The sequence below is a fragment of the Sus scrofa genome, unplaced genomic scaffold (genome assembly GCF_000003025.6).
Source record: "Sus scrofa isolate TJ Tabasco breed Duroc unplaced genomic scaffold, Sscrofa11.1 Contig297, whole genome shotgun sequence".
NCBI lineage: Eukaryota > Metazoa > Chordata > Mammalia > Artiodactyla > Suidae > Sus > Sus scrofa.
In genome coordinates, this window is record NW_018085169.1 from 5,620 (window position 1) to 77,708 (window position 72,089).

Here is a 72,089-nt window from a genome sequence, read left to right on the forward strand (position 1 = left end):
ACAATCCAAACATTTATATGGAACCACAAAAGACCCAGAATCGCCAAAGCAATCCTGAGAAACAAAAACCAAGCAGGAGGCATAACTCTCCCAGACTTCAAGAAATACTACAAAGCCACAGTCATCAAAACAGTGTGGTACTGGTATCAAAACAGACAGACAGACCAATGGAACAGAATAGAGAACCCAGAAATAACCCCTGACACCTAGGGTCAATTAATCTTTGACAAGGGAGGCAAGAACATAAAATGGGAAAAGGAAAGTCTATTCAGCAAGCATTGCTGGGAAACCTGGACAGCTGCATGCAAACAATGAGACTAGAACACACCCTCACACCATGCACAAAAATAAACTCAAAATGGCTGAAAGACTTAAATATACGACAGGACACCAGCAAACTCCTAGAAGAAAATATAGGCAAAACACTCTCTGACATCAACATCATGAATATTTTCTCAGGGCAGTCTCCCAAAGCAATAGAAATTAGAGCAAAAATAAACCCATGGGACCTCATCAAACTGAAAAGCTTTTGCACAGCAAAGGAAACCCAAAAGAAAACAAAAAGACAACTTTCAGAATGGGAGAAAATAGTTTCAAATGATGCAACTGACAAGGGCTTAATCTCTAGAAGATATAAGCAACTTATACAACCCAACAGCAAAAAAACCAATCAACCAATGGAAAAATGGGCAAAAGACCTGAATAGACAGTTCTCCAAAGAAGATATACAGATGGCCAACAAACACATGAAAAAATGCTCAACATCACTGATTATAAGAGAAATGCAAATCAAAACTACCATGAGATACCACCTCACACCAGTCAGAATGGCCATCATTAATAAATCCACAAATAACAAGTGCTGGAGGGGCTGTGGAGAAAAGGGAACCCTCCTGCACTGCTGGTGGGAATGTAAACTGGTACAGCTACTATGGAGAACAGTTTGGAGATACCTTAGAAATCTATATATAGAACTTCCATATGACCCTGCAATCCCACTCTTGGGCATCTATCCGGACAAAGCTCTACTTAAAAGAGACACATACACCCGCATGTTCATTGCAGCACTATTCACAATAGCCAGGACGTGGAAACAACCCAAATGTCCGTCGACAGATGACTGGATTCGGAAGAAGTGGTATATATACACAATGGAATACTACTCAGCCATAAAAAAGGATGACATAATGCCATTTGTAGCAACATGGATGGAACTAGAGAATCTCATCCTGAGTGAAATGAGCCAGAAAGACAAAGACAAATACCATATGATATCACTTATAACTGGAATCTAATATCCAGCACAAATGAACATCTCCTCAGAAAAGAAAATCATGGACTTGGAGAAGAGACTTGTGGTTGCCTGATGGGAGGGGGAGGGAGTGGGAGGGATCGGGAGCTTGGGCTTATCAGACACAACCTAGAATAGATTTACAAGGAGATCCTGCTGAATAGCATTGAGAACTATGTCTAGATACTCATGTCGCAACAGAAGAAAGGGTGGGGGAAAAAACTGTAACTGCAATGTATACATCTAAGGATAACCTGACCCCCTTGCTGTACATTGGGAAAAAAAAAAAAGACAAAAATAAATAAATAAATAAAAATAAAAGTTTTCTTTAACTCACAAAAAAAAAATTTTTATTTAAGACAATAGCAAGAGGAGAATTCTTGGATTCTATGGAAACATGAAAGCAAAGAACTCCTGGTCACAGAAATGCAGCCAATCCTACGAACCAGACAGGTAAACACGTATTGTTTTGGGGCTTAGTGGTAATATTTAAAGTAAAACTCAGTAAAAATCATTCATCTTCATTGCAACATAAACCCGTAGTGTTGGATATAACTGGAATTGAACTGACCTAAGAATATGTATTAAAAAAAAGATAACAAAAAAACATGCTGTAGAATTTGTCTGAATGTAAATATTTGCTGAGAGGAGAAGTGAAGAGGGAGACAGAAGAGGCGTTGTAATCCTCACTGTGGTAGGCAGATAAAGAAAAGCTTTGGACCAGAAGGACCAAAACTTGCAAGAGGATAGACATGTGCGGTAAGAATTGGACGTGACCGCCCCCTAGTGGGCTGTTGACATAGGCTCAGGGACAGTGTCATGACTTGAAAGGTGCAGGACACTTATATATTCAGATATATATTTAAAGCCTTTAAAAAATGAGACATTTCAGCTATTCATTTAATTATATCTATACCTAGAAACTGTGAGTGAGATTTGTATTCACGAAATGAGTCACTTTATTTATGTTTGACATTTTCTCCTTTTTATGACAATATGCCATCAAGCTTGTAATCTCCACAAAATTATTTAAGTTGCAAAAAGACAAGAAAATCCAGAGCAAGGGAGAATGTCAGAAGGTTTGGAAAATCAACATTGAAAAATCCACAAGAAATAGAAGGGTGAAAGAGATGTGATATTTTCATTGCATGAGAGAGCCATGAGATTACATTGGAAAATAGAATCACACAGGCTGAAATTGCAGCTAAAAAAATCCTTTTCTAGTAGTGCCATTGTTTCTAACCTGATGTTATGCTCTCCTCTATGGTTATCAATACACACCAGGATAAAAGTTCTGATTGGCCCAGGCAGAAAACAAAGGCTGAACAAATGGACTTCAGCTAAGCTTTGGGTGACCTGCAGGCCAGCTCCTATCACTGGCCAGTTTCTAAGGGGGCATCTCACCAAAGCCAGGCAGCTGACAGGTCTGAACATGTGGTGTCCGAGGAGGAGCTGAGGCTCTGCTGGTCCACAGGCCTCAGCTGCACCCTCTGCCCCTGGTTCTCCCACCTCTTCCTCTTACACAGACTCAGAGCATCTGCCCCTCTGCTCCCCCAGACAACACACACCCATGTGTGCAGCTGGGGCCCCAGGAGAGGGGTTTGTGTCAAGGGCTGTATCACTGTGGGAGGAGATTCTTTATTTTGCTGGCAGTAATAAACGCCTGCATCCTCAGCCTCCACCCTGCTGATTTTCAGGGTGAAATCTGTGCCTGACCCACTGCCACTGAACCTGTCTGGGACCCCAGAGGCCCTGTTGGTAGCCTCATAGATCAGGAGCTGTGGAGACTGGCCTGGTTTCTGCTGGTACCAACTCAACAAATTGCTTCCATATTTCTCAAGGCTCTGACTGGACCTGCAGGAGATGGAGGCCGGCTCTCCAGGGCTGACTGACAGGGAGAGTGGAGTCTGGGTCAGCACGATGGCCCCACTGGATCCTGAAATAATGAGAGAAAAGAAGAGCATTTTGAGACCAGTATCATGAGTAATTTTCACAATTCTCTACTTGTTATTTACTTCATGCTAGATTCGTTTTTGATTGAGAGTTGTCCCCAAAATATTCACCTTGAGAAAACCCCAGGACTTACACCATCAAAGATCTCTAGAGGTCATGTGTCCACTTGCCCACACTTTCACCAGAGGATGGGTACTTATTTTGTCTGGTTTTATCCTCATTCTCTCTTTGCTAAACATCTGCCCTTGGCAGAGGGTGAGAGATGTGCACATACATGTTTGCACATGCCCACAAAAAGCAGCCCTGCCCCCACAGCACCCCCTTCCCCTTCTCATCTCCCCTCCATCCTCACCTGGGACCCAGAGCAGGAGGAGCCCCAGGAGCTGAGCAGGGAACCTCATGGTCAGCTGTGAACAGAGGAGCCCTGATCAGTCCAAGCCAGACTAGAGCTGCCCTTTTATGTCAGGCTGGCCAGGGCATGTCCTCCCCAGGGGATGGCATGCAAATCCCCTGGTGGGGGCAGCAGAGGGGGAAGAGCAGGTGGGTGGAGGCACTCACATTTGAACCAAGAGAATTCACGGTCTCATCATTCTCATCATTTTCACCCGTTATCTTGACATTCATGGGAGCAGCTGTCACTTCTCTTTACTCCCTTACAGTCTCAGGAAGATCTCTCATTGCTCCCCTGCTTGTGCTCACAGGTCATCCTTTTGAATGTACTGAGTCTTTCTAGTCCTAGTTGAGTAAGTCATTTTAAAGTTAAAAATAGCAATGAATGCTACTTAAAATTTATCAAACATTTAAATCATCAATCGATGTGATCAAAATGTTCTCTTCTGGAAAACATTCTTCTTCAGCTACGTTAATAAACCCTCTGGACTCACTGGACCTCATGAGGATCCCCGTCACCGTGATGACACATATGAGCCCCCAGAGCTGCTCTTCTTAGTAGAAATCTGGGGATCTGCCCAGGTGGGAAAAAGCTTGACTGTAAGACCTTCGACCCTGAGGTCTAGACCTAGTTTTGTTTGATTGTTTGTTTGCTTTCGTCTTTTTGCCTTTTCTAGGGCTGCTGCCATGGCATGTGGAGGTTCCCGGGCCAGGGGTCTAATCGGAGTTGTAGCCACCAGCCTACACTACAGCCACAGCAATGTGGGATCCTTCACCCACTGAGCAAGGCCAGGGATCGAAACCACACCCTCATGGTTCCTAGTCGGATTCATTAACCACTGAGCCACGACGGGAACTCCCAGACGGAGCGATTTTCTATTAGAGCCCTATAGTCATCAAACCTACATATCTTGGAGTGTGTTCTCTCTTTTCTTCTTAGATGAAAGAGCCTGAAGCCTCATCTCACATGCCTCCTCTCTCTAGTGGCAGGTCCAAGGGCTGCACCATTGTTCCTCTTTCAGCCAGTAGGAGGTGGCTGTCTTTCTCCCTGAGGTCCAGACACAGCTCTGAAGTGACTTCAGTCACACTAGAGAACTGGCATGTTGACAGGGACCTATAGCTGTGAAACACTCATTTGTATTTTATTTTTATGATTTTTCCTTTTTAGGGCCACACCTGAGGCATAGGGAAGTTCCCGGGCTAGCGGTCAAATGGGACCTACAGCTGCTGGCCAACCCCACAGCCACAGCAATGCCAGATGCTTAACCCACTGAGTGAGGCCGGGGATCGAACCCCCCACCTCATGGTTCCTAGCCAGATTCGTTTCCACTGTGCCATGAGAGGCACTCCAAAACACTCATTTTTAAATACGAACTAATTTTTCATTTGTTAAGAAACAGGTTGGATTTCTGGCTGTTGGCTAGTGGGTTAAGTATCTGATGGCCATGCCTTGGTTCGCTTTGGGGGTACATGTTCCATCCTGGCCCAGGAATTTCCAAGTGCTGTTGCTGTGGCCATAAAAAAACATTTCAAAAGGAATATGTAACAAATCACAGAGTCTTAGTTCATTTATTAAACTCTTTGTTTTTGCTCCATGTAACTTGCATTTCATAGCAAAAACTTCATTATGTAGTGAGGTGTAAATTAAGATATACAAAATGTGTACCTCTCATTTACAATGTCAGTGTGAAAATACAGATATTTAAACTTTCTAGACAGTTAAAGCGTATCCTAGAGATTTTCGTTTAATGTTCCTCCGGGTCCAATAAAATAAAGAACCTCTAATTCAGTCATTGAAAAGCAGATCTAGTTTAAAACAGAATTTATACCAATTGAAAAAGTACATGAACACACATGTCCATGAATTTTGTTGATTTTACGTTTCAGACTCAGACTTCATAGCTCTAATTCCAAATAGCATTTATACATCAAAATGTGACCACCTTCTTTGTGTAAATTCTTAAAGAACATTTTCATTTTTTTCTCTACTTCCCAACACACAGCGTGCTAGTTTCTAAGGGAAAATCGTAATGAGTAGAAAGAAAAAAATAACATAAAAGCATGCACATGTGCTTTGTATGCTGCTGTCAAATCCAACTGACTTTTCTTGAACATTTAGTGTAGTATATTTTGGGAATATTTTATCTTTATAATCTAATGCTTTAAATGTCAAGGAGAGTGTATAGAAGTACAGCCGAAGGAGAGGTCCTGTCTGTTCCATGAGACTTTCTAGGAATGCTGCGCTGCCCACTCCTGCCGTCTGCATTATTCTTCATGGCACCTGATCTCACCTTACCTCCTGGATGTGAAGGACCCTGGCTCTCTTCCTCCCAACCATTCTTGCATCCTCTTCCCTCAGTCATTTCTATTCTCCTTGGGCACCTCCTCATTTTGTCGACACTTTCAGGGTGGCATTTTCACTTTAGTTTTTTTTTGTGTGTGTTTGTGTTGCTGCCATTCTCCACATGCTACTCTTCTTTGACCATGTCCATTCTGAAGATGCAGATTTTGTATTTTTGGTGTTATTTCATGTCTTCACTTACTTGGGTCATTATTCTGTATTCATTCTAAAGGAATGGTGGGACCGTTTCTTCTTTTTGGTAGCTGTTTAAAATTTCCCTTCTTCAGGCTCCTCAGTGGCATATGGAAGTTCCCAGTTTTATCCCACTGGTAAAGTCGGAGTGAGAGCAACTCTGGATCCTTAACCCACTGCATCAGGCAGGGGATTGAACCATCAGCTTCACAGAGACAAGGCTGATTATTAAGCCACTGAGCCACAATGGGAAGTCCTCCTTAGCTTTTTAAAAGTATGGCTTCCGAGGATTAAGATGGCAGAATAGGAGGACTGGAGCTCAACTTCTCTCCTAAAAACAACAAAATTCACAACCAGAAGCTGAGCAATCTCCACCCGAATGGGCCGGAAACCTTAAAAAAGATACCCTACTCCAGAAGAAAAAGAGGAGGACACATCAAGAGGTAGGAGGGGCGACTTTGTGATATAAACAACCCCATACATCCCAGGTGGGAAGCTCCACAGACTGAACACTAACTGGTTCACAGAGACTCACCTACAGGAGCGAGAGTTCTGAGCCCCACATCAAACTCTCAGGTGCTGGGATCTGGTACTGGGAGAAAGAGCCCCTGGAGCATGTGGCATTGAAGGCCAGTGGGGCGTGTGCGCAGGAACTCCATGGGACTGGGGAAAACCGAGACCCCATTCTTAAAAGGCCCACAGGGACTTTCACGTGCACTGGATCCCAGGGCAGAGCAAGGTCTCCATAGGAATCTGGGTCAAACCTGACTGCAGTTCTTGGAGGACATCCTGGGAAAACAGGCATGAATGTGGCTTGTTGTGAGGGAGGGACATTGAAGGCAAAGCTCTGGGAAGATTCAGCAGTTGCCTTTCTCTGGAGGTGGCCTTTTTGGGGAAATCTGGCCCCACCCATCAGGCAGCTGCTGAGAAGCCCCAGGGCAAACAACAATCCAGGTGGGATCACAGCCCCACCCCTCAGTAAACAGGCTACCTAAAAACCCCTCAGGCACACAGCTACCACTAATCCCATCCAGAGACTACGCCCCACCCACCAGAGGGATTAGAATCAGCTCCACCTACCTGTGGGCAGGCATCAGCCCCTCCCATCAGGAAGCCTACAGCAAACCCCCATACTGACTTCAGCCATAAGGGGGGCAGACACCAGAGGTAAGAGAGGCTACAACCCTTGTATCTGTAAAAAGGTCACCACACCAAACACCTATAAAAATGAAAAGACAGAGAACTATAACTCAGATGAGGGAGAAAGGAAAAACCCCAGAAAATCAGCTAAGTGATCAGGAGATTGTCAGCCTCCAGGAAGAAGACTTTTAGACTGTTGATGCTAAAGATGATGCAAGACATTGGAAATAAACTGGAGGCAAAGATGGATAACTTACAGGAAACACTGAGCAACGAGATACAAGATGTAAAAGTTAAACAAGAAGAGATGCAAAATACAATAACGGAAATAAAAAAGGCACTAGAAGCAGCTAACAGCAGAATGCAGGAGGCAGAAGAACGAATAAGCAAGGTGGAGGACAGATTAGTGGAAATTATGGATGCGGGACAGAAAAGATAAAAAAGATTGAAAACAAATGAAGAGAGTCTCAGAGAACTCTGGGACAATGTTCAACGCACCAACATCCGTATCATAGGGGTGCCAGAAGGAGAAGAGAGAAAGAAGGGGACAGGAAAAATAGTTCAAGAGATAATAGCTGAAAACTTCCCTAACATGGGAAAGGAACCACTCACTCAAATCCAGCAAGCACAAATAGTACCATATAAAATAAACCCAAGGAGGAATATCAATCCAACTGACCAAAATTAAAGACAAAGAGAAAATCCTGAAAGCAGCTAGGGAAAAGAAACAAGTAACATACAAGGGAACCCCAATAAGGTTATCGGCAGGTTTTTCACCTGAAACTCGGCAGGCCAGAAGGGAGTGGCATGATATACTTCACGTGATGAAAGGAAAAAGCCTCCAACCAAGATGACTTTACCCAGCAAGGCTCTCATTCAGATTTGAAGGAGAAATCAAAGCCTTCACAGACAAGCAAAAGTTGAGAGAATTCAGCAACACTAAACCAGCCTTACAACAAATCCTAAAGGAACTTCTCTAGGCAGAAAAGAAAAGGCAGCAACAGGAAACAAAAATGCCACAAGTGACAAGGCTCACCAGTAGAGGTATATATACAGTAAAGACATGAAATCATCCATGCACAATTATACCACCAAAATCAGAAATCAGGAGAAGAGGTGGGTACAAATGCAGGATTCTGGAGATGAACTTGCAATTAAGAGAACAACAAAACAATCTCATATCCATGTAGACTCTTATATCAAACCAAAACTCTGCAACTGATACACAAACAAGGAATCTCTGGAGAAGAAAGATATCTCATAGTAAATCAGTGCATAATCCACCATGAAGGGGGTTATTTGACATCATTCTTGGAATGCTGACGTCTTCTTAGATCTGATTCTGGTTTCCGCTCCATCAAAGAATTTATGATGATTATAATTAAATAATGCAACTGTACAATTAAATAACACAGTTCTGCAAACGTGTTATTAATAACTGTTTCTCTCCATGGTATTATGTAAAGTCTATAATGTCTTGTTTATCACATCACCTAGAATGGTGTAATGCCTTTATTGAAGAATCAATAAGGTGTAACAAATTGCGAGGACATATTTATATAGTTATCCTGTATTTTAACCCATTTATGCATTTTATATTTTACTTATTTTCAGAGGGTGTATTATTTTTGTTATTCTTACCAGTTAAGGTATTCTTTTTACTATGCTATATAAAATATTTAATGGTATATAAGGCTTTCTTCTTTATAAATTTTAGTTGCATAATAGTCACAATTTTAATATAATGCCAGTTTTTAAAGAAAAATTGAAATGTAATACATAATACCAAATACTAAAGAGGAAAGCCATACAAACTGGGATAAAGCCGAGAATGAATTTCCTATTTGTCTCAGCATATTTTCCATTCCACTTCTGCAGAGGGAGACACTTAATCTGTTTCTTAAGATCCATGATATAAGAATCTGTCTGAATGGAATTGTGTTTAAATATATGTATTTTATTCTGTTAAAAAAATGATGTTCTGTGATAATCCATGTGGGAAAAGAATGCAAAAGGGAATAGATATACGTACATGTATAACTGAATCTCTTTGATGTACAGCAGAAATTATCACAACTTTGTAAATCAAGTATACTTCAATAAATTTAAAAAAATAAAAAAATAAAAAAGAGATAACACAAGAACAAACAAACAAAGAAAAAAAGGATTGCTGCCTCCCAAAGAATTTCGGTTTTCAACATTCCTTTCTGCTTATTGGAGCCTACCCTTGAGAACCGTGTTCCCTCGATGATGTGTTGGAGTAGCTATTTCCTGATCCGCAAGACATGATTCTTTAGGAGCAGGAGGAACTTTCCTTAGGTTGCTGAGGTGGTTTCTTTACACCAACACCTAGTCTGTATCCACTACAAGGAAGTGAATCCTTTAAATCCTTGGTGCTGTGTCTTCTGACTCTTTGGTGCTCTGTGGTTGCCAGAGGATGCATATCTGGAGCTGATTTCCACAACTTCACTCTCCGGAGGCCCCTGTTTCCCCAGGCCCCGGCTGTCCTTTCTCTGGGGGACTGCAGGCAGGGTTTCGTGTGTGTCCTTGGTGCTTCCCTCTGGGAAGTGACCATTGCTTCCTAGGGTGCAGCCTATTGCTCCCCCTCCTGGCTCCATAGCCTTCTCTGTCACTGCTGGGATGAACTCTCTTCCCATACTCCCCCAGGATGCTCACTTCCTCTGAGTCGGGCTGTCCACATTGTCAATCTGGGTTGTTCTTTTCTCCATTGACATAGAGCATGAGGTCAGAGTATGCTCTGCTTCTAGTGCTTCTGTAAGCCTGGGCTTTGAGGATTTTCCTTTGCCTTATTGTCCGTTTGTACTGTCTCCTGAGGCTCTTTTATGAACTCCCCTTTATCAAGCTGTTGTTCTCCTATGGGAACTTAGGCCTGCGTGAACACGGTAAGTGTGAAAACGTATTTCCACCCATTCCCTTGAGGAGCATGAGGATTAGTGTGGGTTTTTCTACATCGTATATGAAGTTGTGCACAGAGGTACTGAACACAGTGGCCGAGGGGATGCTCCCATGCCCCAGACACACAGAGACACTCAGCTGTCCCACAGTGAGTAGGGTCAAGGGGAAGGTGTCAGCAGTGGGAGTCATTGTGAGGGTCTCCCTCCTCACCTGGGAGCCAGAGCAGCAAGAGGCTGAGGAGCTGCATGGGGGCCCTCATGTTCATGCTGGGTCCCGACTGCCACTGCCTCCTTCCCAGGGTGGGCTGAGACTCTTAGTAAGTGTCCAGGGTGGTGGGCTGTGCTCTGAGAACATGCAAATCAGCAGGGGGAGGGGAGGGCTGGGCACAGCTGCAGGGCTGGCTTGTTCCAGTGACAACCCAGGGGCTGTGCCCTGGGGACTCAGGTCAGAGCAGGGAGCACACATGTACTGCAGAGAACAGGTTTCTCCCTGGAGACCATAGGATGGACTCAGTGCACTGTCCTTTTGGGAGAGTATTTGTTTTCTTCCCCTCAATGTTCCCCATTTCTTGCTCCATCTCCATCTAAGAGCTGGAATATCAGGGATAAAATATTTCAAAATACTGCAGGGAATTTAATAATACCACTTCATTGTGTGCCTGGAGCTATTCTTGAAGCTGGAAAATTTTCCTCTATGGTCTGATTCTCTGATGACTAGGATGAGGTACATTCTTTGATGCTCCTCAGATCAACCACTGACTGTGTTTTCCTGAACTAAATGTGTTGGTTCACCAGCATCTTCCTGCATCACCAGATCTCCTAAGAGATACCAGCTCTCAGGGGTTGGTGGAAGGGAGCTGGGGCTCAAGCAGGAGGAGGCATGGACCATTGAGAAAGGTGATGTTAGAAACCTGACACCTGGGCAGGAGCCCACAAGGTGTGGACAGGGCGCTGGCAGAGACAGGAGGGGAGCCTCGCCTGTGGTATGGCAGCCACAGGGCAGACAGGAGGGTGTCCCCTCAAGGGGGTGCTGCCAGTCCTGGCCCAGTGCCAGGTGTGGAGCTGGAGGGACATGAGGAAAGCATTCATGTGGCTGGCATGGCCAGTGCTGGTCATCTCCCCAACCACCTCTGCTTCTTGGTCCCGTTACAGAGGAGGGCCCTGGACTTGGAGCTCAGATATGGAGAAACTAAAGACATCCCCAATCCAGTCTGATCTTTTCTCTCTGAAGCAGGGTGAGGACCAAGACCACAGCCTGTGGAGTTGCTGTGAGCTGCAGAGAGGCCAGGGAGGAGGCATCATGGGGCTGGAGAGAAAGCTGCCCTGCTGTCAGTGTCACAAGACCAGGGATCCCCAGCCCTTCAGGGTGTGGCTGCAAAGGAGAGAAGCTGTGTCCCCACACACAGTGGGAAAGCCTGTCTGCACTCAGGAGTCCCCATGCCATCCTTGTCCATGAGGAGTCCTGGAGCAGCGGTTATCTAGGCAAGTGCTAGCTGAGTCTTACTGAATTTTTTTTTTCATGTGTGTGTGTGTGTGTGTCTGTGTGTGTGTGTGTGTGGTACACTATTTTTCAAAATTTTTGTTTTGTTTCATTTTTTAAGGTCACCCCCAAAGCATATGGAGGTTCTCAGGCTATGGGTCAAATGGGACCTACAGCTGCCTGCCTACACCCCTGCTCAAAGTAATGCCAGATCCTTAACCCACTGAGCAAGGCCAGGGATCAAACCAGCATCCTCCTGGTTCCTAGTCAGAATGTTTCCACTGCACCATGATAGGGACTCCAAATTTATTATTATTTTTTTCCTTTCCTTTTCCTTTTTCTTTTTAGGTCCACACCTGCAGCATATGGAAATTCCCAGGATATCAGTCGAATCAGAGTTGTAGCCAGTAGCCTACACAACAGCCACAGCAACACCAGACCCAAGCCACATCTGCAACCTACACCATAGCTCATGGCAACACCAGATCCTTATCCCATTGATCGAGGCTAGGGATCAAACCTGTGACCTCATGGTTACTATTCAGATTTGTTTCCACTGAGTTTTGACTGAAACTCCTATTTTTAAAAAAATTTTTAAATGATTTTATTTTTTCCATTATGGTTGGTTTACAGTGTTCTGTCATGTTCTACTGTACAGCAAAGTGACCCAGTCACACATGAATCTCCATTCTTTTTCTCACATTATCCTCCATCATGCTCCATCCCAAGTGATTGGATATAGTCCCCTGTGCTATTCAGGAGGATCTCACTCCATATGTTGTATTTATTTATTTATTTTTATTTTTATATTTGAGGCATGTGCACATATTCCATAATTATTTTAATTACAACAATAATAAAAACTCCATTAATGAAGCAAATCTTGTTAGAAACTAATTAAGAAAAATTGGTAGAATTCAAATTGGAAACAGTTTGAATTGACAATTCTGAGTGCATAGTGGTAAGAAACTATCTATCATACAGTAATTAAAGAACAGTTTAAATATTACCCTTCAGCTGTATCTTCATAGCTCTTTTATAATTGTAGGTAACTAGCTAGTTAACTAATTGCAAAGCAAATATATTCATCACTGTATACAATTTTCTTTTCATGTTCAATAATATCTAGTGAGTGGTTTGCATGGTTTAGGAAGAATGCCTGTTCTTTATTTTTTTTTTTACAAAATAAAATACATATATTTAAACACAATTACATTCAAACGGATTATTATATCATGGATCTTAAGAAACATGTTAAGCAACTCCCTTTGGAGAAGTGGAATGGAAAATATGCTGAGACAAATAGGAAATTTATTCTATACTTTATCCCATTTTGTATGGCTTTCATCTTTACTATTTAGTATTATCTATTACATTTCAATTTTTCTTTAACAATTAGCATTATATTAAAATTGAGTGTATTATACAACTAAAATTTATAAAGAAGAAAGCCATATATACCATTAAATACTTCATATAGCACAATAAAAACAATAACTTAACTGGTAAGAATAACAAAAATAATACACCCTCTGAAAATAAGTACAATATAAAGTGCATAAGCTGGTTTAAAAACACGGTAAGTATATAAATATGTCCTCACAATTTGTTACATCTCATTGATTCTTCAATAAAGGCATTACACCATTCTAGGTAATGTGATAAACAAGACATTATAGACTTTACATTGTACCATGGAGAGAAATGGTTATTAATAATACAATTGTAGACCTATATTATTTAATTGTACACTTGTATTATTTAATTATAATTATCATAAATTCTTTGATGGAGAGGAAATCAGAATCAGATCTAAGAAGACTTCAGCATTCAAAGAATCACGTCAAATGACTCCCTTCATGGTGGATTATGCACTTATTTACTATGAGATACATTTCTTCTTCAGAGATTCCTTGTTTGTGTATCAATTGTAGATTTTTGGTTTGCAGTTAATCTGAAGTGTTGATATAAGAGTCTATATGTATACGAGATTCTTTTAAGTTGTTGTTCTCTTAATTGCAAGTTCACCTCCAGTGTCCTGCATCTGTACCCACCTCTTCTCATGATTTCTGATTTTGGTGGTATAATTGTGCATGGATGATTTCCTATCTTTACTGCATATATACATTTACTGGTGAGCCTTGTCATTTGTGGCATTTTTGTTTCCTGTTGCTGCCTTTTCTTTTCTTTTTTTTTTTTTCTATTTATATCAACTGCCTTTTCTTTTCTGCCTAGAGAAGTTCCTTTAATATTTGTTGTAAGGCTGGTTTGGTGTTGCTGAATTCTCTCAACTTTTGCTTGTCTGTGAAGGTTTGGATTTCTCCTTCAAATCTGAATGAGAGCCTTGCTGGGTACAGTCATATTGGCTGGAGGTTTTTTCCTTTCATCATGTTAAGTATATCATGCCACTCCCTTCTGGCCTGCCAAGTTTCAGGTGAAAAATCTGCCAATAACCTTATTGGGGTTCCCTTGTATGTTACTTGTTTCTTTTCCCTAGCTGCTTTCAAGATGTTCTCCTTGTCTTTAATTTTGGTCAGTTTGATGAATATGTGTCTTGGTGTATTCCTCCTTGGTGTTTATTTTATATGGTACTCGTTGTGCTTCCTGGATTTGAGTGAGTGGTTCTGTTCCCATGTTAGGGAAGTTTTTGTCTAGTATCTCTTGGCATATTTTTCCTGTCTCCTTCTCTCTCTCTTCTCCTTCTGGCACTCCTATGATACGGATGTTGGTGCGTTTAACATTGTCCCAGAGATCTCTGAGACTCTTTGTTTTCAATCTTTTGTCTCTTTTCTGTTCTGCATCCGTAATTTCCACTAATCTGTCCTCCACCTCACTTATTTTTTCTTCTGCCTCCTGTGTTCTGCTGTTGGTGGCTTCTAGTGAATTTTTTATTTCCGTTATTGTATTTTGCATCTCTTCTTGTTTAAGTTTTATATCTTGTATCTCTTTGGTCAGGGTTTCCTGTAAGTTATCCATCTTTGCCTCCAGTTTATTCCCAATGTCTTGCATCTTCTTCAGCATCAACAGCCTAAAATCTTTTTCCTGGAGGCTAAGAATCTCCTCATTGCTTAGCTGTTTTTCTGGTTTTTTTCCTTTCTCCCTCATCTGAGTTATAGTTCTCTGTCTTTTCATTTTGATAGGTGTTTGGCGTGTTGACCTTTTTACAGATACAAGAATTGTAGCCTCTCTTACCTCTGGTGTCTGCCCCCCTTATGGCTGAAGTCAGTATGGGGGTTTGCTGTAGGCTTCCTGATGGGAGGGGCTGATGCCTGCCCACAGGTAGGTGGAGCTGATTCTAATCCCTCTGGTGGGTGGGGCGTAGTCTCTGGATGGGATTAGTGGTAGCTGTGTGCCTGAGGGGTTTTTAGGTAGCCTGTTTACTGAGGGGCGGGGCTGTGATCCCTCCTGGGTTGTTGTTTGCCCTGGGGCTTCTCAGCAGCTGCCTGATGGGTGGGGCCAGATTTCCCCAAAAAGGCCACCTCCAGAGAAAGGCACTGCTGCTGAATATTCCTGAGAGCTTTGCCTTCAATGTCCTTCCCTCACAACAAGCCAGGTTCACCCCTGTTTTCCCAGGATGTCCTTCAAGAAATGCAGTCAGGTTTGACCCAGATTCCCATAGAGACTTTGCTTTGCCCTGGGATCCAGTGCACGTGAAAATCTGTGTGCGCCTTTTAAGAATGGGGTCTCCATTTCCCTCAGTCCCATGGAGCTCCTGCACACAAGCCCCACTGGCCTTCAATGCCAGATGCTCCAGTGGCTCTTTCTCCCAGTGCCAGATCTCCGCATGTGAGGGTTTGATGTGGGGCTCAGAACTCTCACTCCTGTAGGTGAGTCTCTCTCTGAGAACCAGTTAGTTTCCAGTCTGTGGAGCTTCCCACCTGGGATGTATGGGGTTGTTTATATCATGAAATCGCCCCTCCTATCTCTTGATATGGCCTCCTCTTGTTCTTCTGGAGTAGGGTATCTTTTTTTAAGGTTTCTGGTCCAATTGGGTGCGGATTTCTCAGCTTTTAGTTGTGAATTTTGTTGTTTTTAGGAGAGAAGTTGAGGTCTAGTCCTTCTATTCCACCATCTTAATCCTCTCTCCTGGGCCTCCCTAATTTCTTAACAAGTTGCAGTTTGGGGAACTGCCCATGCTCATTAACTAGTCCTCCATGGGCTCCTAGATCTCTGTTGAAGTCCTGCATCTGGGCTTTGGGAGAAGGTATTGATAATATAGGTTGTTTCTTGTTTTCCACAAGGTAACTCCCTCTTGGTAGGGGCTGACTTTTCTACTAAAATGCATAAGATTCCTTGGTTTAGGAAGAGAATTGAGTATTAGATAAATGGGAAAGCTGCATAAGTTTTAATATATACTTTTCCTCGAAGTGTGCCTGTGTGTGTTTACCTATGTGTGTTTTCTGATCACTTTCTTCTTCTGTCCTATTCCTGATCAAGATCATGTTCTATCTCAAGCTCATTACAAAGGTTTTTAAGAAATTAAATTTATATTTCAGCATATGGCTTTTCAAAGTTTTAATTTAAAGATTTTTTAAACATTTTATGAAATAATTCATGTTCAGGACAGAACTGTGTTGACATATATAATTTGAGGCCTACAACTTTTAAGTTTACCCAAAAAATAAAATGAGAGTTCCCATTGTGGAGCAGCAGAAACAAATCAGACTAGAAAATATGAGGTTGTGGGTTCGCTCCCTGGCCTTGCTCAGTGGGTTAAGGATCTGGCATTGCCATGAGCTGTGGTATAGGTTGCAGATGTGTCTTGGATCAGGTGTTGCTGTGGCTGTGGTGTAGGCCAGTGACTACAGCTCCAATTAGACCCCTAGCCTGGGAACCTCCACACATTGTGGGTGAGGCCCTAAAAAGACAAAAAAAAAAAAAAGTGAAATGGCTTAGGAAGAGATTTATTCTAAACTGTGGTTCTTTTATATTTCCTGTAATTTGAAAGTTGAGGATGAAAAATAAACTGTTTCCAAATCCACCACCAATACAAGGTCATTCAAGGTTATAGAAGCATTTGGTAAAGTTTAAGATAAGATGATCAGAAACCTCAACTGACACTGCATTGAAGAGTGACTAGTAAGAGTCCCACTAAATAGCATTATAACCCTGAGTAGAGGAAGAGTCAAGAGTGTGGGCTCAAGGAAACCTTTCACACCGCCACCCACACACCAAGCACATGCAGGGTACAATGCACAACAGGGCAGAGCTGGGGTCTCGAACCCTGAGCAGAAGGGGAAGGCCTGCTATGCCCATGGCTCAGAGATTCTTCCACACATTGAATTTCACTGTGCATGGACATTAAGGTGGGGGGAAAGAGAGTGCCCAAAGGGACCTTTACAAGGTGGTGGTGACCTAAGAGGGCCTGAGGATGCCAATGACATCAGGTCTCTAATCTTTGAGCTGACAGTGTCAGCTTCAGCAGGTGGGGAAAGGTGGCCGCCTGAGATGGATCCTGCTCAGCAAGGGTAGAGATGGGCTGTGTGGACATAGCCATGTCAGAGAGGAGGAGGGCAGGCCAGGCTTCCAACCCCAGAGCCCAGGACCCAGAGAGGGTATCTCCACCACCCACCCTTACTGTAGCTCCTTCACAAGTGTCCTCACCACACCCAAACCCTTAAATTTGAAGGGGCTCCCTCTTGAAAATGGGACAGTCTCCCTCCTACTTCCTCAGAATTTCCAAGATCAGGCCTAGGACTTTTGTGGATGGTGGTGTTTGTCTGCCATCAAATGACAGTTTGGTGACAAAGTAACTTATAGGATGTTGGTTGCTGTGCCCCAAGAGTCTAGACCTTGAGGTTTTCATTGTCAGGCATGAATTAAACAGATAGGATTACATCCATCCCAGGTCACATTGTGTGGGGAACACAGCTTCACTGATACCTAAGGCAGGGCACATATATAATACATACAGTGAGATGAGGCTGGCCATAAGTATTCATCTGGGAGTCAATCAACAATCAAAAGGATTTGACATTTCCTTTTCTTTCAGAGTATTCTGCCTCACATTAAGGTCCTCAATCCATATTGAGTTTATTTTTTATATTGTGTGTGAAAATCTTCTATTTTCATTCTTTTCGTGTATCTTTCCAGTTTGCCCCATTTGTCGAGACAAGTATTTCACCACTGTGTATATGACACCCTCTCATCAGTGTAATATATGATAGGAGTCAGTCAGCTGCTTTGGATGTTGACTACATCTGTGAAGACTCAGGGAAGGAGAGGCCTCTGCCTCAAGTTCAAGGAGCAAGAGGAGTGGCTCCTCTACTTGGGCCATGTGATCAGTATAGCATATGGTGCTGGTTATAGCTGGATAAGATAGGATTCTGTGTGCACACTCTGTAAAGCCACTTCCTAGATTTCTAGGCTTGTAGTGGAAAGCCATGCCATGCTTAAAAACAAACAAAAACTATACTTTGTTAAAAGAAGTAATCTCCCAGAAGGTCAAGGACCGCTGCTAGATTTGTCTGTAGGACAAGAAGCAGCTATGTGGTTGAACTGCCCATTGTGACCTGTTACTTTTAAACCCAGCAAGTTATCAGTATGTCTGGGTCTCAGCAACAGTGAATCTTAGCAGAGCACTGGGTCTTTGAGGACTGGGTCTAAGCAAATTCAGCAGGCAGACTCCATCTCCATGCGAAGGACCTCAGTCCCCACACCTGTCACTCCCCTGGGCCTAACATCTCTTCATCAACTCAGAGCTTGGCATCAGAGGAGTGCTAAGGCAGGTGACTTGGGAGAGAAGAGTTCAGGTTTGTCCTGGACACACTGGCATCATATGTTGGTGCGAGTAAGAATGCAGAGCTCCCGCCCTACAGCCCCACTGCTGTAATGAACTGCTGAGCAGCACACATGGTCACCAACTTTGTCTAAACAGAGTCCTGACTAGAAACAAGAAAGTTTGAGATTTCTGGAGATCTTGTTCCTCAAGGGCTTGGAAAGACATGATTGGAAGAGCAAGCATTAGGAGTTCTGGGGAAACGGGGTATGGGAATTCCTAAGAATTGTGTCCAAGGTGGGGAGAAAATAGTACAACATGAAAATTACAACTCAATTTTATAATTTTGAACTTGAGCCCCAGCCCAGAAATTGTCTGAATTGAAAGGAAACCAGCTGAAACTGACCCAGGACCTCCTTCTATGCTGCCTGGTAACTTCCTGGTGGTTGTCGGCTGGCTGAGGTCCCTTAGATGGAGTGCCATCCACATTCTATTCCCAGGCACCCAACAGCTGGCAGCAACTTCTGAAGAAAATGTTCCCCCAAAGGCAAGTGAGCTCTCAAGTGTGCCCCCCCCAACACAGGTTGAGATTTCCATTCCCATCCAGAGTGTTGAATGTGTGTCTTTTCCTTAAAGAAAGAGATCAGCTGACAGCTTCTCTGATTCTGGAGACCACACACTCCACCAAGAGGAGGGCTGGTCTGGCTCAGGAACCAGGGGCCATGGAATCTGCCAGATGGGAGAGGGGCCAGAAAATCAAACTGCTCTCTGCAGCCTGCAGTGCCAGTAGCCCTGCCCCCTGGGTCTGTGAGAGCACAGGGGACTTGCTCAAAGACATTGGCCCTCTGGACCCAACTGACATATAGTGACCACTGGGCTGAAGGATAATGAGCCTAGTGGCTGCTCCTGGGAGGCCCTGGCAGCCATTCCCTGGATGAGGTATGGGAGGAACCCCCTGTGTGGGGAGGAGGGAAGAGGCTCTGGGAGGTTGTCCTAGTGGGTCCATACCCCCTGTCTACACAGAAGGGGACCCAGGCTGGGACTGAAGCCTCCAGGCCTCTCCCTCCAGGCTCTCCAGACATTTCCTCAGAGCCCTGGTTGGAAGCTCTGCATCCTCTGGGCCCCATAGCTGCTCCTGTGCCCTGAGGATGGAGCCCCCTTGGGAGGCCTGTGTTAGGAGCTGTGACTCTGTGCAGGGTCCAGGGAGCGTCCTGCTCACAGGAGGATGTGCAGTGTCCCCAGGCTCCACACTGGGCATCAGAGCAGCAAGCCATTTGCATTTTGGATCAAATTGTGCCCACTGTGATTATGTGTAGAAACACGCTCTGAAGACCTGTCATTCTTTGTGTGTGTTCTAAACTTCCTCCCATAAGCCGCTTTCTTTTTCTTCTTTGAACTTTCTAGTAAATCCAAGTTTATCTGCACTTGCTATGGAATCTCTTCTGCTGGATATGAAATAATCTCTCATTGGATTTATTGATCAAAAACTGGATTCTATCATCCTGGACATCTTAAATTATTTTCCTCTGATCATACCGTGTCATTGCATGCAACCAGCATGCCCATTTTTGTTCAGACGTATTTTTAGGGCATTTTAACAAATGGGATCTATTTGATGTGTCCATTTTCTAAAATTATAACTAGAAACTTAGTGTCTAATATAAACATGAAATAAACATGTCACATGAAAAGCCACATGTATTCTTTTCTGATTGTTTTCTTTTTATGACAATATACTATCATGATTGTATCAAAAATAATTTTTTTTAAGTTGCCAAAAGGCAATAACATTCATCTCGAGGTACAACATTAAAGGGTTTGGAAAGCTAACATTGCAACAAGTCCAAAAAATAAAAGGGTAAATTGGAGAAATTGTATTTTTATTAGATGAGAGTGTGATGGAAAATGGAATAATACAAACTAAAATGCCAACTACATGTATCCCTATCCAGTGGCACCAATTATTAGTATTTTTAACCAGATATTATGCTTTTCTATATCACTCCCAAGACTGCATCTGGAAAAAAGCTCAGAAGAGTTTCAAGCAGAAAACCTGAACTGAAAAAAGGGAATTCAGCTGAGCTGTGGTTGTCCCACAGGCCAACTTCTCTCACTGGCCTGTTTCTAAGGGGGCATCACACCAAGGCCGGGCAGCTCTCAGGCCTTAACATCTGGTGTCTGATGAGGAGCTAAGGCTCTGCTGGTCCACAGGCCTCACTTGCGCCCTCTGCCCCTGGTTCTCCCACTTCTTCCTCTTACACAGACTCAGAGCTTCTGCCCCTCTGCTCCCCCAGACAACATGCACACCGATGTGTGCAGCTGGGCCCCCAGGAGAGGGGTTTGTGTTAAGGGCTGTATCACTGTGGGAGGAGATTCTTTAAATTGCTGGCAGTAATAAACGCCTGCATCCTCAGCCTCCACCCTGCTGATTTTCAGGGTGAAATCTGTGCCTGATCCACTTCCAGTGAACCTGTCTGGGACCCCAGAGGCCCTGTTGGTAGCATAATAGATCAGGAGCTGTGGAGACTGGCCTGGTTTCTGCAGGTACCAATTCAAATAATTCTTTCCATCAGTGTGTAGGAGGCTCTGACTGGACCTGCAGGAGATGGAGGCCGGCTCTCCAGGGCTGACTGACAGGGAGAGTGGAGTCTGGGTCAGCACAATGGCCCCATCGGATCCTAAAGGAAAGAGGAAAGTCAAAGATTCTCAACAATTGATAAGCCAATTCTCAAAGTTCCCTTTTCCTTATCTCAGTCTACATCATTTTTTGTTTCAACTGAGATCCTAAAGAATCAACTTCTAAAAGAACCCAGGATTTCTGAAGCACAAAGTGTGTCTGAAATCTGCCTACACTTCACCCCCATTCTGCATCACCACCTTCAGCAGAGGACAGGGACTTGGATTTCATGTGGATCGATCCTCCTCATGCTCACAGATCCAAACATCTCCTGCCCTTGGCAGAGGGTGAGAGATGTGAACGTCCATATGGGCCAATACACATGAAAAGCAGTGCTTCTCCCCACAGCCCCCCTTGCCCTTCCCATCTCCCCTCCATCCTCACCTGGGACCCAGAGCAGGAGGAGCCCCAGGAGCTGAGCAGGGAACCTCATGGTCAGCTGTGAACGGAGGAGCCCTGATCAGTCCAAGCCAGGCTAGAGCTGCCCTTTTATGTCAGACTGGCCAGGGAAGGTCCTCCTTAGGGGACAGCATGCAAATCCCCTGGTGGGGGCAGCAGAGGGGAAAGAGCCAGTGGGGAGGTTGGGTGGGACTCAGCTTTGAGCCAAGAAATCTCATGGGGCTCATTTTTCTCACCATTTTCACTCATTATCTTGACATTCATGAGAGCAGCTGTCACTTCTCTTTACTCCCTTACAGTCTCAGGAAGATCTTTCATTGCTCCCCGACTTGTGTTCACAGGTAATCCTTTTATAATGAGAAGCTCTATTACAACTTATTCACTGAATCTTTCTAGTCTTAATTAAGTAAGATTTTTAACATTAGAAATAGTAATGAATGCTGCTTAAATAATATATCAAACATTTAAATCATCCATCAATGTGATCAAAAAGGTTTTCTTCTGGAAATCATTTCTAATCAGCTACATTAATAAACCCTCTGGACTCACTGGACCTCATGAGGATCATTGTCAGCGTGATGACTCATATGAGCCCCCAGAGCTGCTCTTAGTAGAAATCTGGAGAGCTGCCCATGTGGGAAGCAGCTTGACTGTAAATTACCATCAACCCTGAGGACCAGACCTAGTGATTTTTTTTTAATTTAAGGCATAGAGTTATAATATCTTCCTATTTTGGAATGTGTCCTCTCTTTCTCTTCTTAGATAATAGAGCATAAGCCCTCATCTCACATGCCTCCTCTTCCTATTGGCAGGTCCAGGGGCTGCTCCGTTGTTCCTCTTTTAGCCACTAGGAGGTGTCTGTCTTTGTCCTTAAGGTCCAGACACAGCTCTTAAGGGAATCCAGTCATACCAGAGAACTGGCATTTTGATACAGACCTATAGCCATGAAACACTCATTTTAAAGTCATAACTCATTATTCATTAGATTAGGAATATGCAGGATTTCTGGCTGTGGGTTAGTGGGTTAAGAATCTGGCTGCACTGGGTCCCTGTGGAGCCATGGGTTCCATCCCTGGCCCAAGCATTTCCATGTGCTCCAGGTGGGGCCATAAACTATGAATAAAAAGAAATATGTAACATACATTAGAGTCTTATTTTCTTTATTAAACTCTTTTTTTGCTTCTTTCACTTTTCATTTCAATAATGACAGCATAATAGCATGGGGCTAAATTGAGGTATACAACATATATACATAGGATTGAAAATATAGAGTTTTGAGTGTTCTAAAAAGTTAGAAGATATACCAGATGTTTTTAGTGAATTTTCATCTGGGTCCAATAAAAGACAGGACCTCTAATTTAGTGCTGGAAAAGCAGATTCAGTTTAAAACAAAATTAATACCAATTGAAAAAGTACATGAACAGACATGCCAATGAATATTCTTGGTTTTATGTGTCAAACTCAAATTAATAGCTATAACTGCTGAATAGGAGTTATACAACACAATGTTACCATTTTCTTTCCCTAACTTCTTAAGAATATTTTCCCTTTGTTTTTCTCCTACTTCCTAACACTCAGAGTGCTAATGTCTAAAGGAAATTTTTAATGACTACAGGAAATATTAACATAAAAGCATGCACATGTACTTTGTATGTTGTTGTCAAATCCAGTAGACTTATCTTGAACATTTTGGGTAGTACATTTTGCTAGTATTTTATCTTTATCATCTAATACTTTCATTTGTGGTCTATTATGTTTCCATCATACGTCTCGAAGTTGACATTCTCTTTCTGTTTTCAAAGGAGTGTGATGGGCCTTTCAGTACATCCATTTAGGGAATTTTTAATGTCAAGGAGAGTGTATAGAAGTACGGCCTAAGGAGCGGTCCTGTCTGTTCCATGAGACTTTCTAGGAATACTTCGCTGCCCACTCCTACCTTCTGCGTTAGTATTCATGGCACCTGATCTCACCTTACCTCCTGGATGTGAAGGACCCTGGCTCTCTTCCTCCCAACCATTCTTGCACCCTCTTCCCTCAGTCATTTCTATACTCCTTGGGCAACTCCTCATTTTGTTTATATTTTCAGGGTGGTGGTTTCACATGAACTTTTTTTCCTTGAGTTTGTGTTGCTGCCCTTTTTTACACTCTACACCTATTTGAACATATCCTTTCTGAACATGTAGATTTTGGATTTCTGGGTATTATTTTGTATCTGCATTTACTTGGTTAATTATACATTACTCATTCTAAAAGAACAGTGTGACAGTTTTTCTTTTCTGTAGATTTTTTTTAAATTTCCTTTGTTGGGGCTCCTCAGTGGCATATGGAATTTTCCAGGCCAGGGATGGAGTAGGAGCTGGAGCAATGCTGGATCTTTAACCCACTGCACCAGGCAGGGGATTAAACCAGCACCTCCACAGAGACAAGCCTGGTTATTAAGTCACTGAGCCACAATCAGAAGCCCTCCATAGCGTTTTACAAGTATTCTGTGACCCAAAGAATTTCAGTACTCAACTTTCATTTTCTCCTTTATAGGAGCCTACCCTTGAGAATGAATGCATTTGTTCATTCAATGATGTGTTGGAGTAGATATTTCCTGATCAGCAGGAGGTGTTTCTTTAGGAGCAAGGAGGAATTTAGGTTGCTGAGGTGGTTTCTTTACACCAACACCTAGTCTGTATCCACTACAAGAAAGCGCATCAAGCATAAAGCTGGGTGCTGTGTCTTCGCACTCATTGGTGCTATATTGTTTCCAGAGGATGCATATCTGGAGCTGATTTCCACAACTTCACTCCCTGGAGCCACTAGATTCCCCAGACCCCAGCTGTCCTTTCTCTGAGGGACTGCATGCTTTTCTACTGGTTTCACATTTGTCCTTGGTGCTTCCCTCTGGGAAGTGACTCTTGCCTCCTAGGGTGCAGCCTATTGCTTCCCCTCCTGGCTCCATAGCCTTCTCTGTCACTGCTGGGATGATCTCTCTTCCCATAATCCCCCAGGATCCTCACTTCCTCTGAGTCAGGCTGTTGATGTCATCAATCTGGGTTGTTCTTTTCTCCATTGACATAGAGCATGAGGTCAGAGTATCCTCTGCTTTTGGTGATTCTGTAACGTTGTGCTGTGAGTAATTTTCTTACTTTATTGTCTGTTTTTTATGGTGTACTGAGGATTTTTTTATGAATTCTGATTTACACAGCTAAGTTCTTCTATGGGAACTTATGCCTATATGACCAAGGCAAGCTTAAAAATTTTTTTTTCCATCCCTTGAGTGGCATGATGGTTAGTGTATTGTTTTCCAGACACTTTATTAAGGTATGCATTGCTTCTTATTCTTCCCTTTCTCAGTATTTTTATCACTAACAGATACTGAATTTTACTCTATAATTTTTTTTTTCTTTTTAGGTCTGCACCCACAGCATATGGGAGTTCCAAGGCTAGGGGTCAAATTGGAGATAGAGCAGATGACTTATACCACAACCATGGCAACTCAGGTTCTGAGCTGCATCTGTGACATCATGACAATACTTGATCCTTAACCACTGAGCTAGGCCAGGCATTGAACATGCATCCTCATGGAGAGCAGTCAGTTTTGTTTTCACTGAGCCATGATGGGAAGTCACTACTCTATACTTTGTAATGTGTCTATTGAGGGAATCATTTTTTTTTTTTTGCATTTCATCTTTCAATTTGGGAAATTACATAACCATTTTATAAAACTCAACTTGAGTTTTTAAATTAAAGTTGATTTTCATAATGTATTATCCCGCTTATATATTTCCAGTTTTGGTTTGCCTGTATTTTCTTTCAGATGTCTCCACCTAAGTTCAAAGGCAGATGGGAGCATACTTTTCCCACTTTGCTAGGTCTTTGTCTGATTTTGCAGTTGAGGTTCACAGAACAAATTAAGAAGCATGTGCTGCTCTTGTATTTTCTCACAGTGTGTATAATTCAGAAAAGGCATGAATTTTATATAAGCTAGTGTTCATCTATTAGACTGTCTGAGCCCGTTACTTCTTTTGTGGAAATATTTTTAAGGACTATGTCGAAGAATTTTCTGCTCATATCCTGATGTGCTAGTTTCCTAATGTTTTTCAGTTTCAGGAAGTGATAGATATTTCTTAGAATTTGTCTCTTAATGGGTTGCAAATTTTTAGCAATATTGTTTATTGTTTTTTACAAAGTTCTCCTATGGCCTCTACTTGTACTCCATGTGGGGGCCAAATGCTTTATTATGTGGAATCTCCTGCATCTGGATAAAGCCCTAAGAAATACTCCAGAGATATTTCTGGCCAGCAAGTAAGGCAACTGCAAATACAGGGAACAGTCACTGCCTTCCTCAGGTTGGATTAGAATCACTGTCATCCACAGTCCCCCAGTGAGTCTGATCCACTGCTGTCTGCTACAGTAAAAGGAGGCAAAGGCAGCCATTATTCTGGGGAGGGGGTAGAGTGCACAGAATTGTAGGCAGCTGGCACCTGCAGTCAGATATGCTCTGGCTTCTTGGGGGAGTGCAGAGAAGGCCTCATTTCTAGGCTTGGCTTCCCATGTGAACTTACCCACAGGTAGTTTAAAATTTTCTTCACTGTTTTAAAACAAGACCTGACAAGAAACACCAACAGAGACAAATCACAAAATACCCAAGGGATAAAAGACTGATAATCCAAAACACACAAACACACTCACAAAACAAACCTTGTAAAAACTGAAGAATAGGGGAATAAACAACCTGCCCACAACTGAGCCAAAGAGCATACTGGACAGTTCACCCAAGAGACAGACAAGGGATAAGTAAGCACAGAAGAGATGTTCCACATCCTAGGTCATCAGGAAATGAATATTTTTTAAAAATAGATACCACTGCACACCTTTCAGCATGGCCTAAATCCAAAACAGTGACCACACTCAATGCTGGCAAGGATGTGGAACAACAGTTACTCTCATTCATTGCTCGTGGGGGTGCAACATGGTACAGCCCCTGTGGAGACAAGCTGGTGGTTTCTTACAGAAAACGGTCTTACAATGGAGGGACTTGCCATGGTTTTCCCCCAAACTTGAAAACAGTATCCAGATGAAATCTGCACACACTGTATATTTGCTGAATTTTGTATGGAAACCAGGATTTCTCTCAAAATTGATAATCTCTTAAGAAAATCCTTCTTGGACTCTCAAGAATATCTTCACCTGCTATGTGAACCAAGTCACCTTGAATCACAAGCAAGGTGACTCAAGGGTCATCATCTCTGAATGTATTTCCCAGGAGAGGCATTGTCACATCTGTGCTGTGAGGGCTGAGGTGGGGAGAGAAAGTTAGGGCATCAAGGAAGGGCCCTGGCCCTTCTACCAAAAGCTTGCAGTGAACTTCATAAGGTGGTCTGAGAAATGCTCTCAGGAGATGGAGGAAGCAGAAGCAGATGGGGTGGCCCAGCCTCACACTTCTGCTTCCCTGGGAGGTTTTTGGGCTTGCCTATAACACTGTGGGAGGTGCACTATGATGCTGCAGGCAGTAATAAGCTGCAACATCTTCAGCCTGCAGGCCACTGATGGTGAGGGTGAAATCAGTGCCAGATCCACTGCCCTTGAACCCGCATGGGACCCCACTTTGCAAAGTGGAAGCTGAATAGATCAAGAGTTTAGGAGCTTTCCCTGGTTGTTGTTGATACCAGGCTAGCCACTTGTTAATGCTCTGACTGGCCCGGCAAGTGATGGAGACTGTGTCTCCGAGAGATGCAGCCAGGGAGGCTGGAGACTGGGTCAGCTGGATGGCACTCCTGGCACCTGAGAGGGGAAACAAAAACCACATATTCCTGTTATCAGAGGACTTCCTTGAAGAGCCCAGAGGTACTGAGCACAGTGGCCGAGGGGATGCTCCCATGTCCCAGACACACAGAGACACTCAGGTGTCCCACAGTGAGCAGGGATGAGTGGAAGGGTGTCAGCATTGGGAGTCATTTTGAGGTTCCCCCTCCTCACCTGAGAGCCAGAGCAGCAGGAGGCTGAGGAGCTGCATGGGGGCCCTCATGTCCATGCTGGTTCCTGAGCACTACTGCCTCCTGCCCAGGGTGGGCCGAGACTCTTAGTAAGTGTCCAGGGTGGTGGGCAGTGCTCTGAGAACATGCAAATCAGCAGGGGGAGGGGAGGGCTGTGCACAGCTGCAGGGCTGGCTGGTCCCAGTGACAACCCAGGGGCTGTGCCCTGGGGAATCAGGTCAGAGCAGGCAGCACACATGTGCTGCAGAAAACAGGATTCTCCCTGGAGACCATAGAATGGACTCAGTGCACTGTCCTTTTGCGAGAGTATTTGTTTTCCTCCATTCAATGTTCCCCATTTCTTGCTCCATCTCCATCAAAAAGCAGGAATGTTGGGGCTGACGCATTTCAAAATACTGCAGGGAATGTAATCAACTCCCTGAATTGTGTACCTGGAGATCTAATTGAGGCTCAAGACCATTCCTCTGCGATCTGATAACCTGATGTCCTTGGTGTGACACATTCTTTGCCCAAACACAGAACCAGGATATCTGCAGAATTTCCCTCCGGATTCCTGCTGGACTGAGCAGTGCACATGTGGGAAGAGCCTAGCAGGGTTGGGGAAATGTCTGTCTGACAGTCTGACAGGAAAATTCACAGCATTCCGTGCTCACACAGACTAGGGTTATCTGGGGCTCCACCAGCCAAAGCAGACCCCGCATCATTTATGGGCACAGGCTGGGTGTTCTCAATGGCTTTGCCTCAGGAATGGAGCAAAGTAGCCCCACACTCAATGCTGTTTGCTCTTTTCACACAAAGTGTATACAAGCAGGACTCCATAGAGTTAAGAGCTTCAGATGAAGATCATAGATGGTGCTGGAGTTCTCTTGGGCAACAGAGGGGTAATGATCCAGTGTTGTCACTACAGTTTCTCAGGTCACTGCTGCACATTCAGTCCATGGTCTGGGAACTTCATTTGCCTCGGGTGCTGCCAAAAATTTAATTAATGCAGAAGTATAGTTTAATGTCACAGGTTAGAGAAAATTGGCAAAATCAAAAATGGTGATAAAAAAGATTAAAAAAAAATGAACATTCAGAGTTCTGGCCATTGGTAATAGGTTAACAAATCTGACTAGCATCCATGAGGATACAGGTTGGATCCCTGGCTTTGCTCAGTGGATTAAGGATTGGCATTGCTGTGAGCTGTTATGTAGGTTGCAGACACGGCTCAGATCTGATGTTGCTGTGGCTGTTGTGTAGGCTGGCAGCTACGGCTTTGATTAGACCCCTAGTCTGGGGTCCTCCATATGCCCTGAGTGCAGCCTTTCAAAGAAAAGCAAAAAAATTAACATCCACTTATGAGCCGTGGAACTGCTTCCAACATTATGTATAATTAGAGCCCTGAAGAGAAAAGGTGAGGAGAAAGTTACAGAACATTTTAAAATATATATTGCTTAACATTGTTCTTGATTTAAGAAATCAATACTAGGACTTGCATAATTCAAATTCCAATTCCCCTTGAAACCTTGTGTTCAGTGGCTGAATATAGAGGCCCAAAATATCTATTTTTAGCAATGGTTTCTAGCATCATGCTGGAAAATTATTCTGGAATTCATCTGATCTGAGGAATGATAAAATAATCTCCAAATTGAAGACATAATTTAACATAATTACAGCACATATTTCTATGCAGATTCAGAAGTCAATACATACACATTTTAGAGTGGGTTATTCTGAATCATGTATTAACTGACCTGGAAGGAGTCCTTTTCAGCAAGAGTTCCAGAAGAGAAAAAGACTCTGCAGTGAGTCCACCTGCATTTGAACATATGTCCTAGGTGTAAAATGACCTTTCACGTTCCTGTCCCAGGTGGGGAAAGTGCATGGAGGCTACAGAAAGCCCCATGGAGACAGACCACCAGGGGTATTGGAGCAAGAACAGAGTAACTGCTCAGCAGAAGACGCATAGGGCTCCCGGGCTGTCATTAACCCCTAGCAGAGACTACATGCTGTCTAGGCATCATGAGCTGGGCACGTGACCTGAGCTGCTGTTATGAGCTGAATGGCATGTGAGACACCAGGACATAACCATATGTATGCACAGCAGCCTTCATCATCAGGTAGAAGGGGACACACAGGCTGGACCTTGATGAAGTTCCCAAGGCCCAGATGTCCTGAGGCACATACAGAGGCTACTCAGAATCACATGGAATCTAACCTTGCTGCAAGGCTGCCTTTTCCTGCTCCTCCATCTCTAGAGTCCTGTGGATGCTCCATAGCCTCATGACCTGGAGAGAAAGTAATGAAACTTTAATTCATGTAGGATATGTTACCATCCCTTCAAAGTAGATGTTCAAGGCCTTAAATCCCTTTTAAGAGTAGTGGATCTAGTACACCTGAGAGGAAAGTATTTTCAATGGCAGGACATGAAGTCCTGTGTCCAACCCACTTTAACACACAGTGAGACAACCTGAGTCAGAGATCTTCACTGACTCAAGGGCAGTGGGTAATGGTTAGGTGAAAGGCTCAGGAGACTGGAAAACCTGGGCGATTGGTGCTGAAGAATCCCAAGCTGATTGTATGGGGTGGATCTCTGGGACTGGGCTTAGTGTAAGGACCTCTGTGCTCTATGAACATGGTCAGTCACTGATGTCTCCTTGGCTGGAAGCGCTCAGTGATCAGAGAGCCAAGGTGACCAGCTCTGTGGATGTCAGTTTCCTGAACACCCCAGTGCTTGTTCAATGAGGTCATGCGTCACCTGGCCCAAGTGGCCAGGAAGGAGCTCCACAGCCTGGATGTGCCCTCACCTCAACCTATATGGCTTTTCCCTCAGGGAATTGCTCCACAGGACAAAGGCAGGGACTCATCTGGTCCCTAAACTGTCACCCTGGCTTCAGAGCCTGGGGCACCATCTGGCCACCTGGTGGCAGCTTTAGGACATGCACTCCCTCCGTCAGGAAGGGAAGGTCATTTGTGGTCCCTGCCCTGGGCTCCTTGTCTGGGTCCACTTGCCTCTCTTGTCTGCCATGTTCTGCCAGCACCCACACCTGTGCTCACAAAACCCCTATTTGGCATCATGGTATCTCAACAACAGGGATGGGAGAGAATTCATTGGTCCTTTTCTACAATCGGTGAACTGGAGATGGGCACTTGCCATCTGCCTCTCCATGGGCTGAATCATGAGCCACTGCAGCTGCCGACCCTGAATCCCCCTGAACCGTGCTCTGAGTGAAGATCAGGCGTGAGCCACTCTGCGCTCTGGGAAAACTACCAGAACAGGTCTTCGGATAGTTGGATATTTAGAGGAGAAATTTTTATGAGCCCAGTTTTTGCATCTCCTCATATCTAGAAAGGCACTTAAATCCTTCATGGTAACGTCTGCTCCTTGTGATTAGCAGACGCCGTCATGAGACCAGCAGCAACCTTCTCTAAACACGAGTGCACGGTTGCATGTGCCTCCCCCCATCACCAATATCACATGTCTACTGACATTTCCTCTCCATCCAGGAGTGCTTTTCCAGTGCTCCCTGAAATGCTGCCCCCAGGCTATAGGCATCCTCTTGCTCCAGAGAAGCCTTGGTTCTCTGCTTACATTGTGCATAGATTTTACCTCCACCAGATACAACCAGCCTGAACACTGGAATATCCTCTTAGAAAACTGGTTACAGTCAGAGTTGGTATTAACTGTTTTTTGGTACGGTTTTTATTATTACTGGAATACAAAGCTTCAAGATGCAAAATGCAGAAATAGGAGTACCTCATATGAATGTCACCCTTGCAAAACTTTCTTACTGTCCTTGAACTTGATCTCTCAGTTGCAGACATCTTTGTTCTCCAAGAAGGCATGCTCAGGTTATGGGCACAGTCATGGTTCTATGGACCTGGGAGAGAAATCTTTTCCTTGGCTACTCAGGGCTGCTCATGTCACTAAACCAACAGCCCAAGAAGGGCATGAGCCATTTGGGTGTTTGTCCTGAAACTGGTAATGAGGACAAAGAGACTTGGCACTGAGGGGTCTCTGGAGGTCCCTTAACATTCTAATGTCCAGTGTAAAAAGTAACAGATTACAGGAGCAGAGTACTGAAAAATTAACCAAAAGTTTCCTCCCACCCACAGGGGTGGCTCTGGGTTTGGGAAACCAGGGGTGGCCTTCTCTTCTGTCTCTCTTGCATTTGTGGTAACTGGTTTCCATGCCACCTGCACATCTGACCTCAGTGGAGTCACAGCAGAAGGGCAGACCAAGATTGCAAGGGTCTTACAGGGCAGGCATGGGTGGAGTGTGTGGTCAGGCTCCTCAAGGTGGCTGTTCTCTGCTCTCTGTCCATCCCCTGCCCCACCAACACCCTGTGCACATGACTGGCCTCCTAGGTACCTGCTCAGGTCCCCGCTAGTGATGGATGATCCAAGGGGCAGTGACAGACCCGCTACTCACTGATTTCCCTGGTACCTAAGGAGCCAAAATACCTTACTCCCCCTGTAGCTTATAATCTCCTCTCTCCCCCTGGGAGGAAGAAGGCAGTCAAGTGGTGCCTGCACCCGCCGCATAAAAGGGGGTGTTGTGTGGTTTTCTTTCACTTCTGGTCTTCACTCCAGCTGATTCTGGACATACCAGGTTCCTGCTGTCAGATCCGGGATCTCTTCCTTAGCCCTTCATCCCCTTGCCTACTTACTGTAGGGTGGTAGCAGAACACAATTTAATGCCCCAACTGTATCTTAATTTGACCTGTGTGTAGTTATTTTCTTTCCTAATTAGAATGAACAACACTCATACAACCATGTGCATTTAGCAGCAATTTTCACTATGTTCTCTTCAATTGCACAGAGATACATCAGTGCAGACAGCTGACAAAGAAAGGTCCTTCACCCTGTGGAGTTTCAGTTCAATGAGAGGGAGTCAGACTAGAAGTGTGAACATCATGAAGCAGTATGTTTTCTCGTACATTGGAAGATGAGGACTCCCTGGAACAAGAGTGTGGAGCAGAGTGTGCTATGAATGCAGGATGGCATGACCACAGAGCAGGTGCCAGAGCCCGTGTGCTTGGGTACCCCCAAAACTCATATACTGAATTTCTTTTTTTTAATTTTGGTGTTGAAAGTCTTTACTGACAGATTAAGAATTATGTTTATTAAAGGATGTTTGGATTCCAATGTTGTGCCAATTCTGCCATACACTGAAATTCAACGACTCAAGGTAGAGATGTTATAGAGGGAGGTGCTTAGGTCCCTCCCTTGGGGCCCTCCTTTGCATTGGGATTCATGCTCTTAAAAAGACACCTCTAGGGGTCCCTGGTCCCTTCCTCCATATGAGGATAGGAACGGTGCCCCTCACCAACCACACTCACTGTCAGAATGATCCACAAACTACAGCCTCCAACAATCCTGAGAAGTAAATGACTGGAGTTCATCGACTGCCCAGTCTCTGGGTTTAGTTGAATAGACTGAAGGGACTGAACAGAGGACCTTGGAGCTGACTTGATGGGCTGAGAGTCACCCCACTGGGCATCTGCAGACAAGCTCTGCCTGCTGAGAGACAGACCATCAGGAGCAAAGCTGGGATGTCCAGATGGTGTGGCTCCTTCCAGGCAGAGCCAGGACACCAGGGAGGCTTGATGCCAGGGAGTCAGAGGCTGGTGCCGAGCAGAGGGGTCAGGGCATGCCAGGGAGTGTCCAGATCAGGTTCAGTCCCATGGGCACTGCGATGACTTGGGCTTTTGGTCTGTGTGAAGTGGAATCTAGTGCAAGTTTTGAGCAAAGGGGAAACATGACCCATTTTGAAACATCTCTCTGTTATGGATTGAAAACCAACTGCATGTTGGCAAGGGGGGAGCTGAAGGAATTGACATATCACACTTGTCAAGTTTAAGGTGCCAAACATTTCATTTGATAGAGTTATATGTCCCAATATGGTTGTCACTGTAGCATAACCAGACTCCTCTATCCCATGATGTAGTTATCATTTCCATTTTGTGGAGGAAACAATGAAGATCTGGTCTCTTGGCAGCTGTGAACCTCCTAAGCCAGTACTGTTGACTATGACCCCTCTGCTGGGCATTCCCTCCCCAGAATTTTGAGTCTACAAGGTCCAGGCTTTTGCCCTTAATCAACAGGACCCCATAGGCCCCAGCCCAGCTTCCGGTCCCCCCCATTCTCATCTGTTCTCAGGAGCTGGGCTGTTTTGGGTTCCACATAGAAGTGATATCTGGCAGTGTTTTCCTTGGCTGTCTGACATCACTCACTTCACATAGTGCCCTCAAGGGCCATCCTGCTGTCCCGAAGGGGAGGATTTCCTTCTCCCTCATGGAAGAACACCTGCGTGTTTGTATTTTTATTTACATACACATGTATTATATATCGTATGCATGTTCATTGTTCTGTAGCTCCAATTGTCTTCACCAGGAGCTGATCTGCTAATGCTCCTGTACCTTTGGTTTATGTCTCCTCTCACCCAAAGAGGAAGCTCCAGGTCACTAGATAGTCACTCACTTGGGGCTCAGATGACCATGGCATCACTCAGTCCCCAGGCTTCCCACTTTCACTTGCCTTCTCCCAGGACCTTCCAGAAACTCTGCATTTCAACAAGGCATTAGTGTTAGCAAATAATTGAATAAGTGCCTTAGGTTTCACAACATGAGGGCTCTAGTCTGCTTATTCCTATGGATATTTCTCTATTCAATTTTAGACCTAATGGAATAGACACATTGAAGTGTTCATTTCATTTGCCATAAAATTTCTTTTCCTCATTTCTAAAGTATTTTATATTCTTAAGCAGAAAAAAATAGTTCAGGTGTTTCATCAATTCAGTGCTTCTTTTCCTGTCTGTAATGCTCTATCATGGCATGTAAATGACAGGGCACATTATTTGGTCAAATGTCACTTTGGAACAGTCGTATAACTGGGATATTTACAGAATTTATTCAATGCAGGAATTTATACGCTCTTTACATTTTCCACTAAAATATATTATTTCATTTATTTTCATTTAATGATCATTTTGTATTAAAATGCATTTATTTATTGTTTGAAACTTTTCCTTTTGACAACAGACCACCACATGTGTCAGACCTACAACCCTATTAGTTTAGATGGGTCCTCATTTGCTTCCCATCAGGGAGTTTTTACAAGTCTCCTATCATTCTAGATTATCCTGGGGTAAATGGAGTAATCTTTATTTTCCCCTTTATTCACGATTGTAGTTTATTTTTAAGGCCCATTTTAAAACCTGAAAGAAGCTCCCTTTTGCTACAAAACATGTAATTAAGGCAAATCATAGGCTCTGGCTTTGAACCTTGTATTTGTTGTACATTGTAAACAACCTATATTAATAAACAAAAGTTAAAGTCTCTAACAAATAATTCTCATGCCGAGTCACCCTGAGCACGTGTGGAATACTTTCTCAAGTATGTTAAAAAAAGTGGACCTGTACAGATTAAGGAAGGAAGAAACTGATAGATGGGAAAAGTATCAATTCACCAATATTACCAAATGTTACATTGAGAATTATGTGCCACTCATGGTTCATTTGTAATATGGTTAAACTTTTCTTGCCTCACATTAGTGTCATTTATTGGTTATTACATTGGGTGCATTTAATTGTCCAATGTAGGAACAGGGAGGATTGGGCTTCCCCTTCCCTCAGCCTCCCTGTCACATCCCTGGTTGCTACAGGACACAAGAACCACTAAGTATCCCTGCTGCTTCTGCCAGGACCAGGCTGTGCAGTTGATGGGGCCATAACAGAGGAGCCTGAGGTGCATCCCAGATGCTCATGGCCCAGAGCCCTCAGCTGCCATGTACCCCCTGAGCCCTCCCACAGCTGCCTTGCACATGGACTCAGAGCATCAGCTCCCAGTTCCCCAGAGAAGGTGCACCGTAGGCAGCTGGGCCCCCAGGCAGGGAGGTTTGTGTTCAGGGCAGTATCACTGTTGGAGGAGATTGTATATCTTGCAAACAGTAATAAACTCCAGCATCCTCAGCCTCCAGCCTGATGATTTTCAGGGTGAAATCGGTCCCTGACCTACTGCCACTGAACCTGTCTGGGACCCCAGAGGCCCTGTTGGTAGCCCAATAGATCAAGAGCTTTGGAGACTGGCCTGGTTTTGCAGATACCAATTCAAATAATTCTTTCCATAACTACCTCGGAGGCTCTGAGTGGACCTGCAGGAGATGGAGGCCGGCTCTCCAGGGCTGACTGACAGCGAGAGTGGAGTCTGGGTCAGCACAATGGCCCCACTGGATCCTGAAAATATAGAAGAGTATATTGGCATAAACCCCATGAGTAATTATGAGAATTTTCTACTTGCTTTTTCTTCACACTGAACTCTTTTCTGCATGTTGATTATTTTTTTTTTATTATACCCACTTATTACTGAGATTTAAGAGTTCTTTGTATATATATATATTTTTTTGTCTTTTGTCTTTTTTGTTGTTGTTGTTGTTGTTGTTGCTATTTCTTGGGCCGCTCCCGCGGCATATGGAGGTTCCCAGGCTAGGGGTTGAATCGGAGCTGTAGCCACCGGCCTACGCCAGAGCCACAGCAACGCGGGATCCGAGCCGCGTCTGCAACCTACACCACAGCTCACGGCAATGCCGGATCATTAACCCACTGAGCAAGGGCAGGGACCGAACCCACAACCTCATGGTTCCTAGTCGGATTCGTTAACCACTGCGCCACGACGGGAACTCCTGCATGTTGATTATTATACAAAATTTCCAATTCCAACCATCCAACTTTACAACATAACAAGAGGTCCCCAGATGTCCTGTCCACTTTTCCACACTTCCTATGCCTCCATCACCAGCCGAGGATGGGGACCTGCTTCTTCTGGATTTTTCCTAATTATCACTTTGCTAAACCACTCCTGCCCCTTGGCAGATGGTGAGAGATATGCACATACATGTGGGCAAATACACAGGACAAGCAGTGCTGCCCCCACAGCCCCCTTCCCCTTCTCATCTCCCTCCATCCTCCCCTGGGACCCAGAGCAGGGGGAGTCCCAGGAGCTGAGCAGGGAACCTCATGGTCAGCTGTGAAGAGATGAGCCCTGAATAGTCCAAGCCAGGCCTGAGCTGTCCTTTTACGTCAGACTGGCCAGGGCAGGTCCACCCTAGGGAACAACATGCAAATCCCCTGGTGGGGGCAGCAGAGGGGAAAGAGCCAGAGGTGGGGGAGTGGGCACAATTTTGACCTAAGGGAAATCAACTTCTCCTGTGTTTAGAACGAAATGGATACATAGCATCTGTAGTTCTTGGAGTAGCAGGTGGCAGAATCTCACCATGAAAGTCTGAGTTAATTGCAAGAACCAGGTGTCCATGGGGCAGCTGCTCTAAGAATGCATCAGAGACCCTGGGTGCAGACGTGTGTGTCCAGGGTCAGTACCAGGAGGGCATGGCTTTCTGCCTCAGAGCCTCCCCAGATGGTTCAGATGGGAGGACAGCTCCCTCCCCATTTGTCCTGAACACCCATGTTTTCTGCCAGTAACAGCACGGAGTTGAACTGGTGCAAGAGCTGCCATGTGCCAGCTCTTCCCGGGTTGACTGCTTAAGGACCTTAGAGTCAGGTTTTAGAATCAGTTAGATTGGATCGTTTCCAGGTACCTTGTGAATTACATTTCAAAGAGCACTTAAGAAACAGGACTTGACTGAGGAAAAAAGATGTTATGTCTGCTGTGCAGAGAGCTCATAGTCCCATTTCAGACAGTAAGAAAAGGCATAAGAATGTTATGTCTCAGGCACTAAAATGAAATATCTGAACCTGTTTAATCTGGTGCATATTATTTCATAATTCTGTTTCTCTCTGTCTCTGTCTCTCTCTGCCCTGTCTCTCCATCTATATATGGCGATCATGCCATGTACATGCCTACATGTACATATGCACAGACACATGTGTATATATGTATTATATACGTGACAGGCTAATCAAAGAATTTATGAAGAAAGCATTCACTTTTCATGAGGAAACATAATGAAAAAAGCATGATTTTATATGATTTTTGAGAGTGTTCCTAAAATATTATTTCCCAGGTTGACTCTTTCTCCTCAAAGCGAGAGTTGCCTGGTTCTTGACTGTTTGGTGTAAGAACCTCCTCCTCTCACTGATCTATATTTAGTCATCCATGAGTCAATAATTCCAAAGGAGATGCTGTTTGCGAGGAAATAATGACTGGGTCCTTTATTTTCATGTCACGGGATAGTCTGTGTCTGTTATAGACACGTTCCTGGGCTTTATCTTTGAATGGTCACTGTGGACCAGGGTTTCCAGCCAGCACTACTCAGGGATTCAGCGTGACACTCCCACCTGTCATGACATAGGAAAACCACACGATTCCTCAAATGTTTCAGACTGATGCAGGTCATGTTGACCTGAACAGCCCCTGAATAACAGTGACAATGTTAAATGGCTTTTATTCTGAAAATAAAGTCTTGGGGATTAGAAAAATTAGACTTTGCCCTCTTATTAAAGTCTGGATAATTTAACCCCAAGTTGAGGCTTAATTGACCAAGACAAATTACCTAATACAATAGTATGGAAGATTCCACAAGAAGCTTTTGTCTGAATGATCCCTGGGAAATGCTCCATAATAGGATTTTGAAACAATGCTGAAACGGTAACTGAGCAAAACCTATGTTCACCTATAATGTGAACACGATGGCAACAATCTCATTTTGCTGCCATTCATCAGGGCCTAGAGGTAAATGTACAATTACAAATGTGACATATTTATCGGGTCAAAATGTTGTTTTCCATTTCATTGTATCTATTTCTGGAAGTGTTTGCTTTGTTGGCTTTGTTTATGGTGCTAGCCAAATGATTCTGGGTGTTGCTCCTGGCTTTGAAGTTACCAGGCAATGTCTGTGTTTCTACAACCAGATGCAGGGCTGCTTTCCTGAACATTCCAGCCAGTGCAGGACACTCATGGCTTGGCAAGACTGTCTTGTTCATGTTTGAGTTTATGTTCATGCTGGCATTTTTCTGTAGGATGGAGACTGTGACACACTCTGGGAACCGTGTTTTGTAGACTTTGTTACCCCACAGAGCTCCCACCTGGGCTGCTTCAATCAAGATGAGAGACAGCAAGAACTGTTCCCTGTCTGGATCCAGATGGAGGTTCCTTGTGTTGAGATCAGGCCCCAGCAGAGGGGGCCTCAGGGGCAGGTGGGCTGGACCAGATCCTGAGCCCTGAGCACCTGGGATTGGAGCTGGCTGCCTGTCAAAACCAACAGCACACTGTCACTCACCAGAGGATCAAGTCCATGGCTTAAAGGGACGTTGGGTTATGGAAAGCCCGGGGAAGGCTCTGCGAATGCTTTGACCTCTGACTCTATCAGTTATTTCAAAACATGGAGAAACAAATGTTTCCACACATGACTCTTCTGGATCCTCAAGAACTTCCTCTCCATCTGCCTAACAGGCATCTGTATTTAATGTTTGACGCATTGTTATTTCTTTTCTCTTGGAACAAATTTAAAAATTCCTTAGACATAAAAAATGATCAATAGGATAAGTGGGAAATCACGTGTTCGTGATGAAGGCTTTTTGTCTAGAAACATTAAATGATGTGCTGAATCCTGCTCCCCGTGGAGTAATTGCACCAAGGAAGATGGTCATTGCATTGTATCATCTGCCTGAGCTTCCTCTGCTCTGTGTGTTCTTCACCTGCTCCAGGAGCTTCACTCTGAGCTCACCCTTATAAAACCAGTATTTTTACCTGAAATGCAGTCTCCTTCAAAGCCATGGCTGTACAGGCAGTGTAGCAATATTTTCCCCTGTGCACATGTGAGGTTCTCTTTGACCTTGTAAGCATGTCAGGTGACTTGAGATGTGGGGAGTGACTGCACTGGGTGGTTCTGGGACCCGCAAGGCAGACCCTGCCTGTGGAGGAGGATTTGTATGGTGCCCTGGGTTCAGCAAGACAGGATTTTCTCAGAATGTCATGGATAAGGTCACGCACATAAAGCCAAATGGGGCCTCTCACCAAAAATTCTCAAGTTCAGTGCTTCCCTTTCATAGTCAGTGAATTCAGGAATCTAGCTATTCTTATGATGGTGAAAATGGGACACTGCAGACACTCCAGAAAAAAAAAAAAACATTACATTAAAGCACTTAAAATGATTTTTTGTTCTGTTGAGCCCATAGCATATGGAAGATCCAGGCTTGGGATCAGACCCAAGCCACTGCAGTGACAATCCCAGATCCTTAACCCCTGGCACCATAAGGGAACTCTTAACTGATGTGTTAAAGCACATAATGCCTGTTCATCTCCTGTTTAACACACATGGAAAGATCATGTCAGGAAAGACACAGAGATGAGTGGGTTTTTAAGTGCTCACTCATCATGTTATTTTACAAATCTATTAACCACCTCAGTAGTGACATCAGTGATGTTCTGCCTCAGGGACCCACTGGCCTCGCAGAAGTGACTTCTCATCCACTCAGTCACTTTTGACCAGAAGCCAAGCATAAGCCAGAGTTTCAATCCTCTTTGAAGCATTACCTGCCCTCACCTTTCAGTGCTTCCAGAAATGTGTATGTGGACTCTTCTAAAGCAACTGCTAGGCCACATTGAGAAAAAGGATAAAATATTCTTTAAAAAATAATGAAATAAAATAAAATGAGATACAATGTGTATTCCTGAAAGGAGGCATGGAGGTCTTATAAAGTTTACTGAGAACTACAGGTTATCATAAATTCTTAGAAATTCCATGTGGAACTCTTAAATCCCATATTCTTATCCTAGGCAGCTGGGAAGCACCTCCATCCAGGGATGGGATCCCTAACTCTGGGCCCTGACAGCCTCATGTGAAATGTAAAACCCATTATGAGAATGTCTATTAATCTACCATTCTATGTAAACTTATTGCATCAAAATGATTTATTTAAGATAATAGCAAGAGGAGAATTCTTGGATTCTATGGAAACATGAAAGCAAAGAATTCCTGGTCACAGGAATGCAGCCAATCCTACTAACCAGACACATAAACACCTATTGTTTGGGGCCTAGTGGTAATACTTAAAGCAAAAGTCAGTAAAAATCATTGGTCTTCATTGCAACATTAACCCATAGTGTTGGTTATAACTGGAGTTGAACTGTCCTAAGAATATGTATTTTTAAAAAAGGACAGAATGGAAAAAAACATGCTATAGAATTTTTGTCCAGATGTAAATATTTGTTCAGAGAAAGAGTGAAGAGAGAGAGAGAAGAGGCATTCTAATCCTCACTGTGGTAGGCAGATAAAGAAAGACTTTGGACCAGAAGGACCAAAACTTGCAAGAGGATAGACATGTGAGGTAAGAATTGGCCTTGACTGCCCCCTCGTGTGCTGTTGACATAAGCTCAGGGACAGTGTCATGACTTGAAAGGAGCAGGACACTTATATATTCAGATTTGTATTTAAAGCCTTTAAAAAATGAGACCTATTTCAATTATTCATTTAATTATACCTATACCTAGAAACTTTGAGTGAGATTTGTATTCATGAAATGAGTCATGTGAAAAGCACTTTGTTTTGGCACTTTGTACCATCAATCTTGCAATCTCCACAAAATTATTTAAGTTGAAAGAGACAAGAAAATCCAGAGCAAGGGAGAATGTCCGAAGGTTTGGAAAATCAACATTATAAAATCCACAAGAAATAGAAAATAGTTGTGATATTTCCATTGCATGAAAGCGCCTTGAGATTACATTGGAAAATAGAATCATACAGGCTGAAATTACAGCTAAAAAGATCATTTTCTAGTAATGCCATTTTTTTAACCTGACATTATGCTCTTATATATGTTTTTTTTTCTTTTTTTTATTACTCAAATGATTTTATCAAATCTGTAGTGGTATAATGATCATAACAATCTGATTTCACAGGATTTCCATCCCACAGCCCAAGCACATCACCCAGCCCCCAAAACTGTCTCCTCCAGAGACCATAAGTTTTTCAATATCTGTGAGTCAACATCTGTTCTGCAAAGAAGTTCTGTCTGTCCTTTTTTCAGATTCCACATGTCAGTGAAAGCATTTGATGTTGATGTCTCAATGTATGGCTAATTTCACTTAGCATCATACATTCTAGGTCCATCCATGTTGCTAAAAATGACTGTATTTCTTTCCTTTTAATGGCTGAGTAATATTCCATTGTGTATACGTACCACACTTCTTGATGCACTCCTCTGTCCATGGACATTTAGGTTGTTACCATATCTTGGCTACTGCAAATAGTGCTGCAATGAACATCAGAGTACATGTGTCCTTGTGAGGCATTGGTTTTCTCTGGATAGATGCCCTGGAGTGGGATTGCTGGATCAAATGGTAGTTCTATGTTTAGTTTTCTGAGGCATCTCCATACTGCTTTCCATAGTGGTTGCACCAATTTACAATCCCACCAACAGTGTACTAGGGTTCCTTTTCCTCCACCCCCTCTCCAGCACTTATTGTTTGTAGACTTTTGGATGATGGCCATTCTGGCTGGTGTAAGGTGGTACCTCAGAGGGGTTTTGATATGCATTTCTCTAATCATGAGTGATGTTGAACATCTTTTCATGTGTTTCTCAGCCCTCTGTATATCTTCTTTGGAGAACTGTCTGTTTAGATCTTCTGCCCATTTTTGGATGGGGTTGTTTGTTTTTTTAGTATGGAGCTGCAGAAGGTGTTTATAAATTGTGCAGATTAATCCCTTGTCAGTCAATTCACTGGCAAAGATTTTCTCCCATTCTGTGGGCTGTCTTTTTGTGTTGTTGAGGGTTTCCTTTGCTGTGCAGAAACTTTGAAGTTTGAGTAGGTCCCATTTGTTTATTTTTGTTTTTATTGTCAATACTCTGATAGGTGGATCTGAGAAGATGTTGCTGTCATTTATGTCAGAGCATGTTTGCCCTATATTTTCCTCTAAGAGGTTTATAATGGATGGTCTTAGATCTAGGTCTTGAATCCATTTGGAGTTTATTTTTGTGTATGGTGTTAGGGAGTGTTCTAATTTCATTCTTTTCCATGTGGCTGTCCAGTTTTCCCAGCACCACTTATTGAACAAGCTGTCCTTTCTCTGTTGTATAGTCTTGCCTCCTTTGTCATAGATGAGTTGGCTGTAAGTGCATGGGTTTATTTCTGGGCTGTCTGTCCTGTTCCACTGATCTATATGTCTGCCTTTGTGCCAGTACCATGCAGTTTTGATGACTGTTGCTTTGTAGTAGAGTCTGAAGTCCGAGAGCCTGATTCCTCCAGCTCCATTTTTCTTTTTCAGGATGTCTTTGGCTATTCTGGGTCTTTTGTGCTTCCAAACAAATTTAGAGTAGTTTGTTTGAGTTCTGTGACAAATGTCCTTGGTAATTTGATAGGGATGGCATTGAATCTGTAGATTGCCATGGGTAGTATAGTCATTTTGATAATATTAACTCTTCCAATCCACGGGCATGGTATATCTTTCCATCTATTTGTGTCATCTTTGATGTCTTTCATCAGTGGCTTGTAATTTTCAGAGTACAGGTCTTTTGTTTCTTTAGGTAGGTTTACTCCTAGGTATTTTATTCTTTTCGATGCAATGGTAAATGTGATTGCTTCCCTAATTCCCTTTTCTGCTTTTTCATTGTTAGTGTATAGAAATGCCATTGATTCTGTGTATTGATTTTGTATCCTGCAACTTTGCCAAATTCATGGATGAGCTCTAACAGTTTTCTGGTAGAGTCTTTAGGATTCTCTAGGTATAGTATCACGTCATCTGCAAATAGGGATAGTTTGACTTCTTCCTTTCCAATTTGGATTCCTTTGATTTCTTTTACTTCTCTGATTGCTGTGGCTAGGACTTCCAGAACTATGTTGAAGAGTAGTGGAGAGAGCAGACATCCTTGTCTTGTTCCTGATCTCAGCAGGAATTCTTTCAACTTTTCACCATTGAGAATGACGTTCGCTGTGGGTTTGTCGTATATGGCCTTTATCATGTTGAGGTAGGTTCCCTCTATGCCCACTTTCTGAAGGGTTTTTATCAGAAGTGGGTGTTGGATTTTGTCAAAGGCTTTTTGTATGTCTGTGGAGAGGATCATATGGCTTTTATTCTTCAGTTTGTTAATGTGGTGTATCACACTGATGGATTTGCAGATATTGAAGGACCCTTGCATCCCTGGGATAAATCCCACTTGATCCTGATGTACAATCCTTGAAATGTATTGTTGGATGTGGTTGGCTAGTATTTTGTTGAGGATTTTTGCATCGATGTTCATCAGTGAAATTGGCCTGTAGTTTTCTTTTTTTGTGGAATCTTTGTCTGGTATTGGTACCAGGATGATGGTGGCCTCATAGAATGAGTTTGGGCGTATCCCTTCCTCTGCAATTTTTTGAAATAGTTTCAGAAGGAGAGATGTTAACTCTTCTCTAAATGTTTGATAGAATTCTCCTGTGAAGCCATCTGGTCCTGGACTCTTGTGTGTTGGAAGTTTTTAAATCCCAGTTTCCATTTCAGTTCTTGTGATGGGTCCATTCATCCTTTCTATTTCATCTTGGTTGAGTCTTGGAAGATTGTACTTTTCTAAGAATTTGTCCATTTCTTCTAGGTTTTCCATTTTATTGGCATATAGTTGCATATGGTAGTCTCTTATGATCCTTTGTATTTCTGTGGTGTCCGTTGTTACTTCCCCTTTTTCATTTCCACTTTTATTGATTTGACTCATCTCTCTTTTTTGCTTGATAAGACTGGCTAGGGGTTTATCACTTTTGTTGATCTTTTCGAAGAACCAGCTTTTCGTTTCATTGATCTTTTCTATGGTTTTCTTTGTTTCTAGTTCATTGATTTCTGCTCTGATCTTTATGATTTCTTTCCTTCTACTAACTTTTGGTCTTGTCTGTTCTCTCTCGAGCTGCTTTTGATGTAAAGTTAGCTCATTTATTTGAGCTTTTTCTTGTTTCCTGAGGTGGGCTTGTATTGCTATAAACTTTCCTCTTAGAACGGCTTTTGCTGCATCCCATAGGTTTTGGAGTGTCATATCTTCGTTGTCATTTCCTGCTAGGTATTTTTTAATTTCCTCTTTGATTTCTTCAGTGATGCATTGGTTGTTTAGTAGCATGTTGTTGAGTCTCCACGTGTTTGTGTTTTTTTCCTTTTTTTTTTTTTTCTTGTTCATTTCCAGTCGTATAGCGTTGTGGTCGGAAAAAGATGCTTGATATGATTTCAATTTTCTTAAAGTTACCGAGGTTGGATTTGTAGCCCAGGATATGATCCATCTTAGAGAATGTTCCATGTGCACTTGAGAAGAATGTGTATTCCGCTCCTTTTGGATGGAATGTCCTATAAATATCTATTAAGTCCATCTGGTTTAATGCTTCATTCAGTGCCTGTGTTTCCTTATTGATTTTCTGTCTGGTTGATCTGTCCATTGCTGTAAGTGGGCTGTTAAAGTCCCCCACTATTAGTGTGTTATTGTCAATTTGTCCTTTTAAGGTTGTTAGCATTTGCCTTATATATTGTGGTGAACTTGTGTTGGGTGTGAAGATATTTAAAATTGTTATATCATCTTCTAGGATTGATCCTGTGATCATTATGTAATGTCCTTCTTTGCCCCTGAAAATATTCTTCATTTTAAAGTCTATTTTGTCTGATATGAGTATTGCTATGCCAGCTTTCTTTTGATCCCCGTTTGCATGAAATGTCTTCTTCCATCCTCTCACTTTCAATTTGTACGTGTCCCTAGAAGTGAAGTGGATCTATGGAAGACAGCATATATATGGGTCTTATTTTGGTATCCATTCAGCAAGTCTATGTCTTTTGGTCGGGGCGTTTAGTCCATTCACATTTAAGGTAATTATTGATATGTATGTTCTTATTGCCATTTTATTTATTACTTTGGGTTTGTTTTTGCTGCTCTTTTCCCTTTCCTTCTTCTCTTGTTCTCTTCTGCCTATAGAAGTTCCTTTAGTATTTGTTGTAAGGCTGGTTTAGTGTTGCTGAATTCTCTCAGCTTTTGTTCATCTGGAAAGTTTTGATTTCTCCTTCAAATCTGAATGAGAGCCTTGCTGGGTAGAGGAATCTTGATTGGAGGTTTTTTCCTTTCATCATGTTAAGTATATCATGCCACTCCCTTCTGGCCTGCAGAGGTTCTGTTGAAAAATCTGCCGATAGCCTTATCGGGGTTCCCTTGCATGTTATTTGTTTCTTTTCCCTAGCTGCTTTCAAGATTTTCTCTTTGTCTTTAATTTTGGTCAGTTTGATGAATATGTGTCTCGGGGTGTTCCTCCTTGGGTTTATTTTGTATGGTACTCGTTGTGCTTCCTGGATTTGAGTGAGTGGTTCCTTCCCCATGTTAGGGAAGTTTTCGGCTATTATCTCTTGGAATACTTTTTCTGTCCCCTTCTCTCTCTCTTCTCCTTCTGGCACCCCTATAATATGGATGTTGGTGCATTTAATGTTGTCCCAGAGTTCTCGGAGACTCTCTTCATTTGTTTTCAATCTTTTTTCTCTTTTCTGTTCTGCATCCGTAATTTCCACTAATCTGTCCTCTACCTCGGTTATTTGTTCTTCTGCCTCCTGCATTCTGCTGTTAGCTGTTTCTAGTGAATTTTTTATTTCCGTTATTGTATTTTGCATCTCTTCTTGTTTAACTTTTACATCTTGTACCTCTTTGGTCAGGGTTTCCTGTATGTTATCCATCTTTGCCTCCAGTTTATTTCGAATGTCTTGCATCATCTTCAGCATCAACAGTCTAAAATCTTTTTCCTGGAAGCTAAGAATCTCCTCCTCACTCAGCTGTTTTTCTGGGGTTTTTTTCTTTCTCCCTCATCTGAGTTCTAGGTCTCTGTCTTTTCATTTTTATAGGTTTTTGGTGTGGTGACCATCTTACAGATAATAGAGTTGTAGCCTCTCTTACTTCTGATGTCTGCCCCCCTTGTGGCTGAAGTCAGTATGGAGGCTTGCTATAGGCTTCCTAATGGGAGGGGCTGATGCCTGCCCCCTGGTAGGTGGAGCCGATTCTAATCCCTCTGGTGGTTGGGGTTTAGCCTCTGGATGGGATTAGAGGTAGCTGTGTGCCTGAGGGGTCTTTAGGTAGCCTGTTTACTGAGGGGCGGGGCTGTGATCCCTCCTGGGTTGTTGTTTGCCCTGGGGCTTCTCAGCAGCTGACTGACCGGTGGGGCCAGATTTCCCCAAAATGGCCACCTCCAGAGGAAGGCACTGCTGCTGAATATTCCCAAGAGCTTTTCTTTCAATGTCCTTCCCTCACAACAAGCCACATCCACCCCTGTTTTCCCAGGATTTCCTCCAAGTACTGTGGTCAGGTTTGACCTAGATTCCCATAAAGACTTTGCTTTTCCCTGGAACACAGTGCACATGAAAATCTGTGTGCACCTTTTAAGTATGGGGTCTCTGTTTCCCCCAGTCCCATGGAGCTCCTGTGCACAAGCCCCACTGGCCTTCAATGCCAGATGCTCCAGTGGCTCTTTCTCCCAGTGCCAAATCCCCACACGTGAGAGTTTGATGTGGGGCTCAGAACTCTCACACTTGTTAGGTGATCTCTGTGAATCAGTTAGTTTCCAGTCTGTGGAGTTTCCCACCCAGGAGGTATAGGGTTTTTTATATCATGAAATCGCCCCTCCTACCTCTTGATGTGGCCTCCTCATTTTCTTCTGGAGTAGGGTATCTTTTTTAAGGTTTCTGGTCCATTTGGGGGAAGAGTGCTCAGTCTTTAGTTGTGAATTTTGTTGTTTCTAGGACAGAAGTTGAGCTCCAGTCCTTCTATTCCACCATCTTAATCCCATCTCCCTCACTGACCTGTTTCTAAGGGGGCATCATGCCAAGGCCATGCAGCTCTCAGGGCCTTAACATCTGGTATCTGATGAGGAGCTGAGGCTCTGCTGGTCCACAGTCCTCAGCTGCACCCTCTGCCCCATGTTTTCCCACTTCTTCCTCTTACACAGACTCAGAGCAGATGACCCTTTGCTCCCCAGATAACACACACGTGTGTGCAGCACAGCCCCCAGAAGAGGGGTTGGTGTTAAGGGTTGTATCACTGTGGGGGGATATTGTATACTTTGCTGGCAGTAATAAACACCAGAATCTTCCCTTCTGATTTTCAGGGTGACGTCTGTCCCTGACTCACTGCCAGTGAACTTGTCTGGGACACCAGAGGCCGAGTGGAAGCCAAATAGATCAGGAGTCTTGGAGACTGGCCTGGTTTCTGCAGGTACCAACTCAAATCAGTGTTTCCATAACTACTTGGATTCTCTGACTGGACCTGCAGGAGATGGAGGCCAGGTCTCCAGGCTGACTGACAGGGGAGTGGAGTCTGGGTCAGCACAATGGCTCCACTAGATCCTGAAATAATGAGAGAAAAGAAAAGCATTTTGAGCAAATATCATGAGTAATTTTCACAATTTTCTATGCATTATTTTCTTCATGCTAGATTATTTTTTTTAATTTGTCCTTTTGCCTTTTCTAGGGCCAATCCCATGGCATATGGAGGTTCCCAGGCTAGGGGTCTAATCAGAGCTGAACCTGCCAGCCTATGCCAGAGCCACAGCAATGCAGGATCCAAGCCATGTCTGTGACCTACAGCAGTGCTCAGGGGCAACACTGGATCCTTAACCCATTGCGGAAGACCAAGGATTGAACCCACAACCTCATGGTTCCTAGTCGGATTCATTAACCACTGAGCCATGATGGGAATGCCTAGATTACTTTTTGATTGTGAATTGTATCCAAAATATTCAATTTCAGAAAACCCCAAGATTTACAACATAAAAGGAGATATCCAGGAGTTCCCATCATGGCGCAGTGGTTAACAAATCCGAATAGGAATGATGAGGCTGCAGGTTTGATCCCTGGACTTGCTCAGTGGGTTAAGGATCCAGCATTGCCGTGAGCTGTGGTGTAGGTTGCAGATGTGGCTCGGATCCTGTGTTGCTGTTGCTCTGGCCTAGGCCAGGAGCTGCAGGTCGATTGAACCCCAAGCCTGGGAACTTCCATATGCCATGAGAGCGTCCCAAGAAATGGCAAAAAGACAAAAAAGAGAGAGAGAGAGAGAGAGAGAGAGAACTCTAAAGCACATGTACGCCTGCCCACACTATCTATGCCTCCATTTTTTTTAAAGGATGTTTATCTGTTTCTTCTGGATTTTTCCTCCTAATCACTTTGTTAAATATCTATTGCCCTTGGTAGAGGGTGAGAGATGTTCACATACATGTGGGCAAATTCACATGAAAAGCAGTGCTGCCCCCCAGCCCCCCTTCCCATTCTGATCTCCCCTCTGTCCTCACCTGGGACCCAGAGCAGCAGGAGCCCCAGGAGCTGAGCAGGGAACCCCATGTTCAGCTGAAAACAGAGGAGCCCTGATCAGTCCAAGCCAGACTAGAGCTGCCCTTTTATGTCAGTCTGGCCAGAGCAGGTACTTCCTAGGGGACAGCATGCAAATCCCTGGGGATGGGGGAGGCAGCAGAGGTGAAATAGACAGGGGCTGGGGTGGCAGGGGGGATTTTCCTGTAACAAAGATAAAATGTCCTTGTGATGAAGGGAAATATTCACTTTCTTACAGATGACACCTATGCTGCCTCCAAGGTGACGGCACACATTTCAATGTTTCCTTCTATGTTCTCTTCAAGAGTTTTAGTTTCTTATACTTTCATTATCAGATTACATGCCTCTTTTTAAGACTAGCTTCCATAATTTTTAATGATTTTTTTTTTACTATTTTTCACCCATGTATGATTTTATTGATTTATTCCTAATATCTTTATAAACAAGTTGCTTACTATTCAGTTTTAATAAGATGCATCTCTCTGCATGCTTGTGTACAATACTGAATTGGGCAGCAGAGTTTGGAGCTCCAACACTCAAACCTCACAGGATCGTGACATTAAGGATTCACTTCATATTCAGAGATGCTTGTGTTAACGAGTGTTTGACGGATCCAGGCTGTGCTCTGGGTGGTCCTGCTGCACATGACTGAAATGATCTCCTGTCCACTGGTAGAGTCTCATCTGGGACCAGGGCTGAAGGGCCCTGAGCACTCAGGGTACCACGTCCTTATGGCAAGTTCAGGAGTGAATGAAACCCCCCTCCAAGCTGCACAGGAGAGTCCAGTCCAGTCATCTTCATCACAGGTGCACACAATTTTGATTTATTCTTCACTTGGTGATTCTTCAAGTTTCTGCAACCTAGTCCATAGAAGTTTTAAGATATTTGCTCATGCCATGAGATAATTACTTTTGTGGGGTTCATATCCTAAAAATGTCATTACATATAAATTTATGTTGATTTTTAAATAAAACCTGTGGGGGGGGAGGGAGTGGGGTGGTTGGGGAGCTTGGGGTTAATACATACAAACTATTGCCTTTGGAATAGATTAGCAATGAGATCCTGCTGTGTAGCACTGGGAACTATATCTAGTCACTAATGATGGAGGATGATAATGTGTGAAAATAGTATATGTACATGTATGTGTAACTGGGTCACCATGCTGTACAGTAGAAAAAAAATTGTATTGGGGGAAAAAGTATTAAAAAATAAATGCAGAATCCAAAAACAAAAGGAAACAAACAAACAAAAATGTTATGTTTCCAACTAGTGGCTTTCATCAAATTGTTAAATGGCTTCAGGAGAAAAAAACGGACCCCTTTAGCTGAAGAAAAGATGGCCTAACACATAATTTCTTAAATCTCATCTAGAGAGACAGGGGTGTCATCTTCTTAAAATGCACACTATCATTGTGGTATAAGAAGTAGTCGCTAGTTGGCATTTCTAACAAGCTTCCAGAGATATAAAGACAGTTGTTGGCCTCTGGAGCCTGCACATTATGTTTGTATTACATGGAGTTTATTTCATAGAAAAGAGAATGCTATATTGACTGTGCTTATATATATTTTGTAGTAGAATTAAGTATATTTTTCTTCTCATTTTTCTGTGTACGCTGTGGCTGAATGAAGTTTCCCACTGCCGTCTCAGACTTGATGATGAGCCTTGGAAGCACATTCAAGTCCATTCTGGGACTGTCCACAAACTAGCACAATTTGAGAGAAGGGAAGTAGTGACCTGCTGGGCTGTGAGCTGCCAAGTCCCCATCCTCCCCATCACTTCTGGAAACAGATTCCCCCCAGCCCTCTCCCTCCATGGTTTCCTGTAGATTTGCTCCATGAGGCCCTCCCTGAGATTAGCAGTCAGAGAGGAGGCTCCAATGCTGTCCCTCAGCACCTGCAGGCAGACGTGGGGACAGAGGTGGGACTGGAGAGTCACCTGATGAAGTGATGCAGGCAGCTGAGAGCATCAGGACCACATGGCCAGGATTTCTAGACACGTCTGTTACCCTGTGTTGAGACAGCCTGAACCTTCAGAGGATGATGGGCTCTGGCTTCTGGGGAAGCACCTGAACCCTCTTCCAAACACGTGTACACAATTTATAGTGTCTGTTTCCTGACACTCATAACAGCATACCTTTGAAAAGTTGTGGATGAAAATAAACATTCCTCTATTAAAATAATCTCTACTTGAAAAATGTAGAAAACTCATATGTAGAATCTTTAAAAAAAGGATACAGATGAACTTATTTGCAGAACAGAAACAGACTCACAGACTATGAAAAACTCACAGGTCCCAAAAGGGACAGGTTGTGGGGAGGGAAGGCGGCCTGAGGGTTTGGCATGGAAAAGTCCTAAAATTAGGTTGTGGTGATGGTTGCACAACAATGAGTATAATTCAGTTCATTCTATTAGAGAAAAAAGAAAAATACAGATGTAACATTCCTTTGCTGTATGAGCCCCAATTAATGCTTTAACTCAAACTCCTCAGGTATAATGAATTATGAGCCAATTAAATCAGGAGAAGTGCTGTCATGTGTGTGCTGCTGGGGCTGAGGAGGAGGAAAGAGAGCTAGGGAGCCAAGGAGCACGCAGTTTCTTCTACTAGGGCCTCCCAGTGACCTCCAAAGGGCGGCTGCACCTGAAACAGGCTCTCAGTGATGGAGACACGAGGAGCAGCTGGGGCGACCCAGCCTCACACATCTGCTTACCCTGGGGGTTTTTGTGATGGCCTGTAACACTGTGGGAGGTGCACTGCTATGCTGCAAACAGTAATAAGTTGCAACATCTTCAGCCTGCAGGCCACTGATGGTGAGGGTGAAATCGGTGCCAGATCCACTGCCCTTGAACCGGGATGGGACCCCACTTTGCAAACTGGATGCAGCATAGATCAAGAGTTTAGGAGCCTTCCCTGGTTGTTGTTGATACCAGTCTAAATAACTGCTAATGCTCTGACTGGCCCGGCAAGTGATGGAGACCGTGTCTCCGAGAGATGCAGCCAGGGAGGCTGGAGACTGGGTCAGCTGGATGGCACTCCTGGCACCTGAGAGGGGAAACAAAAACACATATTCCTGTTATCAGAGGACTTCCTTGAAGAGCCCAGAGGTACTGAGCACAGTGGCTCAGGGGATGCTCCCATGCCCCAGACACACAGAGACACTCAGGAGTCCCAGAGTGAGCAGGGATGAGGGGCAGGTGTCAGCAGTGGTAGTCATTCAGGGGGTCTCCCTCGTACCTGGGAGCCAGAGCAGCAGGAGGCCAAGGAGGTGCATGGGGGCCCTCATGTCCATGCTGGGTCCTGACTGCCACTGACTCCTACCCAGGGTGGGCCCAGACACTTAGTAAGTGTCCAGGGTGGTGGGCTGGCCTCTGGAAACATGCAAATCAGCAGGGGGAGGGGAGAGCTGGGCACAGCTGCAGGGCTGGCTTGTCTCAGTGACAGCACAGCGGCTATGCCCTGGGGACTCTGGTCAGAGCAGGCTGCACACATGTGCTGCAGAGAACAGGTTTCTCCCTGGAGACCACAGGATGGACTCAGTGCACTGTCCTGTCAGGGGAGGATTTGTTTTCCTCCATTCAAGGTTCCCATCATCTTTTTTGCTCCATCTCCATCTAAGAGCAGGAACATTAGGGATAATATATTTCAAAAACTGCAGAGAGTTTAACTACCTTCCTGTGTTGTGTACCTGGAGCTATTTTTAAGGCTAGCAAATTTTCCTCTCAGATCTGATTCTCTGATGACTTGGGTGAGATATATTTTTGATCCTCCTCAGACCAACCACCCACTGGATCTCCCTGAACTGACTGTGTTTCCCTCGTACCTGGGAGGGAATTTCTTGCATCACCAGCTATCCTAAGAGATGCCAGTTCTCAGGGGTTTGGGGCATGGATCCTGGGGCTGAAGCAGGGGAAGGTGAGGACCATGGAGGAAGGTGAGGTTAGAAGCCTGGCACCTGGGCAGGAGCCCACATAGTGTGGACAGGGCACCAGCACAGGCAGGAAGGGAGCAGGACCTGGGGTGTGAAAGCCACATGGAGACAGGAGGGTGTCCCCTCAAGCGGGCATTGCCGCTCCTGGCCCAGTGCCAGATGTGTAGCTGCAGGAAGATGAGGAAGGCATTCATGTGGCCAGTGAGGCCAGGGCTGGTCATCACCCCAACCACCACTGCTTCTACCTCCCTTTACAGAGGAGGGCCCTGGACTTGGAGGTCAGATATGGAGAAACTAAGATCAGCCCCAATCCAGTCTGAGCCATTCTCTCTGAAGCAGGGTGAAGACAAGACCACAGCCTCTGGAGTTGCTGTGAGCTGCAGAGAGGCCAGGGAGGAGGGGACATGAGGCTGGAGAGAAAGCTGCCCTGCTGTCAGTGTCACCAGTCCAGGGAGCCCCAGCCCTTCAGGGTGTGGCTGCAAAGGAGAGAAGCTGTGTCCCCACACACAGTGGGAAAGTCTGTCTGCACTCAGGAGTCCCCGTGTCATCCTTGTCCATGAGGACTCTTGGAGCAGCAGTTATCTAGGCAAGTGCTCGATTAGCCTTACTGCATATGTTTTAATATATACTTTTCCTCTAAGTGTGCATGAGTGGTGTGTGCAAGCACGTTTCTATGCCTGTGTTTTCTGATCACTGCCTTCTTCTGCCCCTATGCTTGATGAAGATCATGTTGTCTCGAGCCCATTACAAAGATTTTTAAAAATTAAATTTTTACTTTAGGTTAAAGTTTTTTATGATTTAATTTAAAGATTTTTGTTCATTTTATGAAATAATGGACATTCAGGCCAGAATTGTGCTGACAGCTATAACACGTTGCCTACAACTTTTAAGTTTATCCATAAAATAAAATGGTATGAGAATTGAATTAATGTAAACAGTGGTTCTTTTATATTTCCTGTGATTTGCAATTTTAGGATGAAAAATAAAATGCTTCCAAATCTACCACCAAAATAAGTTAATTCAAGATTATAGAGTCGTTTGGTAAATGTTGACATCAGATGATCAGAAACCTCAATTGACACTGCATTAAAGAGTGACTAGTAATCGTCCCACTAACTAGCATTAGCACACTGAGTAGAGGAAGAGTCCAGAGTGTGGGCTCAAGGAAAACTTTCACAGCTTCGCCCAGGCACCAAGCACCTGCAGGCCGCCACACACAGCATGGCAGAACTGGAGTCTCCTATCCTGAGCAGAAGGGGAAGGCCTGCTATGCCCATGGCTCAGAGATTCTTCCACACGTTGAATTTCACTGTGCATGGACATTAAGGTGGGGGGAAAGAGAGTGCCCAAAGGGACCTTTACAAGGTGGTGGTGACATAATAGGGCCTGAAGATGCCAATGACATCAGGTCTCTAATCTTTGAGCTGACAGTGTCAGCTTCAGCAGGTGGGGAAAGGTGGCTGCCTGAGATGGATCCTGCTCAGCAAGTATAGAGACAGGCTGTGTAGATACTGCTGTGTCAGAGAGGAGGGGGCCAGGCCAGACTTCCAGCCCCAGAGTCCAGGACCCAGGGAGAATTTCTCTACCACCACCACGACTGCAGCTCCTTCTTCAAGTATCCCCACCACACTTGAGCCTTAAACCCCCAGGGGCTCCCTGTTGAAATAGGACAGGATCCCTCCCACTTGCTCATATTTCCAAGAGCAGGCCTAGGACCTTTGTAGATGGTGGTTTTTGTCTGCCATCTAATGACAGTTTTGAGACATAGTACCTTACAGGATGTCTGATGCTGTGGCCCAAGAGTCTAGACTATGACATTTTCATTGTTACTCATGGAAAAAAATGATAGTATTACATACATCCCAGGTTATATTCTGGGTGAAACACAGCTTTATTAATATACAAAGCACAGCACATATATACTATATACAGTGAGATGAGTGTGGCCATACGTATACAGTGAGGATTCAATCAACAATCAGAAGTATTCAACATTTTCTTTTCCATCATAGTGTCCAGCCTTACATTTAGGTCTTTAATCCATATTGAATTTATCTTTTGTTTTGTTTTGTTTTTGCCTTTTTCTTGGGCCACTCCCATGGCATATGGAGGTTCCCAGACTAGGGGTCGAATCAGAGCTGTAGCTGCCAGCCTATGCCAGAGCCACAGCAATGAGGGATCCAGGCTGCATCTGCGACCTACACCACAGCTCACAGCAACACTGGATCCTTAACCCACTGAGCAAGGCCAGGGATTGAACCCACAACCTCATGGTTCCTCCTTGGATTCATTCACCACTGAGCCATGACAGGAACTCCTTGAGTTTATCTTTTATATGGTGTTAGAGTACATGCTAGTTTCATTCTTTTACATGTATCTCTACAGTTTTCCCAGTTTGCTGAGACAAGCATTTCACCACTGGGTATGTTATACCTTCCCATTAGTCAGCTGCTTTGAATGTTGGATACATCTGTGAGGACTCAGGGAAGGAGAGCACTCAGCCTCAAATTTAAGGAGCAATAGGAGTGGCTCCTCTACTTGGGCCATATGATCAGCTGAGCACATGGTGCTAGTTACAGCTGGATTAGATAAGAGTTCTGTGTGTACACTCTGAAAAGCTCAGATAGAAAGTCACTTCATAGATTTCTAGGCTTTTAGTGAAAAACTATGCCATGCTCAAGAAATAAATTAAATTATACTTTGTTAAAAAATAATGTCCCAGAAGATCAAGAACCTCTGGTACACTTGTCCATAGGACAATAGGCAGCTATGAGATTGAACTGACCACTGTAATCTGTCAACTTGATACCCATCAAGTTATTAGTGTTTCTGGGTCTCAGTGGCAGTCAGTCTGAGCAGAGCGCTGGGTCTTTGAGGACTGCCTACTAAGCAACTTCAGCAGGCAGACTCCATCTCCGTGGGAAGGACCTCAGTCCCCACGTCAGTCACCCCCCTGGCCCTAACTCTTCCTCACCTTAGAGTTGGCATCACAGGGGCTCTCAAGCAGGTGACTTGGGAGAGAACCCTTCAGGTTTGTCCTGGGCACCCCAGCATCATACGTTGGTGCGAGTAAGAACGCAGCACTCCCACCCTACAGCCCAGCTCTTGCTGGGCTCGGAAATGAACTGCTGAGTCAGCAGATGCTGGAGCAGTGCCCATGGTCCCAACTTAGTCTGAACAGAGATGTGACCACAGACAAGGATGTTTGGAGATTTTTGGAGAGCTGGTTGCACAAGGGCTTGAAAAGTCATGATTAGGAGGTGAAGGTTTAGGAGTTCTGGGGAAAGGGTTAGGGAATACCTAAGCATTGTGTCCAAGGTGAGGAGAAAATGGTACAAGATGGAAATTGCAACGTAATTGTCTGAAGATAAAGGAAACCATCTGAAACTGACACAGGAACTCCTGGGCTGCCTGTCGACATCCTGGTGCGTGTCAGGTGGGTGATGTCCCATTGTTGGAGTGTTGTCCACATTCTGTTCCCAGGGACTCAACAGCTGGCAGCAAAGGACCCAGGGAAAATGTTCCCCCAAAGGCAAGTGAGCTCTCAAGTGTGCCCCCCACACAGGTTGAGATTTCCATTCCTGTTCAGACTGTTGAATGTGTGTCTTTTCCTTAAAGAAAGGGATCTGCCAGCTGACAGCGTCTCTGATTCTGGAGACCCACACATTCCACCAGCAGAAGGGCCAGTCTGGCTCAGGGACCAGGGGCCATGGAATCTGCCAGATGGGAGAGGGGCCAGAAAAGCAAACTGCTCTCTGTAGCCTGCAGTGCCAAGAGCCCTGCCACCTGGGCCTGTGAGGATACAGGGGACTCGATCAAAGACATCAACCCTCTGGACACAACTGACACACAGTGACCACCTGGCTGAAAGAAAATGAGCCTAGTGGCTGCTCCAGGGAGGCCCTTGCAGCTGTTCCCTGGAGGGGGTGTGGGAGGAACCCCCTGCATGCAGAAGAAGAAGGGAAGGACAGGGTGGCTGTCCTGGGGTGCCCTGAGCCCTGTCTATACAGAAGGGTACCAGGCTGGGACTGAGGCCTCCAGGTATCTCCCTCCAGGTTCTCCAGACATTTCTCCTGAGCCCTGGCTGGAGTCCCCTTTGTCCTCTGGGCCCCACAGCTGCTCCTGCACCCTGAGGATGGAGCCCCCTTGGGAGTCTTGCATTAGGATCTGTGACTCTCCGCAGGGTCCAGGGAGCATCCTGCTCACAGGAGGATGTGCCGCATCCCCAGGCTCCACACTGGGCATCAGAGCAACAAGCCATTTGCATTTCAGATAAAATTTTGCCCATTGTGAATATGTGTAGAAACCTACTCTGAAGACTTCTTCTTTCTGCTCTAACTCCTTAGTATAAGCCATTTTTTCTTTTTCTTTTTGAACTTCTAGTTAATCCAAGTTCAACTGCCCTTGCTATGCAAAACATACTTTGAATTCCTTAATCACAAACAGGATTATATCATTCCAGTGATCTGAAATTATTTACTCTTTTTTTTCTTTTGACCATACCTGCGATATATACAAGTCCCCAGGCTAGAGAACTCCACCACAGGCACAGCAAAGCTGGACCCATGCCTCACCTATGAGCTACATAGCTTGCAGCAGTGCCAGATAGTTAACCCACTCAGTGAGACCAGGGATTGAACCCTCATCCTCATAGGTACTAGTTGGGTTCATAACCCCCTGAGCTACAACAGTATCTCCCTGAAAGTATTTTACTGTGATCCTATCATGCCATAACATGAAACCAGCATGCCCATTATTGCTCCATATACATTTTTAGAACATTTTAGAACCTGGGATCAGGAGTTCCTGTGGTGGCTCTGTGGGTTATGAAACTGATTTGTATCCATGAGGATGTGGATTTGATCCCTGACCTCACTCAGTCGATTAGGGATGCTGTTGCTGTGAGCTCTGCTGAAGGTCTCAGACATAGCTCGATCCTGTGATTCTGTGGCTGTGAGATAGGCCAGCAGCCATAGCTCTGATTTGAGCCCTAACCTGGGAATGCCACATGCTTCAGGTGCAGCCTGAAGAAAAGCAAAGCAAAGCAAGCAAGCAAGCAAGCAAAACAGGATCTATTTGATGTATCCATTTTCTATAGTTAGACCTATAATATAGGAATCAGATTTATATTCATGATATGAACGTGTCACGTGGAAAACTACATTTATATATTGTTGGATTGTTTTCCTTTTAGGACAATTGATGACCAAATTTATAATCACTACAAAATTACTTAAGTTGAAAAAGGCAAGACTATCCATTTCAAGGAATTGTCTTAGAGGGTTTGGAATGCAAACGTTGCAAAAGGCAAAACATACAAAATAAAAGGGTAAATTGGAGACTTTGTATTTTCACCGCATTAGAGTTTAATGGAAAATAGAATAGTATAGCCTAAAATTCTAAATTAAAGATCTGCTTTTCATTGTACTACTTTTATTTTTTTACCTGACAGTAAGCTACTCTTTATTATTTCCAAAATTGCGTCCGATAAAGTTCTGACTTGGTCCGGGCAGAACACCTGAGCTGCAAAAGGGGAATTCAGCTGAGTTTTGGTTGTCCCATAGGCCAGGCCAATTTCTCTCACTGGCCTGTTTCTAAGGGGGTATCATGCCAAGGCTGGGAAGCTGACGGGTCTTAACATGCGGTGTCTGAGGAGGAGCTGAGGCAGCGCTGGTCCATGGTCCTCAGCTGCACCCTCTGCCCCTGGTTCTCCCACTTCTTCCTCTTACACAGACTCAGAGCTTCTGCCCCTCTGCTCCCCAGACAGCACACACATGTGTGCAGCTGAGCGCCCAGGAGAGGGGTTTGTGTTCAGGGCTGTATCACTGTGGGAGGAGATTCTTTATGTTGCTGGCAGTAATAAACTCCTGCATCCTTAGCCTCCACCCTGCTGATTTTCAGGGGGAAATCTGTCCCTGACCCAATGCCTCTGTACCTGTCTGGCACCCCAGAAGACTTGTTGGAAGCATAAAATATCAGGAGCTGTGGCGACTGTCTTGGTTTCTGCTGGTACCAACTCAAATATTTGTTTCCATAACTACCTTGGAGGCTCTGAGTGGACCTGCAGGAGATAGAGGCCGGCTCTCCAGGGCTGACTGACAGGGAGAGTGGAGTCTGGGTCAGCATGGTGGCCAACAATGGATCCTGAAATAATGAGAGAAAAGAATATATTTAGAGAAAGTTGCCTGTAATTTCACAGTTTTCCATTATTATTTATATCATGCTGGATGATCATTTTGATTCTGACTTATACATAAAATATTCAATTTCAAAAGAACCCTAGATTTACAACATAAACACAGAGCTCTAGAATTCAGATCTACCTTCCGACACTGTCCATGCCTCCACTTTCCATAGAGGATGGGGACCTGTTTTTTCTGGATTTTTCCTCATTCTCACCTTGATAAACATCTCGTGACCTTGGCGGAGGGTGAGAGATGTGCACATACATGTGGGCAAATCCACATGAAGAGCTGTGCTGCCCCCACAGCCCCCCTTCCCCTTCTCATCTCCCCTCCATCCTCACCTGGGACCCAGAGCAGGAGGAGCCCCAGGAGCTGAGCAGGGAACCTCATGGTCAGCTGTGCCCGGATGAGCCCTGATCAGTCCAAGCCAGACTAGAGCTGCCCTTTTATGTCAGGCTGGCCAGGGCAGGTCCTCCCTAAGGGACGGCATGTAAATCCCCCTGTGGGAGCAACAGAGGGGAAAGAGCCAGTGGCGGAGGTAGGGAGGGACTCAACTTTGAGCCAAGAGATATCATGGTCTCATTTTTCTCATCATTGTCACTCCTTATCTTGACATTCATGAGAGCACCTGTCACTTCTCTTTACTCCCTTTCAGTCTCAGGAAGATCTCTCATTGCTCCCCTGCCTGTGCTTACAGATAATCCTTTTGAATGAGAAGCTCTATTAAATCCTATGTACTAAATCTTTCTAGTCCTAGTTTATAAGGCATTTTAAAATTAGAACTAGTAATGAATGCTACTTAAATAATGTATAAAACATTTAAATCATCCATCAATGTGATCAAAAAGGTTTTCTTCTGGAAATCATTTCTGTTCAGCTACATTAATAAACCCTCTGGACTCACTGGACCTCATGAGGATCATTGTCCCTGTGATTATACATATGAGCCCCCAGAGCTGCTCTTAGAAGAAATTTGGAGAGCTGCCCACATGGGAAGCAGCCTGATCATAAGTTACTCTCAACCCTGAGGACCAAACCTAGTGCTCTTATATTCTTATAGTTATAAAACCTGCATATATTGGAATGTGTTCTCTCTTTTCTTCTTTGATAAAAGAGCCAAAAGCCTCATCTCACATGCCTCCTCTCCCTATTGGGAGGTCTGGGGACTGTCCATTGTTCCTCTTTTAACCACTAGGAGGTGGCTGTCTTTCTCCTTAAGGTCCAGACACAGCTCTGAAGTGAATCCAGTCACACCAGGGAACTGCCTCGTGACACAGACCTATAGCTGTGAAACACTCATTGTAAAATAGAAACTAATTTTTCATTTCATTAGAAATATGTAGGATTTCTGGCTGTGGGATATTGGGTTAAGAATCTGATCACATTGGTTTGGGTTGCAGTGAGACATGTGTTCTATCCCTGGCCTAGGAATTTCCATGAAAAATTTTAAAAAGGCATATGCAACAAATAACAGAGTCTTAGATCATTTATTAGAATATATTTTTGGTTTTACCTAACTTGCATTTCAGTAATAAAATCTTAAGAGTGTGGTGGGCTGAAAATTAAAATATAAAAAATATATACATATCTTTTAAAATGTCATTGTGAAAATAAAGATTATTTTAACCTTTCTATAAAGTTAAAAAATATCTGAGAGATTTTGATTTAACTTTCCTCTGGATTCATTAAAATAAAGAGCCTCTAATATAGTCATGGAAAGCAGATTTACTATATATCAGAGTTTATATCAATTGAAAAAGTACATGAACACACAGTTCAATGAATATTGTTAATTTGATGTTTCTAACTCAGGATTAATAGCTCTAATGCTGAACAGCATTTATACAAAAAAAATGCTATCACATTTTTCCATAACTTCCAAAAGAATATTTTTTCATTGTTTTTTTCTCCTTCCTTCATAACACACAGAGTGCTAGGAGGTTCTTTGTCCCTTCTACCAAAACCTTGCAGTGACTTTCAAAGGCTGGTCTGATAAATGCTCTCAGCAGAAGGAGGCAATGGGAGTAGCTGGGGTGCCCCAGCCTCACACATCTGCTTTCCCGGGAGAGTTTTATGTGGGCTTGTAACACTGTGGGAGGTGTACTGTAATATTGCATACAGTAATAAGTTGCAATATCTTCAGCCTGGAGGCTGCTGATTGTGAGGAATAAATCCACTGTCCTTGAACTGGGATGGGACCCCTCTTTGCAAAGTGGTTTCAGCATAGATCAGTCATTTAGGAATCTTCCCTGGTTATTCTTGCTACCAGGCTAAATAATTGCTAATGCTCTGAGTGGCCCAGCAGACTATGTCTGTGTCTCCTAGAGATGGAGACTGTGTCTCCTAGAGAGGCAGCCAGGGAGGCTGGAGACTGGGTCATCTGGGTAGCACAAATGGCACCCGAGATGAGAAATAAAAAAACAGGAGTTCCCGTCGTGGCGCAGTGGTTAACGAATCCGACTAGGAACCATGAGGTTGCGGGTTCGGTCCCTGCCCTTGCTCAGTGGGTTAACGATCCGGCGTTGCCGTGAGCTGTGGTGTAGGTTGCAGACGCGGCTCGGATCCCACGTTGCTGTGGCTCTGGCGTAGGCCGGTGGCTACAGCTCCGATTCAACCCCTAGCCTGGGAACCTCCATATGCCACGGGACAAATAGCAACAACAATAACAACAACAACAAAAAAGACAAAAAAGACAAAAAAAAAAAAAGAAATAAATAAAAAACACAGATTCCTGCTATTAGAGGACATCCTTGAAGAGCCCATAGTTACTGAGCACAGTGGCTCATTCCAAAACGAGACAGAGATACCACCAAAAAAGAAAACTATCGCCCAATATCATTGATGAATATAGATGCAAAAATTCTCAACAAAATCTTAGCCAACCGAATCCAACAACATATCAAACAAATCATACACCATGACCAGGTTGGGTTCATCCCAGGTTCACAAGGATGGTTCAACAGACGCAAATCAATCAACATCATACACCACATTAACAAAAGAAAAGTCAAAAATCATATGATCATCTCAATAGACGCAGAAAAAGCATTTGACAAAGTCCAACATCCATTCATGATCAAGACCCTCGCCAAAGTGGGTATAGAGGGAACATTCCTGAATATAATCAAAGCCATTTATGATAACCCCACAGCAAATATAACCTCAATGGGGAAAAACGGAAAGCCTTCTCACTCAAATCTGGAACAAGACAGGGATGCCCACTCTCACCACTGCTCTTCAACATAATTTTGGAAGTCCTAGCCACAGCAATTCGACAAACAAAAGAAATAAAAGGCATCCATATAGGAAGAGAAGAGATCAAACTGTCACTGTATGCAGATGACATGATACTATACCTAGAAAACCCTAAGGACTCAACCCCAAAACTCCTTGAACTGAGTAATAAATTCAGCAAAGTAGCAGGCTAAAAGATGAACATTCAGAAGTCAGTTGCATTTCTGTATACCAGCAATGAAATATTAGAAAAGGAATACAAAAATACGATACCTTTTAAAATTGCACATCACAAAAATCAAATACCTCGGAAGACACCTGACCAAGGAGGTAAAGGACCTATATGCCGAGAACTATAAAACTTTAATCAAAGAAATCAAAGAAGATGTAAAGAAATGGAAAGATATTCCATGTTCCTGGATTGGAAAAATCAATATTGTGAAAATGGCCATACTCCCCAACGCAATCTCCAGATTCAGTGCAATCCCTATCCAATTACCCAGGACATTTTTCACAGAACTACAACAAACAATCCAAACATTTATATGGAACCACAAAAGACCCAGAATCGCCAAAGCAATCCTGAGAAACAAAAACCAAGCAGGAGGCATAACTCTCCCAGACTTCAAGAAATACTACAAAGCCACAGTCATCAAAACAGTGTGGTACTGGTATCAAAACAGACAGACAGACCAATGGAACAGAATAGAGAACCCAGAAATAACCCCTGACACCTAGGGTCAATTAATCTTTGACAAGGGAGGCAAGAGCATAAAATGGGAAAAAGAAAGTCTATTCAGCAAGCATTGCTGGGAAACCTGGACAGCTGCATGCAAAGCAATGAGACTAGAACACACCCTCACACCATGCACAAAAACAAACTCAAAATGGCTGAAAGACTTAAATATACGACAGGACACCATCAAACTCCTAGAAGAAAACATAGGCAAAACACTCTCTGACATCAACATCATGAATATTTTCTCAGGGCAGTCTCCCAAAGCAATAGAAATTAGAGCAAAAATAAACCCATGGGACCTCATCAAACTGAAAAGCTTTTGCACAGCAAAGGAAACCCAAAAGAAAACAAAAAGACAACTTTCAGAATGGGAGAAAATACTTTCAAATGATGCAACCGACAAGGGCTTAATCTCTAGAATATATAAGCAACTTATACAACTCAACAGCAAAAAATCCAATCAATCAATGGAAAAATGGGCAAAAGACCTGAATAGACAGTTCTCCAAAGAAGATATACAGATGGCCAACAAACACATGAAAAAATGCTCAACATCGCTGATTATAAGAGAAATGCAAATCAAAACTACCATGAGATATCACCTCACACCAGTCAGATTGGCCATCATTAATAAATCCACAAATAACAAGTGCTGGAGGGGCTGTGGAGAAAAGGGAACCCTCCTGCACTGTTGGTGGGAATGTAAACTGGTACAGCCACTATGGAGAACAGTTTGGAGATACCTTAGAAATCTATACATAGAACTTCCATATGACCCCGCAATCCCACTCTTGGGCATCTATCCGGACAAAGCTCTACTTAAAAGAGACACATGCACCCGCATGTTCATTGCAGCACTATTCACAATAGCCAGGACATGGAAACAACCCAAATGTCCATCGACAGATGATTGGAGCTGTAGCTGCCAGCCTATGCCAGAGCCACAGCAATGAGGGATCCAGGCCGCATCTGTGACCTACACCACAGCTCACAGCAGTGCTGGATCCTTAACCCACTGAGCAAGGCCAGGGATTGAATCCACAACCTCATGGTTCCTCTTTGGATTCATTCACCACTGAGCCTTGACAGGAACTCCTTGAGTTTATCTTTTATATGGTGTTAGAGTACATGCTAGTTTCATTCTTTTACATGTATCTCTACAGTTTTCCCAGTTTGCTGAGACAAGCATTTCACCACTGGTTATGTTATATCTTCCCATTAGTCAGCTGTTTTGAATGTTGGCTACATCTGTGAGGACTCAGGAAAGGAGAGGACTCTGACTCAAGTTTAAGTAGCAATAGGAGTGGCTTCTCTACTTGGGCCATATGATCAGCTGAGCACATGGTGCCTGTTACAACTGGATTAGATAAGAGTTCTGTGTGTACACTCTGAAAAGCTCAGATAGAAAGTCACTTCAGGAGTGCTGCAGTGGTTAACGAATCCAACTAGGAACTATGAGGTTGCGGGTTCGATCCTTGCCCTTGCTCAGTGGGTTAACGATCCAGCGTTGCCGTGAGCTGTGGTGTAGGTTGCAGACGTGGCTCGGATCCCAAGTTGCTGTGACTCTGGCATAGGCCGGTGGATACAGCTCCGACTGGACCCCTAGCCTGGGAACCTCCATATACTGCGGTAACAGCCCAAGAAATGCCAAAAAGCCAAAAAAAAAAAAAAAAAAAAAAAAAAGAAAGTCACTTCATAGATTTCCAGGCTTTTAGTGAAAAACTATGCCATGCTCAAGAAATAAATTAAATTATACTTTGTTAAAAAATAATGTCCCAGAAGATCAAGAACCTCTGGTACACTATAGGACAATAGGCAGCTATGTGATTGAACTGACCACTGTAATCTGTCAACTTGATACCCATCAAGTTATTAGTGTTTCTGGGTCTCAGTGGCAGTCAGTCTGAGCAGAGCGCTGGCTCTTTGAGGACTGCCTACTAAGCAACTTCAGCAGGCAGACTCCATCTCCGTGGGAAGGACCTCAGTCCCCACGTCAGTCACCCCCCTGGCCCTAACTCTTCCTCAGCTTAGAGTTGGCATCACAGGGGCTCTCAAGCAGGTGACTTGGGAGAGAACACTTCAGGTATGTCCTGGGCACCCCAGCATCATACGTTGGTGCGAGTAAGAACACAGCACTCCCACCCTACAGCCCAGCTCTTGCTGGGCTCGGAAATGAACTGCTGAGTCAGCAGATGCTGGAGCAGTGCCCATGGTCCCAACTTAGTCTGAACAGAGATGTGACCACAGACAAGGATGTTTGGAGATTTTTGGAGAGCTGGTTGCACAAGGGCTTGAAAAGTCATGATTAGGAGGTGAAGGTTTAGGAGTTCTGGGGAAAGGGTTAGGGAATACCTAAGCATTGTGTCCAAGGTGAGGAGAAAATGGTACAAGATGGAAATTGCAACGTAATTGTCTGAAGATAAAGGAAACCATCTGAAACTGACACAGGAACTCCTGGGCTGCCTGTCGACATCCTGGTGCGTGTCAGGTGGGTGATGTCCCATTGTTGGAGTGTTGTCCACATTCTGTTCCCAGGGACTCAACAGCTGGCAGCAAAGGACCCAGGGAAAATGTTCCCCCAAAGGCAAGTGAGCTCTCAAGTGTGCCCCCCACACAGGTTGAGATTTCCATTCCTGTTCAGACTGTTGAATGTGTGTCTTTTCCTTAAAGAAAGGGATCTGCCAGCTGACAGCGTCTCTGATTCTGGAGACCCACACATTCCACCAGCAGAAGGGCCAGTCTGGCTCAGGGACCAGGGGCCATGGAATCTGCCAGATGGAGAGGGGCCAGAAAAGCAAACTGCTCTCTGCAGCCTGCAGTTCCAACAACCCTGCCAGCTGAGCCTGTGAGGACACAGAGGACTCGATCAAAGACATCAGCCCTCTGGACACAACTGACACACAGTGACCACCTGGCTGAAAGATAATGAGCCTGGTCGCTGCTCCTGGAGCCGTTCCCTGGAGGGGGTGTGGGAGTATCCCCCTCCATGGGGAGGAAGGAAGAGGCTCAGGGTGGCTGTCCTGGGGTGCCCTGAGCCCTGTCTACACAGAACGGGACCAGGCTGGGACTGAGGCCTCCAGGTATCTCCCTCCAGGCTCTCCAGACATTTCTCCTGAGCCCAGGCTGGAGTCCCCTCTGTCCTCTGGGCCCCACAGCTGCTCCTGCACCCTGAGGATGGAGCCCCCTTGGGAGTCTTGCATTAGGATCTGTGACTCTGTGCAGGGTCCAGGGAGTGTCCTGCTCACAGGAGGACAAGCAGCATCCCCTGGCTCCACACTGGGCATTGGAGGAACAAGCCATTTGCATTTTGGATAAAACTGTGCCCACTGTGAATATGTGTAGAAACCTACTCTGAAGACTTCTTCTTTCTGCTCTAAACTCCTTAGTATAAGCCATTTTTTCTTTTTCTTTTTGAACTTCTAGTTAATCCAAGTTCAACTGCCCTTGCTATGCAAAACATACTTTGAATTCCTTAATCACAACCAGGATTATAGCGTTCCAGTGATCTGAAATTATTTACTCTTTTTTTTTTTCCTTTGGCCATACCTGCGATACATGCAAGTCCCCAGGCTAGGGAACTCCACCACAGGCACAGCAAAGCTGGACCCATGCCTCACCTATGAGCTACATAGCTTGCGGCAGTGCCAGATAGTTAACCCACTCAGTGAGACCAGGGATTGAACCCTCATCCTCATGGGTATTAGTTGGGTTCATATCCCACTGAGCTATAACAGGATCTCCCTGAAAGTATTTTACTGTGATCCTATCATGCCATAACATGAAACCAGCATGCCCATTATTGCTTCATATATATTTTCAAAACATTTTAGAATCTGGGTTCAGGAGTTCCTGTGGAGGCTCAGTGGGTTATGAAACTGATTTGTATCCATGAGGATGTGAATTTGATCCCTGGCCTCTCTCAGTGGATTATGGATGTCATTGCCGTGAGCTCTGCTGAAGGTCTCAGACACAGCTCGATCCTGTGATTCTGTGGCTGTGAGATAGGCCAGCAGCCATAGCTCTGATTTGAGCCCTAACCTGGGAATGCCACATACTTCAGGTGCAGCCTGAAGAAAAGCAAAGCAAGCAAGCACAACAGGATCTATTTGATGTATCCATTTTCTATAGTTAGACCTATAATATAGGAATCAGATTTATATTCATGATATGAATGTGTCATGTGGAAAACTACATTTATATATTGTTGGATTGTTTTCCTTTTAGGACAATTGATGACCAAATTTATAATCACCACAAAATTACTTAAGTTGAAAAAGGCAAGACTATCCATTTCAAGGAATTGTCTTAGAGGGTTTGGAATGCAAACGTTGCAAAAGGCAAAACATACAAAATAAAAGGGTAAATTGGAGACTTTGTATTTTCACCGCATTAGAGTTTAATGGAAAATAGAATAGTATAGCCTAAAATTCTAAATTAAAGATCTGCTTTTCATTGTACTACTTTTATTTTTTTACCTGACAGTAAGCTACTCTTTATTATTTCCAAAATTGCGTCCGATAAAGTTCTGACTTGGTCCGGGCAGAACACCTGAGCTGCAAAAGGGGAATTCAGCTGAGTTTTGGTTGTCCCATAGGCCAGGCCAATTTCTCTCACTGGCCTGTTTCTAAGGGGGTATCATGCCAAGGCTGGGAAGCTGACGGGTCTTAACATGCGGTGTCTGAGGAGGAGCTGAGGCAGCGCTGGTCCACGGTCCTCAGCTGCACCCTCTGCCCCTGGTTCTCCCACTTCTTCCTCTTACACAGACTCAGAGTTTCTGCCCCTCTGCTCCCCAGACAGCACACACATGTGTGCAGCTGAGCGCCCAGGAGAGGGGTTTGTGTTCAGGGCTGTATCACTGTGGGAGGAGATTCTTTATGTTGCTGGCAGTAATAAACTCCTGCATCCTTAGCCTCCACCCTGCTGATTTTCAGGGGGAAATCTGTCCCTGACCCAATGCCTCTGTACCTGTCTGGCACCCCAGAAGACTTGTTGGAAGCATAAAATATCAGGAGCTGTGGCGACTGTCTTGGTTTCTGCTGGTACCAACTCAAATATTTGTTTCCATAACTACCTTGGAGGCTCTGAGTGGACCTGCAGGAGATAGAGGCCGGCTCTCCAGGGCTGACTGACAGGGAGAGTGGAGTCTGGGTCAGCACGGTGGCCAACACTGGATCCTGAAATAATGAGAGAAAAGAATATATTTAGAGAAAGTTGCCTGTAATTTCACAGTTTTCCATTATTATTTATATCATGCTGGATGATCATTTTGATTCTGACTTATACATAAAATATTCAATTTCAAAAGAACCCTAGATTTACAACATAAACACAGAGCTCTAGAATTCAGGTCTACCTTCCCATACTGTCCATGCCTCCATTTTCCATAGAGGATGGGGACCTGTTTCTTCTGGATTTTTTTTCGTCTTTTTGCTATTTCTTTGGGCTGCTCCCACGGCACATGGAGGTTCCCAGGCTAGGGGTCGAATCAGAGCTGTAGCCACTGGCCTACACCAGAACCACAGCAACGCAGAATCCAAGCTGTGTCTTCGACCTACACCACAGCTCACAGCAACACCGAATGGTTAACCCACTGAGCAAGGGCAGGGACCGAACCCGCAACCTCATGGTTCCTAGTCAGATTCGTTAACCACTGCGCCACGAAGGGAACTCCATGTTTCTTCTGGATTTTTCCTCATTTTCACCTTGATAAACATCTCGTGACCTTGGCGGAGGGTGAGAGATGTGCACATACATGTGGGCAAATCCACATGAAGAGCTGTGCTGCCCCCACAGCCCCCCTTCCCCTTCTCATCTCCCCTCCATCCTCACCTGGGACCCAGAGCAGGAGGAGCCCCAGGAGCTGAGCAGGGAACCTCATGGTCAGCTGTGAACGGAGGAGCCCTGATCAGTTCAAGCCAGACTAGAGCTGCCCTTTTATGTCAGACTGGCCAGGGAAGGTCCTCCCTAGGGGACAGCATGTAAATCCCCTGTGGGAGCAACAGAGGGGAAAGAGCCAGTGGGGAACGTAGGGAGGGACTCAACTTTGAGCCAAGAGATATCATGGTCTCATTTTCTTCATCATTTTCACTCCTTATCTTGACATTCATGAGAGCAGCTGTCACTTCTCTTTACTCCCTTTCAGTCTCAGGAAGATCTCTCATTGCTCCCCTGCCTGTGCTTACAGATAATCCTTTTGAATGAGAAGCTCTATTAAATCCTATGTACTAAATCTTTCTAGTCCTAGTTTATAAGGCATTTTAAAATTAGAACTAGTAATGAATGCTACTTAAATAATGTATAAAACATTTAAATCATCCATCAATGTGATCAAAAAGGTTTTCTTCTGGAAATCATTTCTGTTCAGCTACATTAATAAACCCTCTGGACTCACTGGACCTCATGAGGATCATTGTCCCTGTGATTACACATATGCGCCCCCAGAGCTGCTCTTAGAAGAAATTTGGAGAGCTGCCCACATGGGAAGCAGCTTGATCATAAGTTACTCTCAACCCTGAGGACCAAACCTAGTGCTCTTATATTCTTATAGTTATAAAACCTGCATATATTGGAATGTGTTCTCTCTTTTCTTCTTTGATAAAAGAGCCAAAAGCCTCATCTCACATACCTCCTCTCCCTATTGGGAGGTCCAGGGACTGTCCATTGTTCCTCTTTTAACCACTAGGAGGTGGCTGTCTTTCTCCTTAAGGTCCAGACACAGCTCTTAAGTGAATCCAGTCACACCAGGGAACTGGCCTTGTGATACAGACCTATAACCGTGGAACACTCATTGTAAAATAGAAACTAATTTTTCATTTCATTAGAAATATGTAGGATTTCTGGCTGTGGGATATTGGGTTAAGAATCTGATCACATTGGTTTGGGTTGCAGTGAGACATGTGTTCTATCCCTGGCCTAGGAATTTCCGTGAAAACTTTTAAAAAGGCATATGCAACAAATAACAGAGTCTTAGATCATTTATTAGAATATATTTTTGGTTTTACCTAACTTGCATTTCAGTAATAAAATCTTAATAGTGTGGTGGGCTGAAAATTAAAATATAAAAAATATATACATATCTTTTAAAATGTCATTGTGAAAATATAGAATTTCTTTTACCATTCTATAAAGTTAAAAAATATCTGGGAGATTTTGATTTAACTTTCCTCTGGATCCATTAAAATAAAGAGCCTCTAATATAGTCATGGAAAGCAGATTTACTATATATCAGAGTTTATATCAATTGAAAAAGTACATGAACACACAGTTCAATGAATATTGTTAATTTGATGTTTCTAACTCAGGATTAATAGCTCTAATGCTGAACAGCATTTATACAAAAAAATGTTATCACATTTTTCCATAACTTCCAAGAGAATATTTTTGCTTTTTTTTCTCCTTCCTTCATAACACACAGAGTGCTAGGAGGTTCTTTGTCCCTTCTACCAGAACCTTGCAGTGACTTTCAAAGGTTGGTCTGATAAATGCTCTCAGAAGAAGGAGGCAACGGGAGTAGCTGGTGTGCCCCAGCCTCACACATCTGCTTCCCCGGGAGAGTTTTATGTGGGCTTGTAACACTGTAGGAGGTGTACTGTAATATTGCATACAGTAATAAGTTGCAATATCTTCAGCCTGGAGGCTGCTGATTGTGAGGAAGAAATCCACTGCCCTTGAACCAGGATGGGACCCCGCTTTGCAAAGTGGTTGCAGCATAGATCAGTCATTTAGGTATCTTTCCTGGTTATTCTTGCCACCAGGCTAAATAATTGCTAATGCTCTGACTGGCCCAGCAGACTATGGCTGTGTCTCCTAGAGATGGAGACTGTGTCTCCTAGAGAGGCAGCCAGGGAGGCTGGAGACTGGGTCATCTGGGTAGCACAAATGGCACCTGAGATGAGAAATAAAAAACACATATTCCTGTTATTAGAGGACATCCTTGAAGAGCCCAGAGTTACTGAGCACAGTGGCTCATTCCAAAACCAGACAGAGATACCACCAAAAAAGAAAACTATCGGCCAGTATCATTGATGAATATAGATGCAAAAATTGAAATGTTGAAAATTATGATATTTTCTTTCTGTTTTATTATGTTACAATTGACATACGGCTTTGCAAAATTGTAAGTTGTAGCACATAATGGTTTGACTTGATTACCACAATAAATTTGGTAAGCATCCATCTCTCCTGGTGTGCAGGAGACAGATTCAAAGTGATTGCACATGGCGGCAGTTCCCACAGAGGTTCAGGGGTCAGAATCCTCAAGCCGACTTAACTCCCAACTGAAGACCAAACCAGATAATCAGCTCTCACAGGAGAGCCGAGTCAGCCTGCCTTCATCCCAGAGAAGGTATTTCCAAATCTGCATAACCACATCCACAAAGATAGTGATTAACATTGAAATTGACTTGTTGCTGAAGGAGAGAGTGATTAGGAAAAGTCAGATCCTCACAGAGAGGATATGGGTATGGGTTGCTGGCCCCTCAGTGTGGCCACTGGACTCACCCATGTCTCAGGAGAAGGGACAGGGTTCTGCTGCCCTCAGAGACCACAGCTGTGGCCCCTGGCTTCTTCCAGGTGTGTTGTAAGCTATGGGTCTCAGGGTCTTGGATCAGGTCCTCTGTGCTATTTTCAGCTCTTTGGGACAAGTGTGTCACTCTAGGATTCCACGGACAGGATCCAGAGGTGACCATGGGAGTAGCTTTGAGAAGACCTCCTGGCATTTCAGGAAGCTCCCTCAGTGTCCTCCTGGTACCTGCATGAAACACTCTTGTCTGGCCAATTTAACCTGGGCCCCTTCTTTCTGTCTGTGTGTCTGTGTGCATGTCTGTTGGCTCGCAGCCTCCTGAGGAGCATCTTGCCAGTTACCATGAAGGGTGAGCAGAGCAGAGCAGGGAAGGAAGTCCTGGGTCCCCAGGGACAGGACACAGGCCTGGGGTCACCCTGCATGTGGCAGAGCACCAGAGACCTGGACAAAGAACAGTGCTGAACAGTCCCTCTCCTGCGGCATGTAGAATCCTGAGGAATTTCAGCAACATTAGGAAATGGAATATTCTTTCCTCACTGGAGGTTGTGACTTCTGCTGATTCTACCAAAGCATCTTTAATGACCAAGGAAAGGAATCAGCATGTCGAGAAGCATTCAAATAGAAACATGGAGCCTGATGTGATGAGAGGGTGGGACGTGTTCAGTGTGGCCCTGAGGGGTCACAGAGGGGACAGTTCACTGAGCCTCACTGATCTCCAGGGAACAGCCCTTGCATGTGTCAGAGCCTTGGAGCAGAGACAGGCAGCATCAAACT

At 44.1% G+C, this 72,089-nt stretch overlaps 1 long non-coding RNA gene and 3 gene segments (V, D, J or C); all 4 read right to left on the reverse strand.

Moving 5' to 3' along the window:
- Positions 1-2,920: 2,920 nt before the first annotated feature.
- On the reverse strand, positions 2,921-59,295 carry LOC110258687 (the record flags this gene model as incomplete). The annotated part of the segment is given in 2 exon segments: positions 2,921-3,227; positions 59,163-59,295. Coding segments are annotated over 2 exon segments (356 nt in total), but the record flags the coding sequence as incomplete, so codon positions are not given.
- On the reverse strand, positions 26,943-27,544 carry LOC110258691. The segment is given in 2 exon segments: positions 26,943-27,268; positions 27,464-27,544. Coding segments are annotated over 2 exon segments (366 nt in total).
- On the reverse strand, positions 51,347-52,086 carry LOC110258689. The segment is given in 2 exon segments: positions 51,347-51,750; positions 51,943-52,086. Coding segments are annotated over 2 exon segments (444 nt in total).
- A 7,687-nt stretch (positions 59,296-66,982) lies between the features above and the next one.
- On the reverse strand, positions 66,983-68,708 carry LOC110258695. The gene is made up of 3 exons (XR_002341222.1): positions 68,624-68,708; positions 67,866-67,968; positions 66,983-67,649 (listed from the first exon to the last, which is right to left on the reverse strand). It is a non-coding gene; the product is annotated as an uncharacterized LOC110258695 (long non-coding RNA).
- Positions 68,709-72,089: the final 3,381 nt, after the last annotated feature.